This window comes from Panicum hallii, unplaced genomic scaffold (assembly GCF_002211085.1).
Source record: "Panicum hallii strain FIL2 unplaced genomic scaffold, PHallii_v3.1 scaffold_177, whole genome shotgun sequence".
Taxonomy (NCBI): Eukaryota; Viridiplantae; Streptophyta; class Magnoliopsida; order Poales; family Poaceae; genus Panicum; species Panicum hallii.
Window position 1 is genome coordinate 1 of NW_020356311.1, and position 65,674 is coordinate 65,674.

A 65,674-nucleotide genomic window follows, 5' to 3' on the forward strand; every position below is an offset into this window, starting at 1 on the left:
TTATAAGCTGGAGTAGAAACGAGAGCACGGCCCCACACGTCTCCCGCCATGGAAAAAAAACTCCGAACCCTAGCTTTGTATGCCCCGCTTGGTTGGACCATTGTCACAACAGAATTGAGAATTTGTGGCCCCAATAACTCTGAAAATGGTCTTGGAGGTGACATAGCAGTGACAGGTGACAGCATTTGCTGATACCTTTGATATACCTCTAAAGCCGCTCAACGATCTAGGAGTTCAGCCATGCTTTTTTGTTGCTGGAAATCCTGATAACTAACTGAGTGATCTTTGGAAATTTCGGAGTTCTGCAGTATCTGGTGGTGTAGTTGTGCCAACCAAATTGTTACACATAGAGGTTTTCCCTTGTCTTTTTCCTAGAGTCGCTGAAGTTACCAATGAAACACATTATTTTGCTGCCACGTCTTGAAATAGTTTGATCATGATAAGGGAATGTAATTTGCCCTAATTTCATTGGCAATACGTTCTCATCAAGACGAATACTCGTGGCAAGAGCTTATCTAGCAATCTGTCTCTGCCTCCCTCTCAAAAGGGCCCTCGGACACTGTAAGTGAGAGATTGTTTGTACTGTGTTCAGGATTTAATGTTTTGACTTGCAAAGCACAAAAAGCAAAATCAAAAGAGATAGGGAGCTTTAGTTTTCAATGCTGACCTGAATGTTCTGGACAAGAATTGATGGAATTGTGTTGTACAAAGATCTGTGTCTATAAACCAGTAGTAATCGGAAACTACAGATAGCAAATGCAGACGCGGAAAAGTAGGAATGTCAAATGCGGATGCTAAATGCTCATCTGCAGGCAGTGCAGTTTAGGTCGTGAGTATGGCTGGGACTGCCAACCCCAAGTTGGGTATGAATCTGTTGCGTATATGCTGGATGGATGTCTAGCTAGCCTTACTGATGTGAACTCCAAAGTAGACCCTTCTTGTCCCATATATTTGTTGGACAAGAGAACTCCATCTTGTTTGGAGACAGACTGACAGTAGATCCGTCGTTTTCATCCATTAATACTATATATATCTGGAGTATTTGTGTTGCTAACAGATTAATATTCTGGATGATATATTCTGGAACATTTGTATTGCTGATTTTTCAAACTGAAATTGTGATAAAATTCTATATATATGCTGGAGCTGGATTAATTGGACTGCATGGGTAGTGGACAATGTATCATCCAGAGCAGCACCTTCCAATTTCAAAGGAGATGATGGGGACATTTCTATCCAGGTTCTATGTACAGATAGATCGATCGCAGACGACTGGCATTTTTTTCAGCAGGTGCAGGTGAGGCAGCCACCAAGCTTTGACGCAGGCAACACACATAGGTCAGGTCAGGTAGGGTTGATGAATTAACTTTGCTGCAAAAATGGATCACACATAGCCAGAATTGAAGAAAATTAAGGTAAAGAAAAGGAAAGAAACAAACTCATGAGGACGTATGATGAGCAATAGTAGTAGCAGGCAACAACTAACATTTACACTGCTAAAAGGTAGTACAGATCATGCATGCGGTAGAGATAGATGTCGCTCTCTTAAGAATGAATTTTGGAAATAGAAACAAGAGTGAGTCAAAAGAGGAATTAATTAATTGTGTACAAGATACCGAAAAGATAAAGTGGCATGAGATTATTAATTTACATGCATCGTCGTGCAACCAGAGTTTAGTTAAGGTGTCCCGTGTGCCATAAGTAGTGCTAGTACATAGGAGACACGCTGCTAGTCACTGTACATTTATATATATATGATTAATTGGCGATCTACTGGCTAGCTAGTGACATCTTTCAAGTACGTACTGCTTCAATATATTGTTGTCTGGTCATGCGTATATCTATCCACAATAATTGACATGAAATTTTTGTTTGAATCAAAGCTAGGTAGCAAAATTACCACTGAAACAAAAATAGTCTTTTTTTAACGAACCAGGCAGGAGATGCCTGCCGATTATATTAGAAAGAAGATGGAAGCTCAGATTGAACCTAACCACCCAAGCTAGATAGAAAGCTAGAAAGAAGAATGTGATATATTGTGCGGACTGGAAAAGGCACTCAACTTTTCTGAAACCACCTACCGTCCATCTGCTGATATGATCGAGATGAGCTAAACTTTCTGGTCAGCATGCATCCTTCAATCAGTTATTCCCCCGCGCGACCCGAATTATATTTCTTCATTCCCCGGCCTCTCTTCTAGTCAGTCGTTTGTTACCAGCTGATCGATGGAGACAGAGATATACAAAGCTGCCTACTACAGACAAAAATATTAGTTACCACTGGTCATGACCAATAATATTATTCATCTATATCTATATATAAGAAGCCAAAGACTTAGGGCAACTGCTGATTATAGTCCACACAGTACTATTTTTTTCTATAAGGTTGTCAGTTAGTAGGATGGATTAATTGTAGTCACCTTTTCCCAACCTCTTTTCTTGATGGGCTAGCTAGCTAGATAGCTTCTTTTTCAGAAACCCATATATATAAAAGATATGGATCACTTGTCATATATGTATCTGCTAGTTACATAAGTCATCAGATAGATCGATAGATAGAATGATCCATGACCTCCTCACGCACTTCTACTTTCTCTTCTCTGATTAGCTTCTTCTGAGAGTTAGTTAGATCCATCGGCGTGACGAACGCTATGATGCAATATAATATATAGCAACAAGCTAAGATATCTGCAGTCAGCTCAGCTCATGGAGGGAAGTACCAAAGAATTATTGGAGTACTCCAGCTCTACTACGGATCATCAGCTGCAGTCGTCGTCTGCCGAGGCGGAGGATGCTGCTGCTGCCGCCGCCGATGTGCCTCACGACGGGAGCTCCAGCAATAATAGCAGCACGGTGGAGCTGGATGAAGCCGGTGGCGGCGGGGACAGCAGCAGGAAGACCGCCGCCTCCCCGTCGTCGGTGCGCCCCTACGTCCGCTCAAAGAACCCTCGCCTCCGCTGGACGCCGGAGCTGCACCACTGCTTCCTCCGCGCCGTCGACAGGCTCGGCGGCCAAGATCGTAAGCGATCACCTCCGATCCAAATTATTATCTAGCTACCTAGGTTCATGGCCAGTCCTTTAGTAATCATATCTTTATGATCTTAATAATTCACATCTGTTTCATGCATGCTTGTGTATGATCTGGTCGTAGGTGCAACTCCCAAGCTCGTTCTTCAACTGATGAACGTTAAAGGCCTCAGCATAGGCCATGTCAAGAGCCACCTCCAAGTAATCTAGCAGCTTCACCCTTCTCTTCTTTATTATTGTTATGTACTCCAATAATAGATAGACTTGATTGATTTGCACCTAATTTTACTACTTCTAATTTCGATCATATCCCTAGCTTCCATGGTTATGAGAGATCGATCTTAATTTCACCATCTGGGTTTTTGGTGGTTTTCAGATGTATAGGAGCAAGAAGATTGACGACTCGGGACAGGGTAATAAGACTAATTCATGCATGGATAAACATCTCGGTTTTTTTTTTATTTCACTCTGTTAATACTTACTAATAATATATGTATATACTGCTGACCTGGTAGATTTTTACTACTCGTTTGCAGTGATAGGTGGTTATTCATGGAGAGATGATCATCATCCGTTGCAACAAGAGGGGGGGCAAGTGTACAACCTCGGCCATCTTTCCGGCTTGCATCACGGCCAGACTACTGGTGCTGCTAGTACGACTACCCTATTGTCAGCAAGGTAGTTGGATGGATCCTTGGCTGCTCATGGAACGTATAGGAGTACGCTTGCAAACAAAATCCATTAAATTCCTATGCCTTTTTGTTAGCTCGCACATGATCGAGTTGGTTCAATTCAATCCAGACCTTAGCTTGTTCTGACTAATTAATAATCTCATTATTGAGTTGTAACGATGAACTAGGTTTGGTGCATGGCCCCATCATCAACCATACTGGCTTCATGGTCACCATGTTCTTGGATCCAAACCCTACTACTCATCAGCAGCTGAAGCCGACCCACCATTCCTTAGAGCACGAGCTCACTATGTTACTGGAGCTTCGATTCTTCAAGGGTGTTCAACATATCAAAATGATCGATCCATGAACAATCAAATACGACTGTCGCGCGATGAGGATAAAAACCACCATGATCCTCTTGACCTCGAACTCACATTGGACATTGGGCCACGGCAGGATAATAATAAGAGAATAAAGAGATCAGGTTCTAGCTGGGGCAGAGAAGATGGTGAGAAGAATGCCAGGGATCAACAAGTGGAGAGTGCTACTGATACTGGGCTCTCTCTTTCTTTCTTCTCATCTCATCCTCCTGCGAGGACCAGTAGTGGCAGCATTGTCCTAGGTGCCAGTATGGATAAAGAAAAAGCTCATCCAACAAGGACAAGTACTCTTGATCTCACCATATGATCAAGTGCGGTGTGGTGATATCTTGTGGTACTTGTCCATGTATGCATATAAATACATATCTCAGAGCTATCAATTATTTATACATATATTGATCTTTTGAGTTTACCTGTGTTTGTAAGTGGGTACGTCTGAATTTACATGTGTAGTAGTTTTCTTTAAAAAAATGAAAATAATATTATTTTATAAAACATTATGAAAATAGGTGAGGAAATTAGAAAAAATATAGCTCTGAGTAGTATATCGGCCAACCAACAACTGACTAGAGAGATATAAGCAAAGGGAAAGCCAAGATGCAGTTATCGGCTATGAAATAACTGATACACGCCTTGCCAAGTTTCCAGGTAGGCCATCGGGTGCAGGTAGCATTTATCAAATAAATAGATTTGCAATTTCCCAAATTGGCACTCAATTTTTTCAATTAAATTTATATCATTTAGAAAAAACTAGAACCAAATGCTCCATTTTACTAAGTTTTTGATTTTTTGTTGTTTCTTATAGGCTTTCAAATCTAGTATTTTTGTTGTTCATGAACTTAAAATATTCTATCCCTAAGTATATGGACCCTAGAATTACGGGTTTTCCTTACAAAAAAATAAAGGAACAGAAACACAAAAAAAATCGTGTAATCCTAGCATATCCCATGAAAATGTAGGTCGGAAGAAAAATCCATGAGAAAGATGTAACTAGAAAAGAATTGAAAATTGTAAAAGAATATAAATTTTTCTTGAAGGAAGCTGTATGTTTGCCTTGTTTAACCAATTGAGCAAGAGATTATTACTTTAAAAGAGTAGAAAAAGAGCTCTGGGACACCACACCATAACAACGGAGAGAGATTTGTTTGCAACACTGCTGGCTGGCTCAGTTCAGCTCATGATGGAGCACCAAGTAAAGCAGTAATAATATGATGTAACTTGATCAACATTATTTATGTAATAAAATAAAAAATAACGAAAGCGAGATCGAGGAAGGAGAAGAGACCCTCAAGTGTGGAGTTGGACTGCATCTGAGCTGCAGCGCCCTCCTATTTTAAAGTCATCACAATTCACAAGTCTTGTTGGACGACTGCAGGTGCAGGCAGGCGAGGAACAGATCCAACCAGTCCAGCAGAAACAAACAGCAACAGCTGATTGGGCACCCCGGGAACATGTGGACGGAGAACCCGCTGGTCCGGGACGCCGGCGCCGCCGTGCTCACCGGACTCGCCGCGGCTGTCGTGCTCCGCTTCTGGGAGGAGGTCGCCAGCCGCGCGCTGCTGGAGCAGGTCATGCTGCATGCCTTTCCTCTTCCTCCTCCTCGCACAACAACTACTAGACTTTTCATGTCGGAGATTGACTTGTGTTTGTCCCACGACCGAATCAGCTCTGTCCTCTGCAATTTGCTTTCCACTGCTTGTGCTAGCAACAGGTTCGAGTTGTGGACTTGTGGTTCCAATTCGTTTGAAGCTGCCCAGAGTGAACCCCGCACCCACACCACACAACCACCAAACTCTACTACTGCATCTTTACTAGTCTATGTTCTGAACCATGAAAACTCAAAAACTTATACGCAATTAATTACTGTGTTCTAAGCTTATCAAAAAAATTCAAAAAAGAAGATGAATTTATTGATTATTTTTTTGCCGTGCATTCTAGAAACTTTGCAGGAAACTGGTGCACATAACTGTTGGATTAGTGTATTTCCTCATGTGGCCTTTGTTCAGGTAATTCATCAGGTAGGCCGGCCTTTGTTGTTGGAGCCGTAGCCCCCATCTGCCTTTCTGAAAACAATTTCCTGCCCAATGCAGTTCAGATGATGTGTATGCCCAGTTTCTTGCTCCGCTTATTATCGTAATCAACATCATAAAGGTGACAGTGATTGGGGTTGGTGTGGTTAAAGATGAAGGCGTGGTTAACTCGATGACCAGGCATGGGGACTACAGGGAACTACTCAAGGGCCCCTTGTATTATGCCTGTGCTATAACTCTGACAACAATAGTGTTCTGGAGGACATCACCCATCTCAATCGCCGTGATCTGCAATTTGTGTGCGGGAGATGGTATTAGCTCTGCTTCTTCTTCTTGCTGCCATTAAAATTTGTTCCTGTTTGTGTAGTTAGTAACAGAAGAAGAGGTTGCTCGATCTGACTCTAGCAGAGTCCCCTCTTTGATTCTTGTGGCTTCCTTTGATCAGGTGTTGCTGACATAGCTGGGAGACGATTTGGGCAAGTGAAGCTCCCTCACAACCCTGAAAAATCGTATGCTGGCAGCATTGCGATGTTCATGGCTGGTTTCATCGCGTCAGTGCTGTAAGTAACAGGCTATATGACAATATCTACTACATTTTTAGTGAAACCTGAAATTAATGTGGTGTGATGTGCATACGGATCCAGGTACATGTGCTACTTCAACATTTTCGGGTTTGTTGAGAAGAGCTGGACTATGGTTGGTGCCTTTGGTGCCATATCCCTTGCTGCAGCAGTTGTGGAGTCGCTGCCGATCAGCACACGCCTTGACGACAACCTGACGGTTCCTCTGGCATCTGTGCTGGTCGGTGCCCTGGTTTGGTACTTCATTGGAGCCACAAACCTGTGCTGCATGAGCACTGATGACAGCAGCCTTTCAGCAATCGCTGAGATGGTGTTTGCAGGCAGCAGGAGCAGCAAGTAGCCGCAGCCCAGAAGCAGATCGAGTGCGTACAGCTGCACCTGCAGAGAGAGGAATGCTATGCTAATCCTGATATGTGTCGGTACCCTCGTCTTTTGTTAACCATGTTCTTAAAATCTATTATGTAACAAAGGAAACATAGGAAGGGGAATGAGTTCTAACTTGTTTGAAAGAAGATGAAAGCTCGATGGTAAGCTGCAGAGTCTGCAATGCGTTTGTGAAAAGGCAATGCTTCGTTAACAGCTCAACTAGACAGCAGAGAAAAAAAAAAGAGAAGAATACTATGGCCCATGCAGGTCTCGAACCTGCGACCTTCGCGTTATTAGCACGACGCTCTAACCAACTGAGCTAATAGGCCTGTTCAACTATCTTCAAAAATATTACTTTATTCTGCGGGGAACCAGACAACAAGACATGGACGGTTATATTGGGCCTGATCTGGGCTGTTGCAGTTTTCTCTGGTGATCTGGAGGATAATGGGCCAAGCCCACTTCAGCTCCCTCTTCAACCAGCTCCTCCTCATTCTTCTTCTCTCGTCGGACAAGAACGCAAGCCAAGTCCTACTCATAAAACCCTAGAGGAGGAGGCGCCGCCGCCGCAGCAGCAAAGGAGCCGACGCGTGATGCCGAAATCTAAGCGCAACCGCCCAGGTTGGCATCTCTCTTCCTCGATTCTTGGCCTCGTGTGCTGCTTCCATTGAAGTAGAGAGGGTATTCCCTAGTCTAGTTCACAATTCACATCCATCTCCAGCAATTGCTTGTTTGCCTCACCAATTCTTTCTTTTTTACCCATCCAATGAAAGTTTCTGTGAGAATATTTGCTATGACCTCTTGTTTTTCAAGAGCACAAGAAGTTGTTGTCAAATGTGCTAATTTCTATGCTGGGTGGACGCAGTGACCTTATCAAAGACCAAGAAGAAGCCAGGTTTAGAGCGCAAGGGCAAAGTAGTAGCCGAGATAAAAGATGCCGTCGACCAATACAGCAGCGCCTATGTTTTTACCTACGATAACATGAGGAATCAGAAGCTCAAGGATCTCAGGGAGCAGCTCAAATCATCTAGCAGGTACCCACCACCCGTCTCTTGCCGGATCTTTCTGTCCAAATGCTATATTGGACCCTGGACACCAACTAATTTTTCTTCTGGTTTGGATATCATCCATTTTACGGTTTTACATTTCCAAGCAGTATTCAATGTTGCACAGCTTATACATATCAACAAACTTTGTTATGCTACTACATAGTGCCCCTTGAAACCCTGAAACACATAGCTCCTGATACAAGGGTGCCGTGCTTGTTAAACCCTTTAAAACGCTAAGGTTTAGCTCGCACATGTTTTATAGCTGCCGCATTTTCTGTTCCAGGATTTTTCTTGCTGGAAAGAAGGTTATGCAGATAGCGTTGGGGCGGTCACCTGCTGATGAAGCTAAAACAGGCCTCCACAAACTTTCCAAGGTGCGCTTCTCTTTTTCAGAATTCAGTAGACACTGCTTTCATACCACTAATTATGATGTTTTGATCAATTTAACTTCGCTGTGTTTAGTTCCTTCAAGGTGACTCGGGTCTGTTCTTTACCAATCTTCCAAGGGATGAAGTTGAGAGGTACAATCCATATCTCATCACCATTGCCTACGTTTTTATAATACACATGTTGTGGCTTACATAAAGTTTGATTATGATCCTTATCATACTTGCAGGCTGTTTCGAGAATTTGAGGAGCATGATTTTGCAAGGACAGGAAGCACTGCCACAGAAACGGTATTCTAGTTTTTGCTTTTGATTTATCTTTAATTGCTTCAGACAGACTAGGAAGACAATGTTTAACCAGACATTCCCCGTGATGAACGATGGCGAGTCTGGGCACTTGGTGTTAATTTATTATTAACATACTAATAGTATCACTCACACCCGGAGTAACATTACTTTGATACTGAAATTTATTTGCAGTAGCTCCTTAGCCTGCCTCAGGTGTTATTCTTCGTGGTGTCAATATCTTTTTTTTTAGTTTCTTGTATAGTGTTTAACCAAATTTACAACATTGTTTAACAAAGTTTACAATGCCTCAGGTGGAGCTTAAGGAAGGCCCTCTGGAACAGTTTACACATGAAATGGAACCTTTTCTACGCAAGCAAGGACTGCCAGTTCGCTTGAACAGAGGTTTGTAGTCTCCCCTGCATTTACACATATACTTAAACGTGCGAAGCAAAATTATTAAAAGGTTCGCCATTGTTGGTGCAGGCGTTGTAGAGTTAGTTGCAGATCATGTAGTGTGCGAGGAAGGAAAACCCCTTTCACCAGAAGCAGCACAGACTCTGGTAAGAACAGCATATAACACACTATGCAGTCTTTCCTCCATAATCGATTTAAATATGAGGCTGATCGAACTAAGAGGACCATCTTTTAATTTCACTATAGTTACGCTTTGCACACATTTCTCAAAGTTAAATACCTTGGCTGGTGAGTGTCCATAAAAAACAGCGTTGGCACCTCAGTTCTTACTGAAATGCTCTTTGTTAGGGTGCTCCAGTAGTCCAGTACTATCTCAATTGTGACTGTGGAAGTGCATCTGTCCATTTTACTCTGAAACCAACATTTACCCCCCTTTTCTTTATGCTTGTCTCTCTGTTTGCACTGAGCCCCTTTTGTTTCCTCTCTCGCAGCGCTTGCTCGGGATCCAGATGGCAACATTCCGGCTATACCTTGTGTGCCGCTGGTCCTGTGATGACTTTGAAGTGTACAAAGAAGGCTTGGCGCACCTAGGAGCTAATGATGATTCCGCTTAAGATCCTTACGTTCCCCACTGTAAGGACGCACTTGCTGTCTTGTGTTGGGACAGTTTTTGGTATTGTGTGTGCGGCCTTCCCCGGAGTGTTGGAAATTTGAAATTCTGCTTGTGTGTTTCTTTCAGTCCCATCTACTGTAGTGTTGGAGGGTGTAAGCTGATTGGTATATCATATGAACAAGATGTGGAGCTGAGAGGTGGATCACTGACCATGCAGTTATTTTTGAGAGTCAACGAGTATTTCAATGTCTGAAGATCACCTTTGTTTGGTTCGGTTTGTGACTTGGGTTTTTGTCCAGTGCATGGCTTTGCGTGATTGCTTTAGTGAGGCGATCGATCACTAGTATAGTCGCCTCACAGAGATGCAGACAATCAAATTCTGTCGATCCGTGTTCCACAAGAAGCCAAAATGTAGGGCATCAAAGGTCTCCGTTATTCAAAAATAAAGAATACAAGCAGTAGCACTAGGTAGGGCGTAAAAGTTGTAAATAACATACATTGTTTGTCTGCCACGAGGCCATCAGGTATACAACCAAAATGTCTACAGATCGATATTTATCACACTATACAAAATGGTACCAGCTTCCATCAGAATCAACCTAATCATCCTCATCCTATCCGATTACAAGGTATAGCATTTCTCAAACTCTGGCTAGAGATTTCACTCGCCAAAATTTCCTGGCACCATAAAGAATATTAATTCCAAACTGTCATCATCTACAACTCCAAAAAGGTTCCACTTCTGCTTACACTGGAAAAATCCCAACCATCATCTATGCGCTCTGCAAAACCAATCTAGTAGCTTCCCATTGGTGGCATTCCAAATGCTGGCATCGGACCAGGACCCATTGCCGGCATACCCATTCCACCCATCGGAGGCATGCCCATTCCACCCATCGGAGGCGGACCACCCATGCCAGGCATCGGCGGAGCGGGTAAAGCAAGAGGAAGCAGCTGGGCATACATGTTCTGCACAATGGAATGTTGTCATGCCAACTGCCCCAGCTTGAATTATTGATTACACAAACAAAAGAGGTGAGCGACGTTTTACATTACCTGCTGAGCAACAAGATCTTTCTCCTCCTTCTCTTTGGCTCTTTCCTCATTTTGTGACTCAATTTTGTCCTTGACTAAATCATCAACCTTGCTGGTGTATTCACGAATGAACTGCATGCACAGCAGGGGGATGTTACTCACAGAAAACTGCACATAAATAAACATCACCAAGGATATGGGCAGAAATAAGGTACCTGCAGGAGATATGGGAAGGCAAAGTCCACCATGTTGTTCATCCATGCAAGCTCAAGGGCAACATCAGGCCGGATCAAGTCGTAACAAATGAAGAGGCAAGATGCAAAGCATTCTTTCTTTCCCTGCATTACATAATTGGATATGTTTGCTAATCAGAATGCAATGCCGAGCAGATAAAAGACTAGGATTTTTGCTGTAGGCCTATCATTAGATCCAGCAGTCAATAGAGCGCGTTTAAAAGCAAACCTGCTCGATGAAATAGACAAGCAAGTCCTCTGATAGTTCACGGTCACCAGACTGCGAGCATGTCTCCATGCAATCCTTATACATGTTGTCTTTCTTTGATAAAGCAATGGATTGCTTCCATCTGCCAGCCTTCTTGTAGATGTAGGCAGCAATCCTCCTCATCTCAAGCAATTCATGCTTCTCAAGCTGCTCATGAAATGAACTCAAAAGTTATTAAATTAAAAGCAAAAATAGGAAGGATTGCACACTTATCTGGTTCCTTTTTACCTTCTGAGCAAGACCTATCTGATCAAAGTTATCGTGCATGTCAACTGATTCCCGGAGTCTCTCGTAGTCTTCCTCTTCAACATAAAGCTCATTCAACGCTTCATTCACAGCAGAGACATTGTTGCTCTGAACTGCAACCATATAAGGCTTCACAAGATGCAGCTGACCAGCCTGTCCAAAGAACAATAAGACAGTTAGATTTTTTAGATGGAATTTGAAACAGAATTTCCATGTGCACAAAGCAAATTAATATTCATTCAGATGCCAACCTTGCGCATTATGTCTACAACTCTGGTATGATCCAAACGGAGCGCAAGCACATTTAGCATATCGTTGATGAGATCAGGGTGCTCTTGCAAATAGAAGTGAACTGCCTTGTAATATAGTTCAACGTTTGCAACTTTAACACAAACATCCTTGAACTGCATATGATCCCAGGCATCTGGAGAATGGTTCATGATAGTGGTGGCAGCATTGTCAAATTCATCGTACTGTATGTACAGGTAGGTAAGTTCTTTCCAGTGTTGCTGTTCATCGCAAGCCCGGATAAGCTTAGGAATATTAAGACGGGTGGAGAAAAGTTTGATGTGCTCCATAAGCTTCTCAGAACGGTATCTAGCATACAGAACTCCCAGTTCTGTGAAGATGCCCATGTGTGCACGTTCAAGACCAAGACCACTCTCCATGAGAGCAATAAGTTCATTGAAGCATCCTCTATTCTGGTAGTATTCACTCACTTCTTCTAAGTCATCAACCTAAAAAAAAGTATGTCAGAAAGGAATAGTTTATAGAATATTTGTAATATAACCTGTCATCGATAAGAAATAATATGAAGTACGTTCTCCTTACCTGGACAATAATATTTAGACCACATATCTGTGCAAGACGGAACTCCTCTGCATCAACACAAGCAAAGCAGACCTCCTTCCATGTTTTCGCGCTGTTAGCCTTACGAGCAGCATCCACAGCACCTTGGAACTGCTTCAGCTTAACCAGGGTAACAGCCAGCTTAGCCCAGTTTGAGATGAAGGCATAGATGATCTTTGCAGCTTCATATAGCTCTTCATCATACAAACGATCACCAACATTTTGGAGGTTGGCAACATTTGGCATAAGAATGAACTCTTCAATATCACTGAGTCTATCAATCTTAGCATATGCAAAGATGAGTTCTCCATCAACTTTGGGCTCCCTTGCCTTTTGTCTTACCATCAGAAGATACTTAACCAAATCATTGTACACATTGGCCTCCTCAGCAGCACGGATGACATCAAGGAAATGTGCCGCATCATCTGCGCGGATGAAGGACTCGATTGCTTCACTGACTAAACCTTCACGTAACTGGGCCTTGGCAACCTGGCTCCAAACAGCATCTTCTTCAACACGGAAAGCAAACTCCTCAGCTCTTTCTATGCTTCGGATGTTGTCCAAGAGAACATTGACAGCCTGCACATTTAAGTTGAACTTCTTGAATATAGCAAAAGCCTCTTCATACAATTGTGCTTCAACAGCAACTTCCCCAACAGCAGGCCCATCAAAGTTGTCAAGTCTGTTCACATAGTCCATGACTCTCGATGGGTCCGCCTTGATCGCAGTCAAGATGAGCAGGTTCTGCAGATTGAAATTTCCACTGAACGCAGAATTCTGAAGAACAATCTTTTCAAGAAGCTCAATCAATTCATGAGGGAGGTCAGCAGTCATGAAAGCCTTAACAGCAGCAGACACTTGCTCCGGGCTCTTGCTCTCAGGTAATGCGGTTGAAACCACTTGGTCAATGAGCTGCCTTCTATATTCATTCTCAGGCTGAAGAACTTTATCCCACAGATCACCATCCATTCTTTCAACCACATATCTGACATAAACGAACATGCAAAATCATCATACAATGGGTATAAAGGTTTCGAACAAACACAAGGTGTCACAACAAGAATAGTTACATACCTGGCTTGCAGCTTGAACAATGAGTTTTTGTTAGTGACGTTAATAAGTTCATCGTCACACTGCCCACGCCTGTAAGCAACAACAGCAAGTGTAGGATCCCGCTTTTCACAGTATTTACCCACAACGCGCGAGTCATAAAACGGGTTGGTAGTAAGGAAATGCTCAGGATTATTGTTGCTGTCAATGATTATTTTCCCAAGAGCATTGTGGACATGAACATCTTGGCTACCTTCGCTCACTAAGTGCTCCAAGAATTGAGTGAGCAAACGTAGGCGGTTCCTGGTTCACATATTATCCAGCAAATAAGAACAGTATAAAAGTGGGGTAAAGAGGGAGGGTGTGTATCATTTGAATATGCAGATGGAGGAATATGAGAAACTAACCTCTTCTCGCATTCATCAACCAGTGGCTCAACAGGAAGGAGGGAACGAACAGAGAGAATCAAACCCTTAATAAAATCTTCAGGGCACTCATCGTCGAGTAGTTGGCCCACTACCAAGGGAGCATTCCCAGGATTCACCTAAAAACCAGAGAAAAGAAATAGTCATTCTCATGTTCAACATATTGCGAGGAATGACACCCAAATAACACTTAGTTCAAAGAGGTGCGTACTTTCTGTACATAGCCTTCAATATACCGAAGCATGTTGTTCGTGTACAGATAGTGAGTGAGATCTGGCACAAAACCAAAGCGGTCACAAACATTAATCAGTGGGCGGGCATCAGGTAGTTTTGCTTCCATCAAGAAGTTCTTTGTCTTCTCAGCATCATAGAAGTTAGACTCTCTGGTTACACGTTCCACTTCTTTGATCTGTCCAGTCCTGGCAGCTGCTTCAATGTATTTGAAATGGATTTCTGGGTCCTCGCTGTTGCATGCAAAGATATCAGGCATGTCGCATTTTGAGAAATATGTTCAAATGTCAAACATCAGGATTCAGGAGTTACTACCTGGAGCTCAAATAGGATCCTAAGAAAAAGTAAAGGCCCTCGTAAGATTTGAATTGCTCAAATAGTTTTATGCAAGCATCAACTCCTAGCTGCTCGGAGTATTCTTTTGCAGCCTGCAAGTGTGCCAAAGGTTTCACAATAATTAGAATCATTAGGAAAAAGAGATGTCAGTAGGGCAAGGGGATAGGTCACAGGAAATTAAACAGGATTACCTGCACGACGATTTGAAGATTCCCCCTCAGATTGACCAGTAGAAGGTCCTTCATGCACTCCAAGGCCCACTCTCTTGACAGGGTGCCAAAGAACTCAACAAGTGCCTGTGCAAGAAAGTTGTTAGTGGACAAAACAATAAAAGAACATGTTCAAACATAACTGAACGCTACAAACCTGTGGCTCAATGGCATGGGTATTGACGATGACACGCTTGATATCAGGTAACTCTGAGTAATGCTGCATCACAAAAATATATGATTAGTTAAACAGAAGCGAAGAGAAGAAATCAGCTGCACCAATGCAGAATAACTGACCTGGAGAGCACGCAAGTACAAGCCCGCCTTTTCACACAGCTGAGCAATACGAGGGCGGTCGTAATGACTGAACATACCATTAGCAAGAATGGCATCAGCAACATTTGGGTATGTCACCAAGTTTATCTCCAAAACCTACAGTGCATTCAGACAGAAGCTGCTAAGTAACGAACAATGTCCACATCCAGGGGCAACCATTCATATCCGAAGGGGAAAAAACAACTGCTAACCTTGGTTTGAAGAAAAGCATGCTCTGGCAAGTTTGGTTTCAGAACATCCAACAAAAAAGCTGTTGCCTCCCGTATCATATTCCTCTGTGAACAGAAAGAGTTAGGCATGCAACCAAATTCCATAGTAAATACTAAAAAGGCCAAAAGGAACATTACTAGCCAACAAAACAGATAAATATGAATACAGTGGATACCTGAAGGAAAAGATCAGTAATAGTATTATAATCTACTGGACAACCACCTTCCATTTGTGACATCATGAGAGCAAAGTTCACAGCTCCCTGGTTAATAGAACACAGACCGTGAGACGAGGATTCATAAGGATAACGAAGCCCACAACCAAATATCAAATGTCTAATAAATGGTCAATTTTGTTTAAACAAATCAGTCACCTGTGGATCTGTACGCAAAATGGTCTGGAGAAGGAAGAGATAATCTGGAGTGTACCCAACCTGGAACCAAGTTGTAGGCCAACAACAAAATTCAAAGCTCAACTCAGGTATAGCAGGTAACTGAAAATAAGACTTCAATAAAACTAAAAAAACAAACCTGCTTTGAGTATATAAGAATCTTGTCAAACTCCCTCCTTTCAGCAAAAGCTGCAACAACTTTAGGGGTTGCCCTAGCCTTTATGTATATTTTTAGGGCAAGATCATTGTCCACAGTCTACATCAAAGAGTACAAGAAATAATTAGCAAACAATCCAGACACAAGACAGTGGGTGCAACTTGGTAAGGCATGGTAAAACCCATGCAATCAATAAAAACAGCACAACTCACGTCTTACCTTGACAAGATCTCCAAGTTCTTCACTGCACTCTAGCTTGTCTTCCGCCAACCAATTTTCCAGAAGGTTCTTTTTGTTCTGATTGACAACAAGTCGAGATAGCTCAAGAGACTCGAAGGCGTTGAGCTTCCCTCGAGTTAGCAATGTACCAAAGTACTGTAACAGTGGGGGTGTTTGCCCAGCTTGCACAGGAACACTCTGCAGAGCATGTCAACAACAATGCGGTTAAGCAAAGGAACCTCCGCGGTAAGCTGATTAATTGTACATGTGTAAATTAGTCCTGACAGAAGGAGAGCACATGAGATAAACTTAATTGTAGTACTTTTTGGTTTTATATTTCGTTTTATATCAAATAATACTTCAGACGATGAGCAACAACCACAGTTTCTCTTTCGCAGTACACAAGGCTCAACAAGTTTAACAGACAAAGCCCCACGATTTTATCAACTTTCTAGCGCAGTCCTCATGTTACTGACTACGCTCTAAGAGAGAAAATTCTACTACTAGCATATCATGCACGGTACCATCACATGTTGACAATGTACAAAGGTGGAACCAGAGAAAAAGAGGCACTAAACAATGATAGCTCTAGGGGCAAAAGAATTAGAAATTGACCTGAAACTTTGCAACAGTCTCAGGTGTTCTCAGGAGGCCTTGAGGAGATTCTGCAGCCAGCTCAGCTGCTTCCTTGTATTTCGTCTGTGCAAACAGTTCCTGGAATCTTTGCACAACCTGCAAATACAAATTCAGAGCATCAATAAAACTCATGCAATCTTTTGACACATCAAATGAAATGTGGAAATGTAAATTTAACTACAGAGTCTGTAACTTCAACAACCAGTATAGAGCAGCAATATTTGCATGACAGCAAGAATAATGGTTTTGCAAAACTCTGAAGTACAAGCAATTGACATTGATGTGGCAGGGCACCCTATCAAAACAAGCTGGGTGAAAAACAGCTGATGCATATTAGCCTACGGTAAAGAATGTGACATTTCTATGTATGAATTAACATGCAAATGAAAGGTGTAAGCATTTCGACAAAGATACCCCAAGTTAATAAACTAGGGTGAGATAGTTTGTGATCTAGGAAGTAACAGTAGTTTACAGGAGAAATAGATATCTACTCACTAGCCAGTATAAAACTTGTAGAAGTTATAAAAAAATGAGCACAGATAACAGCCAAGAAAGTACTGCTAGCATCCATATCAATCATAGAGGTGGTCGAGCTTACCAAGTTCTCTGCACCAGGAAGATTGGCTCTCTTGGCAAGATTCACAGCTAGCTCAAGGTTGTTTAACTGCATGCCAAAATTGTGTCAAGAGAATTCTATAACATATGCATCAGGAAAAGAAAACAAGTCCAGAAGTGTTGATGTACATACCTGACCACTGACAAAAGGCACAACGGTTGCATCATTAACTGTGGCATGTAAAACCTGCCCTCTTCTGTTGATGGCATAAAATCCACCAGTCGAGGAAGATTCTGCTGTCAAGAATATAGGGTCTGGACTAATTCTATTTCTGTAAACTGCTGCAGCAGTTTCCAAATCATATACAAACAAAAGGCCAAGCTTCGTAATTACATAGATAAGCCCATACTTTTGTGAAACCTGCAGCAAAAAAAATGGAATAAAAACATTTTAGATCCATCATGGGATGTTCTAAAAAGTGCACATTGTTACGGCATGATGCTCACCTGCATAGCTACAGGAAAATCATCCTGGAAATCTGGTGGGAAGAAGAGGTCGGCTTGTTTCTTAGAAAAGCCAGGTTTCCCTATAACCAAACAATCAATAAGAACAACAGTGATAAGGGCTCAAATGTCTTTCAAATGAAAAAATAAGCAATGCGAGAGCAAGAATTAGGCAACTCTAAAAGTGTTCACACTGCTAGATATTTTAATGTAGCACTAAACAGAATGAAAAAAAAATCAGTTTGAGAACTTTTCTTAAAATACAAACCTGGCTGGGCGCCCAATTCAATAACATGCAACTTTGAAGTGATTTGTCCAGCATTAGTTGTCTTCGAGGCGAAACAAATAAGGGTTGATGGGTTCTCATTACCAACAACCTAGAAAGGTTAGATAAAATAGAGGTTGGTAAATTACTAATACTAGAAATAAATAAAACAAGAATAGAAGACTATAGTCACCACAGGGTAACTGAAAGGTACCTTAAATGATGCAAAAGATGCTGCATGGGCTTCAAGTGCCTGGCTACGCTGCTGATCAACAGAAAAAAGTTGCATATTTCCCTTCACCAGCTGTGGCCTCTGATTGCATGAAAAGGAGGCGCGCCAATATAAGAAGCACAGAAAACAAAGTATTATGTAATTACTAATTACTATCTACAGAAGCTTCTCATAGTTCAAAAGGACTCAGTTTTACAGACATAATGTTTTGAATAATAAGAAGATTGGAACGAACGTTAGCAGGCAAGAGGGCAACAGTGATATTAGTTTGTTTAACCTCATTTGACACGTGAACTGTCTAATGATGTCACTAGCAACAAATTTCCGTAATAGCCTACCTCCGGGGCACCAGGTGCAATCCCAATAAGCACAAGCCACTTCTCAGCTGGGTCGCATCGGTAGTTGATGATCTGGTTGTTTGCCAGATTAGCTGTCCTATCAAACATCTTGGTGGGCTCAGAATCACCTTCAATTGACCAGTGATAAACTGATGTTTGTGTTACTAAACCCAACAACTTGGGAGTGATCCATTTCCAAAACACAACCTGCAGTTCAAAAGTAACGGTACATGACACATTACCTCAAGTGCATCTCATTGAACATCTAGGGGGGGGAAGATAGATGTAACATTATTAGAAAGGCTTCTGCACCTGCTCCGGCATCTGATGAGACTTTATCTTAGTCTTAGCCTCAATATTGAATATTTGAAGGTGATCCTGTGTTGTCCCAGGTATTTGGGCTGAAAAATTCAGTAAATATTTACTGTTATTACAAACTACAAAGTAATCAAACTAAACAGCCAGCAACTATAGCAACTGAAATACTAGATGTCTAAAATCCAAATTCATCGTGTTGGAACTAATAACAGAACCAACAGCACACTTCATTCAACAAAATATTTTTCAGATAATTTAAACAAGCAATACCAAGTAAGCCAGCAGACAAGTCATCGATCCAATGTGAGCCAGCAGACAAGTCATCGAAACCTCAAACAGACTTGAGTGTTAGAACCCTAATGCTTCTCCAACCTATTTCTACACTATGTTGAACTACAGGAAATTTGACGTCACAGTAATAATATTTATATGAATTGCTTATATGGCAGGCTAGAATTATAGCAGCCTAGCATAATGTTAACAGGGCCTTGTTCATTCTACATGACTTGTGCAAGATCAGGCTAAACAGCAAGGTAACGTTTTAGGTAGTTATTATGCAGATCACACTAGATTGCAAGATCCTAAGCGAGTCACAAATGCAGATTCAGATGCTGCGCTAAAAGGAACTAGGAAGTAGTAGAAGCTGAGATCGCTGCCCAATTCTTAGAGATCCCATGAGGCGACTATTCAACAAGGACTTGACTAGGATGATAAGATGAGATCCCGCGCGGTGGAGTGAAGCGAATGGGCAGATCTAAGAGAGCGGTAGGTAGAGGAAGGAGGTACCAACCTTTGAGCGCGAGGATTCTGGTGTTGGGGTTCATGAGCGCAGAGTCGGCGGTGATAGGCCGTCGGAGCGGCTGCATGGGCATGGCCATGTCGATGATGACGACGCTGTTCTGCGGCGAGGTCTCGCGGACGCAGATGTACTTCTCCGACTCCATGGTGACATGGGTGAAGGTGACGAACTGCGGGGCGATGCCCAGGCTGGTGAGCTGCGGGCAAGCACGAGGCCATTGTCAGTGGATCAGCGAAGGCAACGAAGCGGGGAGATCTGCGAGGGAGGGGGGGATGGGTTGTTACCGTGAGGGCCTCGCGCATGGCGATGGGGGCGTTGGCCGCCGCCATGGCGACGGGCGGCGGTGCCGAGATCTCTCTCTCTCTCTCTCTGGAGTCGGGAGCGGAGGCGGCGGCGACGGGTGGAGCCTCCACTCGGATCTGATCTGAGCTTCCCGAAGACGGGAAGACCGGAACCAGCGGGGCAGAGAAAAAGAGACCAACAACAGCAAGGGGAATTTAGCTTAGTGGCATCCTTCCCCCCCTCCCATGTGGTGGTGCTCGTCACTTTCGCTCATTACACCCTCACCTTTCCTCTATTTCCCTCCTCTCTTTGTATCAACCCACCCCTCCTTCCTTCACTACCAAGGCATTTCATCTTTTTTCCTTTAAGCTAAAAAGGTCTCAAAATATAATTCACTTGTATTTCCTTTCAATTTTACAATTATGTGGAACTCATGTTCATATATGGGCATGAGAGTTCAATAAAATACAACAAAAAGTTAGGATAAAGTCATCTTATTGTCTATACCACTGGTTGATAATATTCGCAATGATATAACATTTTGATTTTGACTTGGGATAGGGTGAAAGGGACGATGAAATATAAGGCATGACCTTTTAATCACAGTTTTAACCGGAACCATGCATTTAATCCATCAAATTTGTTTATGAGCTTCTCGTACAAGTAATCTATACTTGAGCTTTTGGTTCAATGTTAAATTTTGACAATCGCATGTCATTCTAGGCAAAGGTAAAACGTTGTAGGAACTTTATTTCTTTTACATCTAACCTAAAGGAGTTTGTCCAAACTAGATGGATAGAAGTGGTGAAATATGTCCGCAGGGATATATTGTGTGTTTACATACTACAATGTAAAAAGAGAAACACATAATGCTTATTTGTTCATTCTTTTCATCTTGGGTTGTTGGGTTCTTAGTCAATAGTATTTATCATTCTATTATATGATGCAACTATATGTTGACGCGTGCATTGGCAAAGGAAAAAACATGACATGAAAACCTAGATAGAGATTATGGTTATTAGTTTTTTTTCTAATCTTTTATAGTAATTAACTGTATAATCCATGTACTGTAGGGTTATGGATGAATAAATAATTATAATAACCTTCTTCGCTAATAGGAGTACGATATTCATTAATAGCCAAGACACAGTAGGTTATGTTATCATAATGCAATTCTTAGATAGCATGGATAAAATTAGGAGCAATGTTTGATAAGGATTATACAATAATTTGTTTTTTTCTTTCTAAAAACATGAGTCATCGCAATACCTATCTTACTTTTATTGAAAATTAAAAGGTACCCACGAGAAAGTTATAAAGAGTATATTGATAGTTTTTTTAATCTGTAGCATTATCAATAATTTATTATTGAGATAATTATCAATATTTTTACAGAAAAGAGATCTATGGTCCAAATCTATATAATTTACAGCGTTGTTTTCATTTGATGCAAAACATTAGTCTGTTGAGATGAGAATTATTTTAATGACATGTTGGATTCTGAACTGTTTTGTAACAACCGTTAGAAGTGTATTTGGAATACCTACCTTAAGTAGGGGGTATTTGGAAAACTACAACAAGAAAACATGGCCATAGTCTCAACTAACTGCTGAGGCCAGCTGGGCTACTGAAGAAACGGGCCTGATCTGGGCTGTAGCCCACGGATTAGTGTGTACAATCATGCACACGAGCTGCGTAGGGCCCAAGAACACATTGAGGCCTTTATGATTTTATTTAAAGTTGCGTTTGCGTAGCATCATCACAGCAGTTTTCTTTCAGAACGTAACAACTCTTTGGCAATGCAAAATCAATGAGATTTCTGTAGCATCCGTTGTTACAGGGACAACCAAGATGAAACTTCTAATCATAAATGTGCCTAAAACACACTCATGTATACTCCTCCTTCAGAAAAAAGTAAAAAAAGTCAACATTATTTTACATGATTCTCCTCCTGTATAGATGCTTCTCAAGCATTAGAAGCACTGCGTATATATATGCACCTTGTGTGTCATCCAACAGGAAACAGGCTACATGTGGCTAATTTCTGTCTGGAAACTAGTATATATATTCAGAAGGCAACTTCTACATGAGCGCTGCTGTTCGCTCAATTGGCTAACTCACAACTCATTTACACTTCAACCGAACCATCTTACATGCCATGCCATCAGTGATCAGCCCATCCATTTCCTTTTTGCTCTAACGTTTACTCAATCTACCCAAAAAGAAAGAAAAAAGAATGAATAATCATACATTTTTCCTATGCCATGGTAAAAACCACAAGCCTCTGCTAAGATTCTCATTGGGGAGGAGGCAGTGACTGCAAGGGAGGAGGCGCAAAATTAGAATGCCAAGATGATTTCGAAAGGATCCTCGTGTAAAGTATCTGGTTCCACACATCTGGCACGCCGGGAAGGCACCAATGGATGCAGTCTGCAAACTTCTCCGGGTCCGCCTTCTGCTTTGGCGTCAGCAGCTTACCTTGCCGGATGGAATACAGCGATGTGTGGGCGTCCTTCCGATAATCTGACATCCTCGTGATGTTGATCACTGTGACTGGAACCTTCTCCATGGAGCTAGCCACCTTTACTACCAGATCAAACATCCGCATGTCATGGTACAGGTCCAGGGGTTGGCTGTAGTTCTGATACGGAAGCGTCTCCTTTACGCATCTGATCCCCTCAGGGTTTCCCCAGTTCTTTGGGCTGTTTTCACAAAAAGGAAGCAAGTTTTAGCAAGACCAACGCATAAAGAAATGTCTGAAATATCATGACAATTCGCAACTAAAAAACAACAGAAATTTGAAGCTAGTTTTATGCTGACACCATCTAACCACAATTGCTTTTATTTTGTTCCTTTTCTATATTTTTTCCAACTGGTACAAGAGTACATCAGAATAAAATCAAACAACACTCCAAGAATTCAATATGATTCAGCGCCAAAGAATCCTATAGTCATACAAGGTGTAAAAACAAAGTCAAAGCGCATCATACAAGATGCAACAAATGGTGCCTGCTTTCTCTATTATGCTGTCCAGGACATGCCCATGTGGAAGCATGTGGTGTAAGAGTCCTATGAAACATTAGTATTGTAGACACCAACACTGACTTTTGCAATACTTGCTACAAGGCACTCAAGGCTCACATGATGCCTATATTTTACTCTGCTCCAGAGACGCTCACTATTATAACAATAAGTTAGTTTGAGTCTAACAATGCACAAGAGTTGAAACCTGATGATAGAGCCAGCCAATAAAATTTAACTGCAACCAGTAATAGAGCACTTATATGCTATTTAAATATGCCATTGATCCTTGATTAAGATAACAACTGATTAGCCTCATTGTAGCTGACACTCACATGGGAGATGCAAGTATGTAACGAACGTGAAGAGTAAAAGATTCTAAGAGAGGCTAAACATTCAGGCATTTCACTGTAGCAAATTATGGATTAATTAGGCTCATTAAATTTGTCTCGCGAATTAGCACCCATCTGTGCAAAAAGTTTTATAAACATATTTGATTTAATACTTCTAAATAGCAAGATTCTCGTTTGATGTGACGGGGCTAAACTTTAGCCCCTAGGAACCAAACAGGGCCATAATATTGCATTCATATTTAACTGGTGATGGCAGCATCGATGATAAGTCAAAGGCCACCTCTATTGACTTACTATTCTAACCACTATGTCTCAGCTTAGTGCGAGCATGATAGAGAATTGGGAGTCCCGTGAATAATATAATTTCATTCCCGCCAAATGTATTACTATATTTTATTTTTCTTTCAGCCCAACTAGGAGGCAACATTCAAGTAGATATTCTCATAGTAAAAGTAGAGCTCTGTAAGACTGTAATTATATCAAACTAAATTCAAATACTCCAAGGTCAGAAGTTCAACTGACAATGGTGTAATTGCCCAACTGTTTTACTAGGATAAGCATCCCCTTCTTTCTCAAGCGGAACAGCAACTTTAATAGTCATGGCATGGCATTACAAAATAACAAAAAAAAAGCCTTCATCGTGACTTCACAAACATTTTTTTCCCGGGGGGGGGGGTGTCCTTGGTAATCATCCATGTATCTATCTTTTTTAACCACTAAAACACGCCAGCATATCACCCCAAGTAGTCACAGTCTAAATCTCTATCAGGAAGCAGGACAAATAGAGAAGCCAATTCCGAAACAGTGGGGCTCCTTTTTTTTCTGTACAGAGGTTGTTTACATGTCAGATCCCAGTTTTCATGTTGCTTGTGATGCAAAAATGACACAGAAATATCAGCTAACCCACATCACACCACATGTGAAACAGTCCTCTTTTTGCTGTTGGACCAAATGGTGCCTTTTCCCTACCTAACTGTAAGCCAGACCCACATAGAAGTTTGTTGAGATCCTAACAGTCTCCCTGCCATCCCTACATACTAATTTTGGTGTACTTCAGTCTACACATACTTATGAACCTAAGATTCCATATATCATGTGAATCACACAACGCCTGAAATATAGTGAGACACATATTAACTTAGGATTCCATCAGTCTTTAATTTTGCAAACACTCAGTTGTCAAGATTATTGACATGTATATATCATGGATTCATGGTACCAAGTCTACAGTACCCTCCCTTTCTGATTGCGTGTACGATGAATCTGAGAGATATCTACTTGAGAGTAGTGAATGAAGTCTAGGAAACTGAAATAAATCCGGATTTTGACATCCACGCAAAAATGTGGACTATAAGACCAATAAGTTAGGCCATCATTTTCCTTAGTGGGTCATGGACTAACCAAACAGCTGAATTCCAAACATTGACCACAGAGTTTGGTAGAGTGGACAATGACATTGTGCCCTGCAGACTAGAAAAGAGGAACATTGCTTCTGTAGAAGGCAACTTGGGCTTAACAAACCACTTCAATCAAGCCTATGTATGGAGTCCAATTGGTCTGACAGCGGTCCAAAAAGCTCAAGGTTGCATTGCAAAACACTCATAAAGGAACTAATCAAAGTCCACAGCAAACCACCATTGTTTGTACCGTATAAGGAAAAAGAAAGGAAATATAAATGCAGCTTTTGTTCACCTGATGTGAAGAGGAGAAATTGTCATGAAGAAGACGGACGTGCGGGCAGGGTCAATGTTGTTATTTAACCATTCAGACCAAGTCTTGAACACTCGTCCATATGCCTCAATCCTGGGAACCTCGTCGTGCTGTGACCAATACCTTGAATTTGGTCTCCTGTAAAAATTCAACACCCTTAGAACACAATCACAATGCTTGATTGCAGATAGCTGCAGCGAAGCTATGCATCTCCAGTCCGGAATCAGATGGGAATTGATCCAGCAGAAAGGAGTGAATGATGGAGACTGACCTGACTTTCATGTCGGCGGTGTTCATCCACCAGATGTAGGTGTTGAAGATGAGGTAGTCGACGTCCTTCCAGTACTTGGCGTGTCCCTCGATCCGCTCGGGCCTGATGATCCGGTGCTCGATGCTGTGGAACTTGGGGTTGTCGGAGTTGGACTCGACGAGAAAGGGCGCCCAGTAGAACTCGAGGGTGGCGCGGTACTCCTTGGCGTGGAAGATGGTGAGGGAGCCCCGCTTGACGATCTTTTTCCTGCCCTTGGACAGAATGGGCTGCACCAGGCACACGAGCGACTCCCACTGGTTCCGATTGAGCGAGTCCCCCACGAACATGAGCCGCTTCCCGCGCATGGTCTCCATGAATCTCCGGGGGTCGAACCTGCTTTGATCCCCAAATTAGAGCTACTACTATTGGATTGGAGAGCAAAGATGCAATCTTTATCGCAATTAGTAGGCAAGAAAAACGCCAGATCTGGATCGGAGCAGAATGGAAATGAAGGGAAGAAAGTACGTTGGGAGGGAGCAATGGTTGGGCTGCCATTTCCAGTACTGCCATGTATCGTCCGGTCTGCCGTTGGCGAGGCAGGTGACCTGCTTGGTGAGGAAGGTGCACTCCTTCTCCCTGTAGGCCGGGAGCGAGACGTTGTCGAAGACCCAGCGGCCGTCGGAGAGGTCGCAGGTGGGCGGGGGGAGCACCAGCGGGGGCAGCCCCGAGACGTTGTACAAGTCGGCGTCGGGGTAGAGGTAGTCGTCGATGGAGAGCTCGGTGATGGTGCGGACGTCCTCGCCGTACATGAATAGGGCGAGTAGGAAGAAGGCGACGACGAGCGTGGTGACGGGGGAGCGGCGCGCCGCGGCGAGGAGGGAGCGCGCGGAGGAGGAGAGGAGGCCCAAAGGGCGGGGCTTGGGAGGCGGGGGATCGGAGGGGGAGGTGGTGGCGGTGGGAGGAGGTGGCTTGGCCATGGCGGCGATGGAGCTGGTGCTGGTGCTGGTGCTGCTGGGGAAGGACGGGGATGCCACGCCCACGCCCCCCAAGTCAAGGCCGCCGATCCCGCGGCTTCAGATTCATTTTTTGTATAGGAGTAGGCTTGCTTCTTCCCTTGCTTCTTCCATTGGGGCGGGCAGTTGGGCCGGCAAGCGCCAAGGAGAAGTGTCGGCGTCGGTCCGCCCGGCGTGTGGTGGGTGGGTAGAGGGTGGTGGTCTCTGTCTGGTGGCCATTCTCACTCGCAACTCACCGCACTGCCTGAAACTAACTAACGTTTCTTCCAGGTCAACGAACTTCAAAATCTACAGGAGTATCCAGTAACCCCTCAATCAGGAGGGAAAGAAAGCTAGTAGAGCAGAAGAGGAACAAAACACCATGTTAAATTTCATTGGTCTAGAGTTGTGATACAACTTTTGCTACCTTCCTTTCATTTTGGTGCATTTTATTCTAGGGCACTAGCTTGGAGGGGCACCTAGGCAAAAATGATAGCATTAGGGCAGCCTCTAATTTTGGATCAATAAATGATGACAGTTAAATTTCATGGAGACCCACCCGGGTGCCTTGCTTCTGGACCTCCCTGGTGGCAATTGGCACGAGTGGATTAAACAAGACTACTCCTAACAAGGAACCTTTTCTTTCTTTTTTTTTTGCACCAGCATGCATTTGGCTTGCTTCCACGCAAGGACACATGAACTTGTAGTTAGGATGGAGTTGATAGTTGGTCCAAGGATTTTGACCTATATCGTGTTTGCTTGCAGCAGCCGTAACCTTTTCAAATTCAAATCTCCATCAAGTTTTGGGACCAAGGTACTGTCACATCCGGGACTACGGGACTATATACATAACGTAGTTCAAACAGAATTAAGAGATAAGACGTCTTATCTCTTATTTATGTTGGTCTCTACTCATACGAGGGTAGGATTAGTCGGTACAGAAGTAAACTACTTAAGTTGTATTTGAGTATGATTCCTTGGCTAGTATTAGACCAGGATTCACGTAACCCTGCCCTCCTGGATATATAAGGGGGGCGGGGATCCCTTCAAAATAGAACATCAACACCCAAGGCAATACAAACCACCATACAGGAAGTAGGATATTACGCACCTCGTGGTCCGAACCTGTCTAAATCTTGTGTTCCTTGCACCTTCGAGTTCCTGATCTCGGCGTCTCCTCACCCAAACTAACCACCTTGGGTATACCCCTCGGTGGGCAGCCGGTAAAACACCGACAACTGGCGCGCCAGGTAGGGGAGCGCATCGAAGATCCACCGGCGAACTCGATGGCATCTTTCCAGTTCACCAGGTCAGTACCCTCTCAGGGCACGACGTTTGTATTTGGCTCGTGGGTCTGCGTCGCAGATGGCGCGGGCAGTTTCCGTCGATTCCTCGTCGATATGAAGCTGAAAACTCCCGCGGTGAGTTTTCATAGCGACCTCGACAAGTTCATCGATAATCTCGACGACTTGTCAATCCATGGATCCGCTACGAGGACCGAGGAGGAGTCTACTTTCGGCATGACTCCATCCAGCGTTGCAACAACCTTGCTTGGGTTGGACTCGTTCCAATCTGAGGTCTCGCGTAGCCGATCACGACTCGGTCTACGCAATTTGACCACTGATCTTCAGGATGCCAACATCTCCGAGTCCCTCTCCACATTGGAGACGGACTTGGACTCTTTACTCCAACTCGGAAAGCCCGAAGCCACCGCACGTCGGGGGCTGCGGGTTGTTTTGGTGCCAACAGTCTGATGATCACCTCCTCTCCAGAGGGGCGTTTCGTGCATTGGAAGGGCATGAAACTTTCTGATCTACTCGAGGCCGAAGAACGGCTTGTGGCACACCTTGAGCCCTTGCCTTTTCAGGAGGGCAGGCCATTAGCCACCGTGGCAGAGGAGTTGACCGAGTTAGTCGACGCGAGCTCTGATGAGCTCATCTCACGTCAGGTGCTGATGGCGGAAGAAGGCGAGGATGATGTCGACTTGCCCATCGTCGAATTTGATGCGGAAGAAGGGGGTAACCCGCGACAGGCCAATCATCGGCCTCCTCCAGAAGACTTGTGCCAGCGAATCAATGAAGGACGCGATGCACGGTCCGTAATCGATTCCAGGCGCAGAGAGCGCTAAGTAGCCGAGACAGAGGGTATTGACTGCAGCGACCGTTTTCCAGCTTTTTCCGCACGGTTTAGCAGTTACAAGTACCCTGAGCGCTTCAAGCCGATCGGCATCACCAAGTATGATGGAAAGCAAGCTCCTCAGCAATGGCTACGTTGCTACTCCACTGCCATTAAAGTCGCAGGGGGCTCCAACATCACCAAGTTTGTCTACTTCTCGATGTTGGAACCTGCGCTGCTCACGTGGTTGGAGAGCCTCAGTAACAACTCAATCGACTCTTGGGAGCGGCTCAAGAAGGTCTTCATCGACAACTTTCAGGGGGGCGATCACTTGCGCAGGTACTCGTCATGATCTTGCTCATTGTAAACAGGAACGTAACGAGCTCCTACGGTCCTATACACGCCATTTCTTCGCATCCGTGCTCCTATTGCGAATATCTCGGAGGAAGACATCATCGACTGCTTCTACAACGGCATCACTGACCCAGGCATTTATAGAGACTTTGGGCAGAACAGACTGAAAACTGTTGCAGGGCTTCATGATATGATGCACGACTGGTCCGAGCAGAAAAAAAAGATGCGGGAGCGGTTCCCGAGGCGCAATGATAGCAGCCTGAGGCGTCTAAATGACAACCGCAACGATAAGAGCCAGCGGGACTACTCGGGTCCATCCCAAAAGCGCAAGCCAGACGATCTCGTCACGGCTGTGGATCGTCCCTCGCGAGGCAAGAAGATAACAACGCAGGAAGAGTTCGAGAAGCTCCTGCCAAAGAAATGCCCATGGCATCCAAGTGCCAATCATGCGGCAATTGATTGCTACCACCTCCGGAGGACATTTAACAATTCCGGTAACGGCAAGAAGAATAAGCCAGTGGACAAAGAACCTGAAGACGACGACCAAGGGGACAAAACGCACAACGCGAAGTTCCAGGATGTCTCAAAGACCGTCAACATCATCTTCGGGGGAGATGGAGACTTCGGCTCCAGGCGGGACCAGAAACTGCTTCTCCGGGAGATCTTGTCCGTTGAGCCTACGGTACCACGACCACTCCGTTGGTCGGAGGTCCCCATCTTATTTTCACGCGACGACTAGTGGATAAGCTTCTCGGAGCCCGGTAAGTTCCCCCCGGTCCTGGATTTGGTGGTGGCAGAAGTCAGGCTCACCAAGATGCTCATCGACGGCGGGAGTGGTCTCAACCTCATCTTCGCCAGCACTTTGAGAAAGATGGGTCTGGACTTCACGGACATGCCGGTTCCGAGCAAGTCTCCTTTCTACGACTTTGTCCTAGGTAATGCGGCGCACCCACTTGGTACGGTAGTTCTTCCAGTCACCTTCGGCACGAGGGAGAACTACCGCACCGAGTTCATTAAATTCGATGTTGCTAACTTCGAATCTTCTTATCATGCCATACTGGGCCGACCGGCACTCGTCAAATTCATGGCAGTGCCGCATTATGTTTATCTGCTTCTCAAGATGCCAAGACAAAGTGGAGTACTCACTCTCCGAGGCAACTTGAAGAAGTCATATGATTGCAACCAGGAGGCGATTCAGTACGCTTCAATTACGCATGTGCCAGATGCTTCAGGGAAAGTACTCGCGGCCGCGTAGCAGCTCTCCCAAGACCGCCGTCATCGGCGCAGGCTTAGATGAGAAATAGGAACTCGCGCTCGTCAGTTTCCTTCGGGCCAACCGAGACATATTCGCGTGGAAACCAGCGGATACGCCAGGGGTGCCCAGGGAACTGATCGAGCATAATCTGAATGTACACCCACAAGCTGTGCCCAAAGCAACGCCTTCAAAGATTTGCTCGCGACAAGCGTGAGGCAATTAAATGGGAAGTAGCTAAACTCCTTGCGGCTGGCTTCATTAAAGAAGTAATCTATCCAGAGTGGGTAGCTAATCCCGTCCTTATAAGGAAAAAGAATAATGAATGGAGAATATGCGTTGATTACACCGATCTTAACAAGCATTGCCCAAAGGATCACTTCGGGCTTCCGCGCATTGATCAAGTCGTCGACTCGACAGCGGATTGTGTACTCCTCTGCTTCCTTGATTGCTATTCAGGATATCACCAGATTGCGCAAGGAGGAATATCAAATTAAAACCGCGTTCATCACCCCGTTCGGGACATACGCTTACAAAACTATATCTTTCGGGTTGAAAAACGTAGGAGCAACTTATCAGCGCGTGATTCAAATGTGCTTTGCTGATCAGCTGCATCGGAACATTGAAACTTACGTGGATGACATGGTCATCAAGACCAGAAATCCCGACGACTTGATTGCAAACTTGGAAGAGACGTTCAGCAGCCTACGTAGGTTTCGGTGGAAGCTAAACCCAACTAAATGCGTTTTCGGAGTACCATCAGGGAAATTGCTCGGGTTCATCGTCTGCAACCAGGGAATTGAAGCCAATCCTATGAAGATTACGGCCATCTCTGATATGGGGGCTCCGGCCACAATCTAAGATGTGTAGAAACTAATAGGATGTATAGCAGCCCTGAACAGGTTCATCTCCCGACTTTGGGAGAGAGGACTACCCTTCTTCAAGCTACTGAAATGCCAAGATAAGTTCCAGTGGACGGAGAAGGCCGAGCGGGCCCTGCAAGATCTGAAACATCACCTTCAGTCTCCCCCGGTCCTCACAGCACCACTGCCAGGAGAAGATCTACTACTCTACATTACGGCGACAACTCATGTTGTCAGCAGCGCCATTGTAGTCGAGCGCATTGAGGAGGGCCATACGTTTGGAGTGCAAAGGCTCGTGTACTTCGTCAGCGTGGTACTCTCCGAATCCAAGGTACGATACCCGATAGTTCAGAAACTCTTATATGCAATTCTGATTACATCGAGAAAGTTGCGCCATTACTTCGACGAGTACAAGATCACTATGATTACGGATTTTCCATTGGCGGATATTCTCTATAATCAAGATGCCACGGGGTGTATATCAAAGTGGGCAGTGGAACTGGGGACTTTGTCAATCGACTTCAAGCCACGCACTGCAATCAAGTCTCAAGCTCTAGTCGATTTTATGGCTGAGTGGAGAGAGAATCAAAATCCAACTCGAGTCCACAAGCTAGAGCACTGGACCATGTACTTCGATGGGTCTCTTAAGCTCAACGGCGGCGGCGCTGGAGTCCTGTCTATTTCTCCACGGGGCGAACAGCTGAAATATGTCCTCCAGATCCTTTGGGAGGTATCCAATAACGAAGCCGAGTATGAGGTCTTGCTTCACGGGCTACGTTTGGCGATATCACTAGGCATCAAGCGACTACTTGTATATGGCGATTCACTTCTTGTCGTTCAGCAAGTCAACAAAGAGTGGGACTGCAACAAGGAGATGATGGACGCTTATGTACAAGAAGTGCGCAAGCTGGAAAATAAATTTTCCGGCCTAGAGGTTCATCATGTGTAACGGGAGCATAATGTTGGCGCAGATATACTATCCAAGCTAGGATCCACCCGCGCACAGGTTCCTGCAGGAGTTTTCGTCCAGGAGCTGAAACAGCCATCCATCCAGTCCTCACCTCAGGTAACCACTGATGCTGGCCCTCAACAGCATGATCGGGAGGTTATGATGCTTGGAGAGGACTGGAGAGAGACTTATATCGACTTCATCCGGGATCAAAAACTAACAGCGGGGGTGGACGCAAGAAGCGCAGAGGCAGGTCGTGTCATGCGCAGAAGTAAGGGTTTCGTCCTAGTCGACAGTAAGCTCTACCGGCGTGGTGCACGATCAGGGGTGCTCATGAAGTGCGTCACAAGAGAAAACGGCTATGACATACTACGGGAGACACATTAGGGCGTTTGCGGCAACCACGCAGCTTCAAGAACGTTGGTGGGGAAAGCATACAGAGCTGGTTTCTGGTGGCCCACCGCAGTGTCCGATGCTGAGGACCTCGTACGGAGATGCCAAAACTGCCAATTCTTTGGTAAGCAATCTCACATCCCAGCTCACAGTCTCATCACCATACCGCCATCCTGGCCGTTTGCTTGCTGGAGCCTTGATATCATTGGGCCCTTCACAACGGTGCCAGGCGGTTTCACCCATGTATTGGTGGCTATCGACAAGTTTACCAAGTGGATCGAGTACAAACCGATAGCCAAGCTCACACCAGATCGAGTTGTTGATTTCATCTCCGATATCTTGCATCGCTTCAGCTTCCTGAACACCATCATCACAGACCTAGGATAAAATTTCATGGCCAACCAGTTCTGGGAGTTCTGTGAAAATGCGAGCATCGAGGTCAAATATGTCTCTGTTGCACACCCAAGGGCCAATGGTCAAGTCGAGAGGGCGAACGGCATGATAATCGAGGGCCTCAAGAAAAGACTCTATGATGAAAACAGCAAGAAAGGAGAAAAGTGGATACACGAGTTGCCACATGTCGTCTGGGGGCTTAGGACTCAACCGTCCAAAGCCACAGGACAAACACCATTTTTCCTTGTCCTCGGCTCTAAAGCTATCTTACCTGCCGACATCATGTGGAAATCCCAAGGGTTGAAATGTACAACGAAGGCGAGGCGGACGAAGCAAGGCATTTAGAGCTTGATTCTGTCGAAGAGGCTCGCTGCACCGCTCTTGTTCAGTCAGCATGATACCTGCAGGGGATCCGGCAATATCACGATCGCAACATGAGGGAACGGTCATTCAGTATAGGCGATTTGGTCATACGCCGCATCCAAGATGAGTCCGGCTTACACAAGCTCAACTAGAGGTGGGAAGGACCGTTCGTCGTCAAGCAGGTTACAAGACCGGAGTCATATCGACTACAATACCCCGAGGGCCAAGACGTCCCAAATTCATGAAACGTTCAGAACCTGCGCAAGTTCTATCCATGAGAAGACGTGCGGGGATAGCTGTTCCCCGGGCGCCTAGGTGGTCCTTTTCTTCCGAATCAATTTGGAGGCTACGAGTCACAAAATTCGGAATATAAATTTTTTCTGCTAACATACGGAGGCTGTAGCCACGTTCATGTTTTATATGAATCGACTTCTCGCCATGAGTTTTGACGGAGGCTACGGCCACATTCATATTTTATATGAATCGACCTCTTGCCATGACCTTTGATGGTCGTTTACGATGACGATCGTGTTTTTTCCAACAAGTTAGATTCGTCCGATCGGTTTATATCTAACTTGTTGGACGGGCCTACATGAGGAGCTATTTCGACTACACCCAGAGTCATTGCATTCAGGGTAGTTTCAACTTCTTGCCATAAGCACGGCAGTCACGCGACGATGCTCGCGTTCTTTCCTAACTGGTTAGACCTGCTCGATCGGGTTATATCCAACTTGTTGGATGGGTTCCTACTTGGAGCTACTTCGACTACTTCCAGGGTCGCTGCACCCGGGATAGTATCTACTATCTAGCCTTTAAACTTGGGTGACAATTCAGGAGTCATAAGGCACATACAAGTGGAGACATCAAAGATAAATATATACAAAGAGAAGAGTACTTGTTTTTACGATATCTCAATCCTGTAGTACACTTTTTACTATCTTCTCTGCTACAGGTTGGGCTTCTTGGAGGTACTCGTTGAATTGCTCTTCAGAGCACTCTGCAGCCACACCCTACGAGAACGCCTCTAGTCGAGCCTCTGGCCAAAAGGATTTGACAAAGTTAAGAGCATGGCTAACACACGCGATGGGGGCTTCAGTGAGGAAGCTGAGGACCTTCTGCGGCGCTCCGAGAAGTCGCTCCAGCAAGGGCCGCTCGTCTGCTTCGCTGCCTTCTTGTGGGTCCACCATGTCCACAAGCTTCTGGACGGCCCCTTGAGGTCCTCCAGCTCCTTCTATCACTGCTCCTTCTGTTCACCCAGCGTCTTGATCTGCTGAAGGCAGTCGGCGAACTGTTGTTCAGTATCGGCGATCACCTTCTGCAGCCTCTCGACGTCATCTATACGGTGATACAGTATATTCTTCACATCAGTAAGCAGCTCTTCTTTATATGTTAAGATTTTTCTAAGCTCTGCAGTGAAGATATTTTTAGAATTTAAGATAAATTGTTAAGTGAAAGTACTCGAGGGAAGAAAGGGCTTGCCTTGGTGTGGCTTCTTCTGTTCTTTGAGTTGTTCCTGGAGCTCAGAGTTGGCCTTCTCAAGATTGCGGAGGTCGTTCTGGAGGAGCCATGTTTCTCGCGTCCGCTCCAGCTTCAGATTGTCGAGCTCTCGTTGGAGATATATATCCTTCATCAATTCCTCTGATATGCGTTTATCCTTTGCGTTGAGTTCCTGGAGGCCACTCACGACTGCTTTCAGCTTTTCGGACTTTCGCTATGAGAGTTTGGCCACATCCTGCATAAGGGGAAGGATTAAGACAAGCAACTCGACAAAGTATAACGACAGAGGAGTAATCATGCCTTACCACGGTATATTGGTACATCTCTTTGGAGATCTTCTGGAAGTATCGCATGTTGCTGACGGTCAGGAGTGGATCATCTACTAGATCTGTGGTAATGATGTTCTGTTATCCACACCTGGGCACCAGTACAGGGTTCCTTGAGGTACCCGTCGCCTCGTCAGTTGGTGGTTGCGGGGTACCTGCAACTGCAAGTCAAGACACATTCAGTACGTGATGTTTGTGGTCTAAACAGTTAGCTAGGAGAGGTCAGACATTTACTTGTGCCATCTACAGGAGCGGCATTAGTGGCCTCGACTTGTTCTTCACCACTGGCATTGGTTTCGGGTTGCTGGGGCTCAGGTGGTGACACGTCGGGCAGTGTTGTGTCCTCCTCGGGGGCTGGCTCCTCGGGTGCGGGCTCCTCTGGGGCTGGTGGCTCGGGGGCTGGAGTAGCTGCGGCAGGCTTTGGCTTGTACCTCATGTCGGTTACAGACCTAATGAAGTAGAATCAGTTATATTATTACACAAGTAAAAAAGAACAGGATGTTCATTATGCAAAAAGGATCTGCACTGACAGCGATGATTTCTTCATCACAGCTTTCTTTATTCTTAAGGCCCATGGTATTTCAACCATAGTGCTCGTTGCCAGCGGCGGGCTCACACCAGCTGATTGCACGGTGCCCGCCACGACGATGGTAACCATCCCTGCTGAAGTAGTCGATGGGTCCATTCCCACCTCTTGGCGCTTGGGGTCAGGAGAAGAAGCAGACAGACTGCAAAAAAGACAGTGTTAGCATGCAACAATACCAATATTTGACAATTGAACAAGGCAGCAACTTCATACCTGGAGGATTCGACTACATGTGCTTTCCGTTTGTGCACTACCCAACGATCCCGCGGGACCAAAGGCAGAGTTTCGGTCAACTCCATGGATGGTCCGGGGAAGTTGTTCCTTCTCGCCTTCCCTTTAGTTTCCCTTTCCGCCAGGGGGCTCTTGCTTTTGGTTGTTTCGTCGCTTGGTTGAGCTTTGGATGCTTGAGCCTTTTTTGCTTCTGCCGCGGCACTGGGAAGAAGGTGGTCTGGTCGGGGGATATGGGGTTATAGTGGATAACTCCGATACAACTCTGTGTGTCCCTGCAGAAGATTTTTAGTTAGCAGTGGCAGAATGTAACACCCCGAAGAGTCACAAAAAATAAATCACGCGCTAGAGTGTTTCGTTTAAAAACTGTTTGTCGTCAAAGCCCGTTCAAACCCTAGCACTAACCCTCTCCGTTTTTCCCCGCCATCCTGACGACCGACACCGAACTTGACCGCCGTCCCATCCTCTTTTCCTCACACCAAGTGCGTCGCCTGCCCGTTGCCCTCGCGTGGCCGACCGGCCGTAGTGACCGCCGCGAATAGCGCCGGCATGAGTCCTCTCTCTGTTTTTTTCCCCTCGCCTTCTCTTTTTCTCTCTCTATTTCTTTTTCTCTATTTTCCCTCCCCTCTCTTTCCTTCTCCTCCTCTTTTCTATTTTCCTCCTATTTTCATTTTCCTCTTCTTTTTCTTTTCCCTCCCTTTTCTTTTCTCCCCTTTTTCCTTTTTCCTTTTCCTTTCTTTTCTTTCTTCTCCCCCCTCCTCCCTTCTCTCTCTCCTTCCTTTCCCCCTTGCCGCGCGCCCGAGCGCCGCTCGGCCGCGCGCTGGTCCTGCCCACGCCGTGCACGAGCCCTGCCCCGGCCTCCCTCTGTGACGCGCACGCGCAACGCGTGGCCGTGCGCCCCGCTGTGCCGCCCGCCGCTCGCACCCCCGCCCCTGGCCCGCGCCGTGCGCGCACGCGCACGCCCTCCCCTGCGCGTGTCCGCGCCGCCCGTCGCCTGCCGCGCCACCCGCCGCGCGCTGCTGCTGCCGTGCTCCGCACTGTGCCTCGCACTGCACCCACGTGCACCCTTCCCCCACGGCCTCCACCGCCACCGCCCGCCGCCTTCCTAGCCCCCAACGCCGCCACGCCGAGCCGCCTAGCGCTGCCGCCTCCTGCTCCCGTGGGCACGCCCCCTCGCTAAATCTCGGTCCAAGGTGAGGCCGGGGATGGAATCCCCTTGCCCCCTCCCTCTTTTGCCCCTAACCCCGGCTGCCGCCACGCCCTGGGCCGCCGGAATCGGCCAGGCGCCGGACCTTCCCTCCCCTCCTCTGTTCTCTGCTGATGGGAGGAAGAAGAAAGGGGAAACTTGCCCCTAGGCCCTCCCCTTTCCCCTATTCCTTCAAGAGCCCTTCCACCCTTTACATTCTTTTGCAAAAGAAACCCTGTCCTTTCTGATAATCCAAAATACACCCTTCATCATACAAATCTAATATCAAATAAACCCTTGCACCTTTCTGTTATGCCCCAAATGTTTCTAAAATTTATAACCAAGTCCCTTTCCGTTTCATAACCATTTACAAATGAGCCCCTGGGCCCTTGTTTAGACCCTAACACCCCGTTAACTTATCATTTTATGTACCAAACGATCTCCGATCAACCCGAAACTTTACCATGCCCTTTCTACTATGGTTTCGACCATGCCATCAGGAAACCACCCAAAAATATCGTCCCTATCCCCATAACTAATCTGTTTCCGACTCGAACTCAACGATAAAAGCTTTTAGTTCGTTCGATTGATTGGGTGCCTGTTTGTTGCATCGTAGGACACGGAGTGAACGAGGAAGGTCCCGACTGTGATCAAGCGAACGAGGACCAGTTCTGGGACCCCGAACCTGAGGGACAGTGCTTCGATCAGGACCTCCCGCAAGGATTTGATGATGGCAAGTTCAATCCCGCCCTTTGATGCATGTTTCTATCCTAGTTTTTATGAACGCAGTCCGTTGGCCTGTTTTATAAAAATGCATGGTTTTGCTTGAGAAAACATGGTAGGATAGCCACCCTTGTTTTGTGATAACCACCCCTTGTTTTGTGATGACTATTCCTTGACCACCTGTTTTATAAATAAAAACGTGTGTGTGTGGGAAGAGGTAAAATGTGGTTTTGAAAAGTGAGTTAGACGGGATGGATGGCATTTCTGAGTGAATTGCCGTTGGTGTGCTCGTACCTGTGTGGTTGAGCAAGGACGGGAAATATCCATCTTGTCACCCCTAAGGACCGAATTGATGTGTCATCTCACCTAGCTTCCTGTCGTGCAAACCACTTGACCGTTGTATGGGCAACAGCTTAGCATAAATCCCACTAGTTAGTCTGATAGCCATCAGGAGAGCTGAGAGCAACGGGTGATCAAGGAGAAGGGATAAGCTCTGTGTGACTTATGCCCCGGTTAAACCTCGGAGATAGGTCGAATGGCCCCTTGATGGATCCCGTGGTGGCTAGTCAGGTCTAGCTAAGGTGGGTAATGGCTTTGTTGGGATCTGCAACGACACCAAGGTGATCGTGCTGTGGTACCCCACCTGTGGGTAAAGTTGCACACCTCTGCAGAGTTAAAATCTATTCGAATAGCCGTGCCCACGGTATTGGGCAAGTTATGGTGTGGTCACATAACTAGTGTTTCACTCTGGGAATGGTTGGACTGGTGTGGGTTGTTTGGAAAGTGTCCGGCAGTTGTGCCGTGTGCTACGGCGGATGGGGAGTCCGGTAGCAGCTTAAAACTTGGATCCTTTGTGGATCAACATCATGTGCTCCTTGGTACTTAAAAACTTGTTTTGAAACATGTTTTTAAACGAACCTTTGCATATAACCGAGTTTTCCGCAAATGAACTCTAACCCTATCCTTGGACTGTCCTGTGCATTGATTTCTGTTATAACCCCCCCTCCCCGTGGGTGTGATTGGACTTGCTGAGTACGTTTGTACTCACCCCACTCTTGCTTTTTACAGCAGAAGATCCAGACTACCTCCCCGAAGACGTCGAGTAGGGTTTCGTCCTGCACCCGGTCTTGCCTGTGGTTAAGGCCACCGCTGGAGTTCCGCATGGCGCAAGACTCTGATGACCCTCTTTTCGTAGCTAGTGTAGTAGTGTGGGTTCTAGTTGTAATCCTCGCAATAGTGGCGCTTCACTACCCATTACCACGTAGAGTTGTACGGTGATGTACCATCTGATGTAATAAAAGTGTTATTAGCCTCCTGGGACTGATAAAGCATCACTTTTAAGTCTTCCCTGATGGGGGATGCTTCAGGTGGTATCAGAGCCGTAGGCTGGCCGTAGGACGTGACCCTAGAAACGAGACCCTTTTTCAGGCCCCAGGACTTGTTTTGACTTAGCTCTTTTCCTGCGCAAACACTCACCACTGGTTCTTGCCCTGTTCCAGATGGCTGACAATGGATGGGTTGACGGAATCTGCCACGCAGAGCCCGGCCTTCCTAAGCTATTAATACTCAGCCTGGAATGCATCGGAGTTATGGAACCACCAGAGTATGCCTACCGAGAATACACCTCCAAGGGCACCCTTCGGTGCGACATGATGGTCTTTGTGGGAAGAAGCACCCGTTAGCCTGATGTGGACCCCTGGTTCATCTCCGCCTCTGGCTTTCGCTTCCCTGACACCTACCGAAAGGCCGCCCATAAAGCCCTGCGACGACTGCGTGTGATCTACAAGCACCACCTTCAGCGGACTCGTATGGGATTTTCCCACCTACTGAAGGAAGAGGACGCACTTGGATTGCCCGGATGAGAGGACTCGGAAGAGAAGAAGAAGACCTAGAAGATACGGTCTCCCACCTTTCCATCTACCTTACCGGCTTGGATGAACTCTACCGCGAACAGGCGGCACAGCTGAAGCAGCTAATCCATAGGGCAGAAAAGGCAACCCAGGAACTGGAAGAACAACAGATAAGAGCCACACACGCCGAGTATTCCTTAGCCGCCCTCCAAGCCCAGATACAGGAATACGAAAACCGCAGAGGAATAAGTGGATGGATAGAGGAAGAAGAGGAACCCGAGGAAACCCATTGGGATAAAGGTACTCAGACCGAAGATGAGGTGATGGATCGGTGCCTCCCAATAAAGAAGCGCCCTATCAGAATCGGGGAAGAATCCCCATGATAGGAGTAGCACTCCAAGCTAGAACCCTACCCTAATAATCACGTACCTATGGGAACTGTACCCCCTCCATGTTGCAATAATAAATGTTACCTACTCCCTTTTGTACCTGTGCAAGATTGTTTACCCTGTCCTTGTTTCAGATGGCTGAGGAAGGATGGACCCAGGGCAATTGCCAAGCTGCATCTGGCTTTCCCAGCCTTTTGATCAACGCCCTGGAAAGCCTTGGCGTTACGGAACGCCCAAGGTACTACAGCAGAGAGTACGAACACCATGGTACCCTCCGCTGCAGGGTGATCCTAGTCATCGCCAGGAGCAACCGCTACCCCGACATCCAGCCATGGCGAGTGACTGCCACAGGGTTTAGGCACCAGGACACCTACCCCTTGACCGTCAGAAAAGCACTCCGTTATTTATGCCGGATTTTTGAAAGACACCTCGCCCCCACACCAATGAGGTTCTTCCCGCCGGCCATCAGAAACCCAGTTTGGGAAGCACGCATGAGAAGTCTGGAACGACGTCGCCATGAAAAAGGCCCTCTGTACCAAGTGGCTATTTATCTAGCCGCCTTGGACCAACTCTTTGATGAGCAAGCCAACCTTCTGAGAGAGTAGACCCATCGAGCCGAGCAAGCAAAGCTCGCAGTAAGACTGCAGCAGATCCGAGCAGCCCAAGCCGAGGCAAGAGCCGCAGCCGCGGTCAGCAGCGAAGCAGTCGCCCAAGAGAGCCTCAGGCAGGCCCGAGACTGGCGTATGCAAGAATGGACCCGAAATGGAACACCAGTCCCGGCAATTGGAGAAGACCATGTTTTACTCGGGACACCCGTCATAGGATGGGGACCACTCCTTGGAAATTCGCAAGCCCCATCCGAGAACCCTGAAAGTTCTACTACCGCCTTTGAAAGAGATGGTGCTGCACAACCCTTGGCAAATGGAGATCCAGAGAATGGCGAGCAAGGATTACTCACACTCCCCGCCCCGGGAGAAGGCACGCCCCGCGAGTAAAATAACCGACGCCGCCCTAGTGATGTACCCCCCCAGCCTCTTTTGCTTAAAGTCGTGCCCTTAGGCATGACCCCGGACGAGTAGTACGAGACCTGGTTTTACCCCCAAGCTGTACCCCCCTTGCAGTAATGAAGTTGTTTGTGCTTGTTGTGATGTTGTGTACTGGTTTGTTGTGTGTTGTTTGTTTGTGTGACTACCGGCAGGATGTAGATTCTGCCTTATATACGAATTAAATAACTTAAACATCACATAATCGTAACCCCAATCTACCCAATCAACAGGTGACTCCCCGGAACGTCACGAGGTCCTCCCGTAGCCGGAACCCCGTAGCCGCTGGTGCTGGAGCACAACCTGTTGGACAAGATCTTCCTCAGGAAGAACAGGAAGTAAGCCAGAACCGAGGAGAAAATCAAGGAGGAGAGCAACTACCACCAACCCCACCCCTCGGAGACCTGGCGCAGATAATCCACAACCAGACCCTTATACTGGAAACACTGGCCAATGCCCTTGTTAACCGGCAACCACGAGAGCAGAACATGAATGACAAGCTGACAGCTTTTCTAAGGACCAAGCCACCCACCTTTGCCGGATCCTGCAACCCTTTGGATGCAGATGACTGGTTACGAGTAATTCAGAGGAAACTCGAACCGTTTGAATGCCAGGACCGAGACAAAGTCCTTCTGGTAGCCCACCAACTCACCGGAACCGCATTAGCCTGGTGGGAGAATTATTGTGCCGCAGCCGAGGATGCCTCTACCATCACTTGGGAGGAATTCGTGAGGGAGTTCCGCCGTTATCACATCCCTTCGGCCACCATGAAGCGCAAGGCGGATGAGTTCCGCGCACTGCAGCAAGGAAGCATGACGGTGGAAGAGTACACCCACCGGTTCATGGAGTTGGCCCGATATGCACCGGAGGAAGTGAACGACGATGACAAGAAACAAGACATGTTCAAGAAGGGACTAAACCCAGAACTTCGGACCTTACTTACCCCTCAGATCTATTCTGACTTCAATACCCTGATGAACAAGGCTATCCTTACGGAAAGGGCCAAAACCGAAGAGAGGAAGGATAACAAACGCAAATTCCTGAAAAGTAAGGCCCGCCAACGGACCGATTCCAACAGCCGAGGAACTTTAGCTACACTACACCAAGATCTCAGGCCCTAATGCAGTATAGGACTCAGTCTCAAGTGACAGGACCACGGGCCCCTGACACACAGCCTAGGAGCCAGAGTACCATGAGGGCCCCGCAGAACAATACAAGCCTGGTCGCCTCCGACAACAACAATGTTAAAGCCTGTTTTAACTGCCGTGAGACAGGGCATTTCATCGGCAATTGCCCTTATGCCAAGAATAAGCCGGCTACATCAGCCTTCTCCAACACGGTGAATGGACCCAGACCAGCCCTGACCGGTGCCAACCGAGTGCACATCCGCAACAACGACAACAGTCAACAGATGAAGCAGCCCCAGCAATCATTTGGACGAGCCCGCGTCAATCACATCGACGAGCAGGAGGCTCAAGAAGATCAGGGCGTAGTGCTCGGTGAGTACCTAGTCAACTCAGCTCTGGCAACAGTACTATTTGATTCTGGAGCATCGCACTCGTTCATATCCTCAAGTTTTGTGGAAAAACACAAAATAACTACAGTACTACTAAAAACACCCCTATTAACATGGACGCGTGGAGGCGACATCAAATGTCAATTAGGTTATCCACGGGTAAGGATCAATTTAAGTGGGGTAGAATTTCTAGCAGATTTGGTAGTACTTAAGTCTAGGGGAATAGACGTGATCCTTGAAATGGACTGGTTAAGCCGACACAATGGTCTCATAGGCTGTACTGACAAAGTGGTACGCCTAACAAACCCCGAAGGAGTACAAGTAATCTGCCATACCTGGGAAAGCAAGTTTGACCCAATGGTGTTTAGCATGGAAGCCATTGAAAGGATCGATGGACAAAGAGGGGGGGGGGTGAATTGGGCCTTTTTCAATTTCTAAAACAAGGTAAAGCAATCTTAACCTATGCAAAGCTAGAAAGGCACCAATTCACCAACCGGGTAACTAAACTACCTACGCAAGCTAGGAAAGATAAAAGAAGGTAAAGCCTAGCAAGGTAGAGCAAAGTAATGATCCCTAAGTCAAGCACATGAATAAATTGCATGAAAGATAATGCTTGAATAAATAAAGTGGACAAGAGACAACCGGATTTTTTTCCGTGGTATCGATGTGTTGTCACACACCCCTAATCCACGTTGTGACACTCACAAAGAGTTTTGTCACCTCCCAAGTCACCAAGATGAGGGCGCTCACTAAGAGTCTCCGTTCACCATCCCGGTGTGGTGGAGATCAAGCCACGTACAATCTTCTTCTCCGGGCTCTCACAATCCTTGGCAAGCTCCGCGAGAATCACCTCGATCACCAAGATCGCCTAGGTGATTCCAATCACCAAGAGTAATAAGCTAAGGCCTTCACTTCAGCAAGAACCGATCACCAAGAACGGATGCACACAAGCTTCTCTCTACTCAAGTCCTTAATCTTGCTTCTTGAATGATTGAATGAACAAGTATGTGAAATGTTGAAGCTCAAGGTGGCACTTGACTATAGTATGAGTGTTTGGATGTTGCCTGGTGTCAAGAGTAGTAAAATGACCCATTGGAGGGGTATATATAAGCAGCTCACACGAATAGAGCCGTTGGAGAAAAAGCTGCCAGAAAAACTGCGTACCGCCGGTTAATCCGACGTACCTCCAATAGTCATCGTCGGTTTAACCGGTGAACGTAAGCTGCCTCTTTTGAAAACTAGCCGTTACAACTTGGGCAGATTAACCGACGTATCATCGGTTTAACCGGTGAGTGTAGTTGTCCACTGATCAACAGAAAAACCAAGTCTCAGCTGACTCCGTTTAACCGACGTATAGAAAAGTGAGAGCGTCGGTTAAACCGGTGTTAAGGACTTTTCCTGATTTTGCATTTTCTGATTGAGTCTTGAATGAAATCCAAATATTTTTGAGATATGAGTTGAGAACCACTTATTTGAACTTCTAGAAACCTGAGTGACCATTGTGTGCATCCATTTTCAAATGACCATGTCCATGCTCAAGTTACTTAGCCTAAACCCCTCTTAATAGTGCGATCACTACAAAACTATAAAACCTATACTAACCTAAGTGTCCTTCTCAACCTTATGACACTTAGGACTAGAAAGATCCTTAGTCTTGACATATTATTGAGTTGAAGGGGCCTCTTTTGACATATGACCAAATGAGCGATAATGATCTATAAAGCTGCACAAACTCATTAGTCACAATAATGGTTATCATTAATCACTGAAACATACCTTGAGGGCCTAGATGCTTACAATCTCCCCCCTTTTTGGTGATTGATGACAACATAAACATAAATGACGAGAGAGCGAGAATAGATAATGGCAAGAATAAACACAAGCAAACTCGGAAAGATATAACCAAAGAATGCAACGGCTCAAATGAAATCCATAGATATGTCTCAAAACACAGCATACTCAAAACGACAAATGTACATATCCATGAACTAACACCAAATGTGAGACAATATAAAACATCAAAGTTCTGATCACGAGCTCTCTCTAACTCTACCCTCCCCCTGACTCACTCCCTCTCCCCCTTTGGAATCAAAGCACAAAAAGGAGCGAGCTACTGATCCGGCTGACGTGGTACGGCAAGAAAACGGTCCGGGTCATCGTCATCGTCGGACGGTGGATCCTCAGTGACGGACGGGAGCTGCTGGTCAGAACTGCCTGCTGGAGCTGAGCTGACTGGAGGAGTGGCTGTCGTGGAGGCTCTCGTGCTGGCACTGCCTGGAAGAGGGTCCGTAGAAGTAGTAATCGGCTCAGTAGAAGATGTGTCAACATCTGAAGTGGTAAGTGCTGAAGCTGCCGGCTGTGTCGACTGCTGAAGCAAGGAACCCTCTCCACCTCCCCCTGAATGTAAAGGCTGTGGTACTACTGGGAGGGCGACTGTCTGTACTGCTGAAGGAGACTCCTGGAAGAGTGAAGTCGCTGGCAGTGGAGAGAAGAAAGGACGACCCGCAGATCCAAGTAGTGCTGACATCGAGAACATGGTCTCCGGGGTCGCTGAAGTAGCTGGAGCAGTAGAGGCTGGAGCTGGTGTAACTGCAAGTGGAGGTGCTCCAACGCCCTGAAGGCCTGGCTGACCTGGCTGCTGCGGGGCGAGTCCGGTGTGAGAGTAAAGCTGTGAGATCATCCCGAACATCGCCATCATGCCCTGCTGCATCTGCTGGAACTGAGCGTCTGTCCTCTGAAATACTCTATCAATAAGTCCGACAAAGCGCTCCTCGGTCGCAGCTCGCTCTCGGGCGGCCTCCCTCTGTATAGCTGCAAGCTGGGCCTCATGGGCTCTCCTGGCCTTCTCCTGAGCAAGACGGTCCTCTCTCTGCTGTGTCACCAGCTGCTGTAGAAGTGCGGTGAGCTCAGACGGCTGAGACACCTGTGACTCTGAAACTGTAGCGGCAGCAGCTGACACTGGAGCTGGCTCTCCGGACCACCTGCCTCGTGGTCGTGACTAGCTGGAGCAGGTGCAGGGAAGTACTCCTCGTCCTCGGAGGAGTCAGACTCAAGGTCGGACCAGTGTATCTCATCGTCTCCTCCAGGAAGCTGTGCCTTGGCGGCAAGCAGTGTCGCATCCTCCTGTGCCACACAAGCCTGTGCCTCGGGTGACAGTCGTGCCATAGCAGCTCGATCGTCCTGTCTGCCTCTCCTCCGGTCCGAAGGTGCTGTAGGACGGTAGACTGTGAACCAAGGAACCTCGTCCTGACGGTATACTGCATTGACAGGTGACTCAGCTGGCACAATCATAGAGCAGATAAAACTGATCCAGTGAGCATATGGAAACTGACGTACAACACCCATCCCATCAGTGATAACATCCTCGATCTCAGCCAAGATAAAGTCAACTATGTCAAATGGCTCGTGAGTGAGGATGTGAAGAAGCAGTAGCTGCTGCAGACCTGTGAACCACTCTGGGTAGCCACTCCTTGAGAGCAAAGTCCTCCGGAGTGCCATGTGAACTGCGTATGCCTCTGGGGTCAGCAGGCTGGGAACTCTGGCGTAGGAGGCAGGGAACGGCTGGCGGAAGCACTAAGAGATCGCCTCGTGAGAAGGTGCAATCCCGCCAATCATGGCTCTGCGCGGTGGATCTGCATCCCCGTAAACCATCTCGTGCAAAGAGACATCGACCAAGTCTACTCCAAGAATCCCTGCCAAAGTAGCCCTGGACAGACCAAAAACCTGGCCTCCAAACATGAAGTGAACAGCTCTGTGCTCTGGGGCTATCCAAGCTGTGGCATAGAAAACTCTGACCCAATCCTCAATGTATCTGTTCCGCTCAATCGAAAGTAACCTGGGCAGGCCCCTGAAGTGAGCGAAGTGCTCTCTGACATCTGCTCCCCCTGCGGCTGTCCTCAGAGACACCCAGTCAAGAACTCTGTGCGGGAAGATCCTGTGGCCCCGCCTCTGGTAGGTCTCGTAGAAACTGGCCTGAAGAAGCGTCCAGAATCTACGGTCAACCCTGCTGTCACGTGTCACGGGAAACCACTCCTCCTTCTGAACACTCCACCTGAGCCTCTTGACCTTCGCCGCATTGGCCTTGGTCAAGTTCTGGAGTAGCATACCTGGCTCTAGACGCACAACAGTGTCCATGCGGAACACTGCACGCTCGGCCGCTAGGGCCTCGGCTCTACGAGCTGCTGCTGCTGCTGCTGCTGCGGACCTGCGAGGCTCCTGTGGCTGGTGACCTCCTCGCGTCCTCGGTCCGGTGCGACGCTCGGTCGCTCGCGAAGTGTCTCCTGCGGGGGACGTCTGCCGGGTGCGGCCAGAACGTCGTAGAGTCGGTGACTGTGTGCTCTGCCCCTGTGACTGCTCAGACTGCTCTGCCTCTGTATCTGAATCTGAATCTGCAGCTGAAAGTGACTGATCTGACTCTGCTGCTGCTGCCGCAGTCATGGCTCTGGTGGCCCTAGCACCTCTGACTCTGCCCATGCCTCGACCTCTGCCCCTGCCCCTGGCTGACGGATCCCTGATCGCGAACGGGCGAGCACGGCCTGATGCCTGCTCCTCGGCAGCCTTAGCCACCATCTCGGCCCTCTTGGCCTCTCTCGCTGCACGAGTCCGCTTGCGAGCGGGCTCCTCGACCACAATCTCCTTCCCCTTCCTCTTCTCACGGCCCATCTCGACAACAGGGGGTGACAAGAACGCGGCGCTGCGAGCTAGGGCGAGCGTGATGGTTCGGGCAAAACACCGAACACTTGGCGTGCGCGGCGTGAATGCGTGAGTGCGGTGCAAGGCGCGTGGGCGGCGGCACGGTGGAGGTGCAAGGCGTGTGGAGCAGAAGGCGCTGGCGCGGGCGCGGTGGCGCGCGGGCGGCGGACGGCGGCGGCGCGGTCGCAGTGCAGGCGGCGCGCGGGCGCGGCTGGGCGCGCAGAGCGACGCAAGGCGGCGGCGGCGCGGTTGCGGTGCAAACGGCGCGGGCGGCGGACGGTGGCGCGCACGGGCGGCACAATGTGGCGCGGTGGCGAAGGTGACGACGAAGGCGAGGAGACGGCAAACGGCGAAGACGAGCGGGTGAAAGCGAGCGGGCAAGAGAGTTATATGACAGGTGGACCCCGCAGATTTTCTTATCGCCGGTTGATCCGACGCTTAGGGTTCGAACGCCGGTTGATTGCGTCGGTGTAATTTACCCGAGATTTTACCAAATCTGTATCTGAACGCCGGTTGAACCGATGATCCCATAAATGCACTCGCCGGTTGAACGGCACAAACGACAGTTGATTTTCAGGTCAGATCTGTGATATGTTCACCGGTTGATCCGATGCTCCATAAATTGTATACACCGGTTGAACGCCTGGACTGACTGAGCTGAAGCAGAAATTTAGTAACGCCGGTTAAAACGATGGGTGAAGATCCTTTGAATGTCGGTTTAACCGGTGAAGCCAAAAACCCTCACTCAGCTCACTCTTCTATGCTAAGTCCAATAAACTTATAAAATTCGAATAAACTCAAGTTAATGGACTTGCATAGGCGACTTTACCCCTCAAAGCAAATAGGATAGCTCACTAGCTTAGATAATTTTTCTTTTCAAACACAAGGAAAAGCCGCAAGACAGACAAAACACCAAATAAAATGTATGAGCCATGTCATAGTAATATTGAAGAAAGAAAGCTTCAAACTCATCATGACATTGCTCACTAGGCAATAACGCACCTAACACTTTACTATTTTCACTTTTCATGAATTGAGATTTTGTATATGAAGCAAGTCTCATTTTCATCAAGTGATCTCGTTTGTGACTCTTACGCATGCAATGATAATGCAAGCTACATCCACATGCGAAAGTAAGGTAAACATGAAGTGCACATCTATATGACAAGAAATGCATAGCGAGAATTTAAATTCTACTTGTCAAGGTTTTAACCCACGGGAAGCTTCTTCATGATGAGCCTTTCTACAAGCCTAGAGGAAAACAAGTGGACCACCACCTCAAGCTAAACCCTTGCTCATTACTATCTTACCATGGTTAGACAAGTGTCCTATATGTATGCATTTTTCTATATGACATGGCAATTTACATGACGTTTGCCGCATCTAACACATTTAGCTCATTCCTTAGCCTAACAAAGGTACTCTCGTCTAAAGGTTTTGTGAAAATGTCCGCCAATTGCTCATCGGATCTCACACCTTGAAGGGAAATGTCCCCCTTGGCTTCGTGATCACGCAAGAAGTGATGGCGAATATCAATGTGTTTTGTGCGAGAGTGTTGAACCGGATTCTTGGTAATTTTTACGGCACTTTCATTGTCACAAAGGAGTGGTATTCTACCTAGTTTCACACCAAAGTCCAAAAGGGTTTGCTTCATATATAGAATTTGGGCACAACATGCACCGGCCGCAATGTATTCCGCTTCCGCGGTGGACAAAGCCACGGAATTTTGCTTCTTACTTGACCAAGAAACTAGAGAACGCCCAAGCAAGTGACAACCCCCGGAGGTACTCTTGCGATCCACACGGCTTCCGGCAAAATCCGAATCCGAGTATCCCAAGAGATCTAAGCTAGCGCCTTTGGGGTACCACAAGCCTATGCTAGGAGTGTGCTTGAGATACCGAAGGATCCTATTCACTGCCGAAAGATGTGATTCCGTTGGGTTAGCTTGAAAACGGGCACATAAGCACACACTAAACATTATATCGGGCCTAGATACGGTAAGGTAAAACAAAGACCCTATCATAGAACGATAGAGGGATTGATCAACTGGTTTACCGTCCACATCCAAGTCGAGATGCCCATTGGTTGCCATGGGTGTCTTGATTGGCTTGCACTCATCCATCTTGAACTTTTTCAAGATATCTTTAGTATACTTTTCTTGATAGATGAATGTCCCTTCCTTCATTTGTTTGACTTGAAAACGAAGGAAGAAGGTTAATTCGCCAATCATGGACATCTCGAATTCCCTAGACATCATGGTAGCAAACTCATGGCTTAGTAAATCATTAGTTGAGCCAAATATAATATCGTCAACATAAATTTGACAAATGAAAAGATCCCCGTTGACGTCTTTTGTGAACAAAGTGGTGTCCACCCTCCCGATCTTGAAGCCTTGCATAATTAGGAAGTCACGAAGCCTCTCATACCAAGCCCTTGGAGCTTGTTTGAGCCCATAGAGTGCCTTGTGCAACCTATAAACATGGTTAGGATTCCTCGGATCTTCAAACCCGGAAGGTTGCTCAACATAAACAAGTTCGTTAATAAAGCCATTTAAGAATGCACTTTTCACATCCATTTGATATAACTTAATGTTATGATGTGAAGAGTAAGCAAGAAGGATACGGATAGCTTCAAGTCTTGCGACCGGAGCAAAAGTTTCACCAAAATCCAACCCTTCGACTTGAGAAAACCCTTTTGCCACAAGTCTTGCTTTGTTGCGCACCACCACCCCATGTTCATCTTGCTTGTTTCGGAAGACCCACTTTGTGCCGATGATGTTCTTGTCTTTCGGAGGTGCTTCAAGGACCCAAACTTCATTGCGGGTGAAATTGTTCAATTCTTCTTGCATGGCCATCACCCAATCCGAGTTCTCAAGCGCTTCCTCTATGCTAGTGGGTTCAATGCAAGAAACAAACGAGTGATGTTCGCAAAATGAAGCATGCTTAGATCGAGTTCTTACTCCTTTGGAAGGACTACCAATGATTTGACCAATTGGATGATCCTTGGAGATGCGACCATGCTTCACTAGCGGTACTTGCGTGGATGCTTGTTGGGGTGGATCATGGGTGACTTGTGCTTGTGGTGGAACATTTTGCTCTTCTTGTTCTTGGACTTGGGGTGTTGGCGTTGACACATTTTCTTGAGGTTGTGGATCAACTTTTTCTTGATCTTCATCCACTTGGGGTGCCATGGAGGTGCTTCGTGTAGATGAGGAAGATCCTCCCCCTTGATCATTGCCTTCATGCACCTCTTCCGGCTTGATATCCCCAATGGACATATTCTTCAAAGCTTCATCAATCTCTTCATCACCTACATTTTCATAGCCAACAACCTCCTCTTGCGAGCCATTAGATTCATCAAACTCCACATCACATGTTTCTTCAACTAACCCGGAGGTTTGATTGAATACTCTATATGCTTTGGAGTTTGATGCATAGCCAAGAAAGAAACCTTCATCACATCTACTGTCAAACTTACCGAGCCTTTTCTTTTTATAGATGAAGCATTTGCAACCAAAGACTCGAAAGTAGGATATATTTGGTTTCCTCCCGATGATAAGCTCATATGGAGTTTTCTTGAGGAGTCGGTGAGGATACACTCGGTTGGATGCATGATACGCCGTGTTGATTGCTTCCGCCCAAAATTTCTCGGACGTGCCATAATCATCCAACATTGCTCTTGCTAGGGTGATGAGTGTCTTGTTCTTTCTTTCCACCACTCCATTTTGTTGAGGCGTGTAGGTGGCGGAAAACTCATGCTTGATTCCCTCTTCATCGCACCATTCTTCAATCTTCGCATTCTTGAACTCGGTGCCGTTATCACTCCGGATCTTCACAATTGGGGAGTTGTACTTCCTTTGAGCTTTTCTTGCAAATGTCTTGAAGATCTCCGGAGTTTCACCTTATCGCCTAGAAACATAACCCAAGTGTAGCGTGAAAAATCATCAACGATTACTAGGCAATAGAGGTTACCACCAATGCTCTTGTATGTAGTTGGACCAAAGAGATCCATGTGTAGTAGCTCGAGCGGCTTGGAGGTAGACAACATCGTCTTGATGGGATGATGTGTTGCAACTTGCTTCTCAGCTTGACATGCTTTGCATAACTTGTTCTTGTCAAAAGTGACGTCCTTCATGCCGGTGATCATCCCTTTCTAGTGGGCTTTCTTGAGGTTGCTCATGCCAATATGAGCAATTCTTCTATGCCAAAGCCACCCAAGAGACGACTTGGTGAAGAGGCATGTCATGTTGCTTGTTTGCTTTGAAGAGAAATCCACTAAATAGATGTTGCCATGCCTAAACCCCGTGAATACCAATGACTTGTCTTTTTCATGAGTTACTACAACACCTTTCTTGTCAAAGGCACACGTTAGTTCAAGATCACATAATTGAGCAATAGAGATAAGATTGAAACTAAGTGCTTCTACAAACAAGACATTTGAAATAGATAAATCTTTTGAAATTGCTATTCTACCCAAACCTAAGACTTTCCCCCTTGAGTTATCACCATAGGTGACATGTTCATGATCGCCGGGGTCTTCAAGAGAGGTGAACATGCTATCATTGCCGGTCATGGGTTGAGAGTAACCGCTATCAAGTACCCAATGTTTTCCACCGGCTTTGTAGTTCACCTACACACATGAGAATTCACTTTTGAGTTTTAGGAACCCAAACAAGCTTTGGGCCTTGCACATATGTGACAAGAGCTTTTGGGACCCAAAGTTGCTTGGGGAGCTTCTTCTTTGACTCCTTAGCCATTTTGCCAATGAACTTGGCCTTCACCTTGCCCTTCACTTTACTCAAGAGAAAATGGTTATTTTGAAACATTGATGAGTAATTCTTGGGTAAATTAGGAAGAGGACGTGATGGCAAAGTGCACTCCCTAGTGTGGTGCCCGGTGACTTGGCAATGTTGGCAATATGAACCAACTTCCTTGATGAAGCTAATCTTGATCTCCGGAGAAGGAGTAGTAGCTATGTTTGGCTCCGGAAATGAACCAAGACCCCTCTTGCCAAAGTCACGGGCATTATTGAAGAGAATCTCCTTGTGGATGTATTCTCCTCTTGAGAGTTTCTCCACACTACTCTTGAGTCTTGCCACTTGATCCATCAATTCCTTTTCCCTAGAAGGAGCAAGCTCGGGCACAATATTAGGGGCATTAGCATTAATGAGTAGGTCATCACATGAAGTAGAAGCATTGACCTTTTCAAAAGTTTCGTGAGAGAATTTCTCAAGACTTGGGTCAATTGCTTCATAGGCAAATTCAAGTTCTTGATACTTGTGAGCCAACTCCCTATGCTCTTATTTGAGCTTTTTGTGGCTCTCTTCAACTTGCTTAGCAAGTACAAGTGACTCATTGTTCTTTTTGAGCAAGTCATTGTATTCACCAAGCAAGTCGGAGTGGGCAAGCTCTAACTTGGCATGAGTACTCTCAAGAATTTTGACTTTGCCCTTTTCCCTCTTGATGACGGATGTATACTCATTAATGAGGTTACTGAATTCCATTAGGATCAAACTCTTCATCACTATCATTTTCACTATCTACCTCACATACCTTGGTGTTACCTTTTGCCATGAGGCACATAGGAGGCGGAGGTAGTGGTGGTTCTTCATTGGTGAGGGCGATGGTGACGATGTCTTCTTCATCACTTGAATCTTTGCTTGATGAGATATCGGTCACCCATTCTTGTTTTTCCACCAAGAAGCTTTTCTTGGTGTGCCCTTTCTTCTTTGGGAAGAGCTTGGTCTTCTTGTCATGGGTCTTCTTCTTCCTAAATCTCTTGTTTTTGTTCTTCCTTTCTTCTTCTTCATCATCGCTTGAATCATGGCGATGCTTGCTCTTGTTATCCTTGTTTCTTTTGTCCGGCTTGGGGCAATTTGGATGGATGTGACCTTTTTCTCCACAATTGTACCAAATTTTGTTCTTGACATCCATTGGCCGGAACATTCCCTTTTTAGAGTCAAAGTTGAAACCCTTCTTATTGATCTTGTCATTCAAGCGTGTGAACTTTCTTATCATGAGAGCAAGTTCTTCATCTTCTTCAACATCGGATGAGCTTTCATGATGATCATCTCCTTCATTGCTTGAGCTTGAATCTTGCTTGATCATCTTGAGCTTGCGGGATTTGTTTGCCTTGGTCTTTAGAGAAATTGATTTGCTTGAAGTTGGCTCTTCGGACATACCAAGAATACTCATTTCATGAGCGCGAATTTCCCCCACAAGCTCTCCTACTTCCATTGTGTCAAGATTCTCCTTTTGAAGCATAGCATTGATGATGTTATACTTGGGCTTCGGGAGGAGCATGAGAATCTTGCGATTAATGGAGACACTGTCAATTTTGGATATTTCAAGTGCATTAATGTCCTTGACAATGACATTCAAGCGAGAATACATATCATTGCAATTTTCATGAGCTAGCATTTTAAAGGAATCATACTGAGCTCTAAACAAGTGATATTTTTGCTCACGAACTTTAGTGGAACCTTCATGAATTTCAATGAGCTCCCTCCAAATATCACTTGCTAAGTCCATGCCATTAACTCTAGCAAAGACTTCCTCACTAATGGCTTCGAAAATTGCATTTCTAGCCTTGGCATTCCATTTTAATTGCTCGGTGGTGGGAGGTTCGGTGAACCCGGTCTTAGTCACCAACCGCACTTCGGGGGCAATCGCATCAAGATATGCGGCCATGCGAACTTTCCAATAAACAAAGTTCTTGCCCTCGAAGTGAGGCGGCGAAACACCCATCTTGGCCATAGCTCTAGGCGGTGAAGTCTAATGATCCAAATGAGCAACGAGGCTCTGATACCAATTGAAAGGATCGATGGACCAAGAGGGGGGGTGAATTGAAAGGCTGTGATACCCAGTTGGCCATTTCTAGCCTTTTTCAATTTCTAAAACAAGGTAAAGCAACCTTAACCTATGCAAAGCTAGAAAGGCACCAATTCACCAACCGGGTAACTAAACTACCTACACAAGCTAGGAAAGATAAAAGGAGGTAAAGCCTAGCAAGGTAGAGCAAAGTAATGATCCCTAAGACAAGCACATGAATAAATTGCATGAAAGATAATGCTTGAATAAATAAAGTGGACAAGAGACAACCGGATTTTTTTCCGTGGTATCGATGTGTTGGCACACACCCCTAATCCATGTTGTGACACTCACAAAGAGTTTTGTCACCTCCCAAGTCACCAAGACGAGGGCGCTCACTAAGAGTCTCCGTTCACCATCCCGGTGTGGTGGAGATCAAGCCACGTACAATCTTCTTCTCCGGGCTGCCACAATCCTTGGCAAGCTCCGCGAGAATCACCTCGATCACCAAGATCGCCTAGGTGATGCCAATCACCAAGAGTAACAAGCTAAGGCCTTCACTTGAGCAAGAGCCGATCACCAAGAACGGATGCACACAAGCTTCTCTCTGCTCAAATCCTTAATCTTGCTTCTTGAATGATTGAATGAACAAGCTGTAAGCATCTAGGCCCTCAAGGTATGTTTCGGTGATTAATGACAACCATTATTGTGACTAATGAGTTTGTGCAGCTTTATAGATCATTATCGCTCATTTGGTTATATGTCAAAAGAGGCCCCTAACTTTCATTATTCAAAAAGGCGATCTCGGTATTCAACTAAATAATATGTCAAGACTAAGGATCTTTCTAGTCCTAAGTGTCATAAGGTTGAGAAGGACACTTAGGTTAGTATAGGTTTTATAGTTTTGTAGTGATCGCACTATTAAGAGGGGTTTAGGCTTAGTAACTTGAGCATGGACATGGTCTTTTGAAAATGAATGCACACAATGGTCACTCAGGTTTCTAGAAGCTCAAATAAGTGGTTCTCAACTTATATCTCAAGAAATACTTGGATTTCATTCAAGACTCAAGTCAGAAAAGGCAAAATCAGAAAAATCCTATACACCGGTTTAACCGACGCCTCAAGTTCTCTATACGTCGGTTAAACGAGGTCAGCAGAGTCTGGACAAGTCTATACACCGGTTCAACCGACGATATTTGAATTTAACGTCGGTGCAGTTGTCCAGAGACTTGGTTTTCAGTTGATCAGTGGACAACTACACTCACCGGTTAAACCGACGCTATTTGAAATTGGACGTCGGTGCAGTTGTCCAGTGACTTGGTTTTTCAGTTGATCAATGGATAACTACACTCACCGGTTAAACCGATGCAACGACGGTTAATCTGCCCAAGCTGTAACGGCTAGTTTTCAGAAGGGGTAGTTTACATTCACCGGTTAAACCGACGATGACTATTGGAGGGACGTCGGATTAACCGGCGCTACGCAGTTTTCTGGCAGCTTTTTCTCCAACGGCTCTATTTGTGTGAGCTGCCTATATATACCCCTCCAATGGGTCATTCTACCACTCTTGACACCAGGCAACACCCAAACACTCATACTGTAGTCAAGAGCCACTTTGAGCTTCATCATTTCATACACTTGTTCATTCAATCATTCAAGAAGCAAGATTAAGGACTTGAGTAGAGAGAAGCTTGTGTGCATCCGTTCTTGGTGATCGGTTCTTGCTCAAGTGAAAGGCCTTAGCTTGTTACTCTTGGTGATTGGCATCACCTAGGCGATCTTGGTGATCGAGGTGATTCTCGCGGAGCTTGCCAAGGATTGTGGAAGCCCGGAGAAGAAGATTGTACGTGGCTTGATCTCCACCACACCGGGATGGTGAACGGAGACTCTTAGTGAGCGCCCTCGTCTTGGTGACTTGGGAGGTGACAATACTCTTTGTGAGTGTCACAACGTGGATTAGGGGTGTGTGCCAACACATCGATACCACGGGAAAAAATCCGGTTGTCCCTTGTCCATTTTACTTATTCAAGCATTATCTTTCTTGCAAATATTTTCATGTGCTTGATTTAGGGATCATTACTTTGCTCTACCTTGCTAGGCTTCATCTCGTTTTTATCCTTCCTAGCGTGCGTAGGTAGTTTAGTTACCCGGTTGGTGAATTGGTGCCTTTCTAGCTTTGCATAGGTTAAGGTTGCTTTACCTTGTTTTAGAAATTGAAAAAGGCCCAATTCACCCCCCCTCTTGGTCCATCGATCCTTTCAATTGGTATCAGAGCCTCGTTGCTCATTTGGATCATTAGGCTTCACCGCCTAGAGCTATGGCCAAGATGGGTGGTTCGCCGCCTCACTTTGAGGGCAAGAACTTTGCCTACTGGAAAGTTCGCATGGCCGCATACCTTGATGCGATTGCCCCCGAAGTGTGGTCGGCAACTAAAGTCGGGTTCACCGGAACTCCCACCCCCGAACAATTAAAATGGAATGCTAAAGCTAGAAATGCAATATTCGAAGCTATTAGTGAGGAGGTCTTTGCTAGAGTAAATGGCATGGACCTAGCAAGTGATATTTGGAAGGAACTCATTGAAATTCATGAAGGTTCCACCAAAGTTCGTGAGCAAAAATATCACTTGTTTAAAGCTAAGTATGATTCTTTTAAAATGCTAGCTCATGAAAATTGCAATGATATGTATTCTCGCTTGAATGTCATTGTCAAGGACATTAATGCACTTGAAATATCCAAAATTGATAGTGCATCCATCAATCGCAAGATCCTCATGCTCCTCCCGAAGCCCAAGTATAACATTATCAATGCTATGCTTCAAAAGGAGGATCTCGCCACAATGGAAGTAGGAGAACTTGTGGGCGAAATTCGCGCTCATGAAATGAGCATTCTTGGTATGTCCGAAGAGCCAACATCAAGCAAGTCAATTGCTCTAAAGACCAAGACAAACAAATCCTGCAAGCTCAAGATGGTCAAACAAGACTCAAGCTCAAGCAATGAAGAAGATGATCATCATGAGAGCTCATCCGATGTTGAAGATGATGGAGAACTTGCTCTCATGATGAGAAAGTTCACACGCTTGAATGAGAAGATCAATAAGAAGGGTTTCAACTTTGACTCCAAGAAGGGAATGTTCCGGCCAATGGATGTCAAGAACAAGATTTGCTACAATTGTGGTGAAAAAGGGCACATCCGTCCAAATTGCCCCAAGCCGGACAAAAGAAGCAAGGACAATAAGAGTAAGCATCGCCATGATTCAAGCGATGATGAAGAAGAGGAGAGGAAGAACAAAAACAAGAGATTTGGGAAGAAGAAGACCCATGACAAGAAGACCAAGCTCTTCCCAAAGAAGAAAGGGCACACCAAGAAAAGTTTCTTGGTGGAAAAACAAGAGTGGGTGACCGATGTCTCATCAAGCGAAGACTCAAGTGATGAAAAAGACATCGTCACCATCGCCCTCACAAATGAAGAACCATCTCTACCTCCGCCTCCTATGTGCCTCATGGCAAAAGGTAACACCAAGGTATGTGAGGTAGATAGTGAAGATGATAGTGATGAAGAGCTTGATCCTAATGAATTCAGTAACCTCATCAATGAGTATACATCCGTCATCAAGAGGGAAAAGGGCAAAGTCAAAATTCTTGAGAGCACTCATGCCAAGTTAGAGCTTGCCCACTCCGACTTACTTGGTTAGTATAATGACTTGCTCAAAAATCACAATGAGTCACTTGTACTTGCTAAGCAAGTTGAAGAGAGCCACAAAAAGCTCAAACAAGAGCATAGGGAGTTGGCTCACAAGTATCAAGAACTTGAATTTGCCTATGAAGTTATTGACCTAAGTCTTGAGAAAGTTGTTCATGAAAAGGTCAATGCTTCTACTTCATGTGATGACCTACTCATTGATGCATATGCCACTAATGTTGCGCCCAAGCTTGCCTCTTCTAGGGAAAAGGAATTGATGGATCAAGTGGCAAGCCTCAAGAGTAGTGTGGAGAAACTCTCAAGAGGAGAATACATCCACAAGGAGATTCTCTTCAACAATGCCCGTGACTATGGCAAGAGAGGTCTTGGTTCATTTCCGGAGCCAAACATGGCTACAACTCCTTCTCCGGAGATCAAGACAAGCTTCATCAAGGAAGTGGGCTCATATTGCCAACATTGCCAAGTCACCGGGCACCACACTAGGGAGTGCACCTTACCATCACGTCCTCTTCCTAAATTACCCAAAAATTACTCATCAATGTTTCAAAATAACCATTTTCTCTTGAGTAAAGTGAAGGGCAAGGTGAAGGCCAAGTTCATTGGCAAAATTGCTAAGGAGTCGAAGAAGAAGCTCCCCAAGCAACTTTGGGTCCCAAAAGCTCTTGTCACACATGTGCAAGGCCCAAAGCTTGTTTGGGTTCCTAAAACTCAAAAATGAATTCTCATGTGTGTAGGTGAACTACAAAGCCGGTGGAAAACATTGGGTACTTGATAGCGGTTGCTCTCAACACATGACCGGCAATGATAGCATGTTCACCTCTCTTGAAGACCCCGGCGATCATGAACATGTCACCTATGGTGATAACTCAAAGGGGAAAGTCTTAGGTTTGGGTAGAATTGCAATTTCAAAAGATTTATCCATCTCAAATGTTTTGTTTGTAGAAGCACTTAGTTTTAATCTTATCTCTATTGCACAATTATGTGATCTTGGACTAACGTGTGACTTTGACAAGAAAGGTGTTGTAGTGACTCATGAAAAAGACAAGTCATTGGTATTCACGGGGTTTAGGCATGGCAATATTATTTGGTGGATTTCTCTTCAAAGCAAACAAGCACCATGACTTGCCTCTTCACCAAGACGTCTCTTGTGTGGCTTTGGCATAGAAGAATTGCTCATATTGGCATGAGCAACCTCAAGAAAGCCCACAAGAGAGGGATGATCACCGGCATAAAGGACGTCACTTTTGACAAGAACAAGCTATGCAAAGCATGTCAAGCCGGGAAGCAAGTTGCAACTCATCATCCTATCAAGACGATGTTGTCTACCTCCAAGCCGCTCGAGCTACTACACATGGATCTCTTTGGTCCAACTTCATACAAGAGCATTGGTGGTAACCTCTATTGCCTAGTAATTGTTGATGATTTTTCACGTTACACTTGGGTCATGTTCCTAGGCGATAAGGGTGAAACTCCGGAAATCTTCAAGTCATTTGCAAGAAAAGCTCAAAGGGAATACAATTCCCCAATCGTGAAGATTCGGAGTGACAACGGCACCGAGTTCAAAAATATGAAGATTGAAGAATGGTGCGATGAAGAAGGAGTCAAACATGAGTTTTCCGCCACCTACACGCCTCAACAAAATGGAGTGGTGGAAAGAAAGAACAAGACACTCATCACCCTAGCAAGAGCAATGTTGGATGATTATGGCACGTCCGAGAAGTTTTGGCCGGAAGCAATCAACACGGCGTGTCATGCATCCAACCGAGTGTATCCTCATCGACTCCTCAAGAAAACTCCATATGAGCTCATCACCGGGAGGAAACCAAATATATCATACTTTCGAGTCTTTGGTTGCAAATGCTTCATCTATAAGAAGAAAAGGCTCGGTAAGTTTGAAAGTAGATGTGATGAAGGTTTCTTTCTTGGTTATGCATCAAACTCCAAAGCATATAGAGTATTCAATCAAACCTCTGGGTTAGTTGAAGAAACATGTGATGTGGAGTTTGATGAATCTAATGGCTCCCAAGAGGAGGTTGTTGGCTATGAAAATGTAGGGGATGAAGAGATTGAAGAAGCCTTAAAGAAGATGTCCATTGGGGATATCAAGCCGGAGGAGGTGCATGAAGACAATGATCCAGGGGGAGGAACTTCCTCATCTTTGCCAAACATCTACACGAAGCACCTCCACGGCACCCCAAGTGGATGAAGATCAAGAAAAAGTTGATCCACAACCTCAAGAAAATGTGTCAACGCCAACACCCCAAGTCCAAGAACAAGAAGAGCAAAATGTTCCACCACAAGCACAAGTCACTCATGACCCACCCCAACAAGCATCCACGCAAATACCGCTAGTGAAGCATGGTCGCATCTCCAAGGATCATCCAATCGGTCAAATCATTGGTAGTCCTTCTAAAGGAGTAAGAACTCGCTCTAAGTATGCTTCATTTTGCGAACATCACTCGTTTGTTTCTTGTATTGAACCCACTAGCATAGAGGAAGCAGTTGAGGATTCGGATTGGGTGACGGCCATGCAAGAAGAGTTGAACAATTTCACCCGCAATGAATTATGGGTCCTCAAAGCTCCTCCAAAAGACAAGAACATCATCGGCACAAAGTGGGTCTTTCGAAACAAGCAAGATGAACATGGGGTGGTGGTACGCAACAAAGCAAGACTTGTGGCAAAAGGGTTTTCTCAAGTCGAAGGTTTGGATTTTGGTGAAACTTTTGCTCCGGTTGCAAGACTTGAAGCTATCCGCATCCTTCTTGCTTACTCTTCACATCATAATATTAAGTTATATCAAATGGATGTGAAAAGTGCTTTCTTAAATGGCTTTATTAATGAACTTGTTTATGTTGAGCAACCTCCCGGGTTTGAGGATCCGAGGAATCCTAACCATGTTTATAGGTTGCACAAGGCACTCTATGGACTCAAACAAGCTCCAAGAGCTTGGTATGAGAGGCTTCGTGACTTCCTAATCATGCAAGGTTTCAAGATCGGGAGGGTGGACACCACTTTGTTCACAAAAGACGTCAACGGGGATCTTTTCATTTGTCAAATTTATGTTGACGATATTATCTTTGGCTCAACTAATGATTTACTAAGCCATGAGTTTGCTACCATGATGTCTAGGGAATTCGAGATGTCCATGATTGGTGAATTGACTTTCTTCCTTGGTTTTCAAGTCAAACAAATGAAAGAAGGAACATTCATCTATCAAGAAAAATATACTAAAGATATCTTGAAAAAGTTCAAGATGGATGAATGCAAGCCAATTAAGACTCCCATGGCTACAAATGGGCATCTCGACTTGGATGTGGACGGTAAACCAGTTGATCAATCCCTCTATCGTTCTATGATAGGATCCTTGCTTTACCTTACCGCATCTAGGCCCGATATAATGTTTAGTGTGTGCTTGTGTGCCCGTTTTCAAGCTAACCCTAAGGAATCACACCTTTCTGCTGTGAATAGGATCCTTCGGTATCTCAAGCACACTCCTAGCATAGGCTTGTGGTACCCCAAAGGCGCTAGCTTAGATCTCTTGGGATACTCGGATTCGGATTTTGCCGGAAGCCGTGTGGATCGCAAGAGTACCTCCGGGGGTTGCCACTTGCTTGGGCGTTCTCTAGTTTCTTGGTCGAGTAAGAAGCAAAATTCCGTGGCATTGTCCACCGCGGAAGCGGAATATATAGCAGCCGGTGCATGTTGTGCCCAAATTCTATATATGAAGCAAACCCTTTTGGACTTTGGTGTGAAGCTAGGAAGAATACCACTCCTTTGTGACAATGAAAGTGCCGTAAAAATTGCCAAGAATCCGGTTCAACACTCTCGCACAAAGCAGATTGATATTCGCCATCACTTCTTGCGTGATCACGAAGCCAAGGGGGACATTTCCCTTCAAGGTGTGAGATCCGAGGAGCAATTGGCGGACATTTTCACAAAACCTTTAGACGAGAGTACCTTTGTTAGGCTAAGAAATGAGCTTAATGTATTAGATGCGGCAAACGTCATGTAAGTTGCCATGTCATATAGAAAAATGCATATATATAGGACACTTGTCTAACCATGGTAAGATAGTGATGAGCAAGGGTTTAGCTAGAGGTGGTGGTCCACTTGTTTTCCTCTAGGCTTGTAGAAAGGCTCATCATGATGAAACTTTTCATGGGATCAAACTTGACAAGTAGAATTTAAATTCTCGCTATGCATTTCTTGTCATATAGTTGTGCACTTCATGTTTACCTCTCTTTCGCATGTGGTTGTAGTTTGCATTATCATTGCATGCGTAAGGGTCACAAAGGAGATCACTTGATGAAAATGAGACTTGTTTTACGTGCAAGATCTTAATTCATGAGAAGTGAAAAGAGTAAAGTGTTAGGTGCGTTATTGCCTAGTGAGCAATGTCATGGTGAGTTTGAAGCTTTCCTTCTTCAATATTCCTATGACATGGCTCATACATTTTAACTTGGCGCTTTGTCTCTCTTGCGACTTTTCCTTGATTTTGAAAATAAAAACTATTTAAGTTATTAAGCTATCCTATTTACTTTGAGGGGTAAAGTCGCCTATGCAAGTCCATTAACTTGAGTTTAGTTGAATCTTATAAGTTCATTGGACTTAGCATAGAAAAGTGAGCTGAGAGAGGGTTTTTGTGTTCACCGGTTAAACCGACGTTCAATGGATCAATGCCAATCGGTTTAACCGGCGTTACTAAGTGTCATCTTCAGCTCAGTCATTTCAGGCGTTCAACCGGTGTATACAAAGTTTGCAGCATCGGATCAACCGGTGAACAGATCACAAATTTGACCTGAAAATCAACTGTTATTTGCATCGTTCAACCGACGAGTTCATTTTTCCGAGCATCGGTTCAACCGGCGTACAGATACAAATTTGGCAGGGTTTCTGGTAAACTACACCGACGCAATCAACCGGTGTTCAAGACCTAAGCGTCGGATCAACCGGCGATAAGAAGAACTGTGGGGTCCACATGTCATATTTCTCTCTTGCCGGCTCACGACCCTTTGCTCACTCTTGTTTCTTAGCCGCCTGTTCGCCTTCGCTCTCACCGCCGTCGCCTCCGCCGCCGTTCGTGCACCGCCATCAACCGCCGTCCGCCGCCCGCACCGCCTGACCGCTCGTGCATAGTCGCGACGCCGCCGCCTTACACCGCGCCCAGCCGCGCCCGTGCGCTGCCAACACTGCAACTGCGCCGCCGCCGTCCGCCACCGCGCAGCCCTGCACCGTCACCGTGCCACCGCGCCGTCGCACCGCCGCCCGCGCGCACGCGCACCACCGCCCTCACACCTGCGCCCGAGCGCCGCCCACGCACTGTGCCACCACCACTGCCGCTCCACGCCGTTGCCTGCACATCCTACACCTCTACTGAGCCGCTGCCCACGCGCCATTGCACCGCATTCACGCCGCGCTCCCTTTCGCTAGCCCTAGTTTGCAGCGCCGCATTCTTCGTTCCTGTCGGTGATCGAAATGGGTCGCGACAAGAGGAAGAGAAAGGAGGTCGTGGTCGAGGAGCCCGCTCGCAAGTGGACTCGCGCAGCGAGAGAGGCCGAGAGGGCCGAGATGGTGGCTAAGGCCGCCGAGGAGCAGGCATCCGGCCGTGCTCGTCCGTTCGCGATCAGAGATTCGCCAGCCAGGGGCAGACGCAGAGGCAGAGGGATGGGCAGAGTCCGAGGTGCCAGGGCCACCAGAGCCGCAGCAGCAGCAGCAGAGTCAGAGCAGTCACTTTCAGCGGCAGAGTCCGATTCAGATTCAGATACAGTGCAGTCCGAGCAGTCTCAGGGGCAGGACACTCAGTCACCAGTTCTACGACGTTCTAGCCGCACCCAGCAGACGTCCCCCGCAGGTGACACTTCACCAGCGACCGAGCGTCGCACCGGTCCGAGGATGCGAGGAGGCCACCAGCCACAGGAGCCTCGCAGGTCTACCGCAGCAGCAGCAGCAGCTCGTCGAGCCGAGGCCCTAGCGGCCGAGCGCGCAGTGTTCCGCATGGACACTGTCGTACGTCTGGAGCCAGGTGTGCTGCTCCAGAACTTGACCAAGGCCAATGCGGCGAAGGTCAAGAGGCTCAGGTGGAGTGTACAGGAGGAGGAGTGGTTCCCGGTGACACGTGACAGTAGGGTCGATCGCAGATTCTGGACACTCCTTCAGGCCAGTTTCTACGAGACCTATCAGAGGCGGGGCCACAGGATCTTTCCTCACAGAGTTCTTGACTGGGTTTCTTTGAGGACAGCTGCAGGGGGAGCAGATGTCAGGGAGCACTTTGCTAACTTCAGGGGTCTGCCCATGCTGCTTTCTATTGAGCGGAACAATATATTGAGGACTGGGTCAGAGTCTTTTATGCCACAGCATGGATTGCCCCAGAGCGCAGAGCAGTACATTTCATGTTTGGTGGCCAGGTGTTTGGTTTGTCCAAAGCGACACTTGCAGGATCCTTGGAGTTGACCTAGTTGACGTCTCTCTGCACGAGATGGTCTACGGTGATGCAGATCCACCTCGCAGGGCCATGATTGGCGGGATTGCACCTTCTCACGAGGCGATCTCACAGTGCTTCTGCCAGCCCTTTCCAGCCTCCTACGCCAGAGTCCCCAGCCTGCTGACCCTAGAGGCTTACGCAGTTCACATGGCACTCCGGAGGACGTTGCTTCCGAGGAGTGGCTACCCAGAGGGCTTCACAGGTCTGCAGCAGCTACTGCTTCTTCACATTCTCACTCACGAGCCGTTCGATATTGTTGACTTTATTCTGGCTGAGATTGAGATGTCATCACTGACGGGATGGGCGTTGTACGACAGTTTCCTTATGCTCACTGGATAGCTTCATCTGTTCTATGATTGTGCCAGCTGAGTCACCCGTCAGTGCAGTTTACAGGCAGGAGGAGGTCCCCTGGTTTCCAGTCTACCGTCCGACCGCACCCTCAGACAGGAGGAGAGGCCGACAGGCAGATCGAGCTGCCATGGCACGGCTGTCACCTGAGGTACAGGCCCGTGTTGCCCAGGAGGATGAGGCACTGCTAGCGCAGAGGCACAGCTTCCCGGAGGAGATGATGAGATACATTGGTCAGACCTAGAGTCAGACTCCTCCGAGGACGAGGAGTACTTCCCTGCACCTGCTCCAGCGAGTCACGATCACGAGGCAGGAGGTTCCGGAGAGCCAGCTCCAGTGTCAGCTGCTGCTGCTACCCACAGTTTCAGAGTTCAGGTGTCTCAGCCGTCTGAGCTCACCGCACTTCTGCAGCAGCTGGTTACACAGCAGAGGGAGGACCGCCGTGCTCAGGAGGAGGCCAGGAGAGCCCATGAGGCCCAGCTTGCAGAGATACAGAGAGAGGCCGCCCGAGAGCGAGCTGCTACAGAGGAGCGTTTTGTCGGCCTCATTGACAGAGTATCTTAGAGGACAGACGCTCAGTTTCAGCAGATGCAGCAGGGCATGATGGCGATGTTCGGGATGATTTCTCAGCTATATTCTCACACCGGACTCGCCCCACAGCAGCCAGGACCGTCAGGCCTTCAGGGCGCTGGAGCACCACCACTTGCAGTTACACCAGCTCCAGCCTCCACTGCTCCAGCTTCTTCCGCGACCCCGGAGATTATGTTCTCATTGTCAGCACTACTTGGGTCTGCGAGTCGTCCACTCTTCTCTCCACTGCCTGCGATCTCACTCTTCCAGGAGTCACCCTCAGCAGTGCAGTCTGCCGGCCTCCCAGTCGTTCCACAGACACTACCTTCAGGGGGTGGAGGAGAGGTCTCTTTGGTCAGCAGTCGTCACAGCCGGCAGCATCAGCACTCACTACTTCAGACGTTGACACATCTTCTTGCTGAGCCGGCTACTACTTCCACGGATCCTCTCCCGGTAGTGCTAGCACCAGAGCCTCGACGACAGCTACACCTCCGGTCAGCTCAGCCCCAGCAGGCACTTCAGATCAGCAGCTACCGTCAGTCTCTGAGGATCCACCGTCTGACGACGACGATGATGATGACCCGGATCGCTTCCTCGCCGTCCCTCGTCAGCCGGATCAGTAGCTCTCCTTTTTTGTGCTTTGATGCCAAAGGGGGAGAGGGAGTGAGAGTCAGGGGGAGGGTAGCATTAGAGAGAGCTCGTATCAGGACCTTGATGTTTCTTATTGTATTATATTTGGTGTTAGTTCATGGATATGTACATTTGTCATTTGAGCATGCTGAGCTTTTGAG

General features: G+C 46.4%; 6 protein-coding genes and 1 non-coding gene across 7 annotated transcripts; 3 read left to right on the forward strand and 4 right to left on the reverse strand.

Moving 5' to 3' along the window:
* The first annotated feature begins 2,505 nt into the window (after positions 1 to 2,505).
* LOC112878637 (putative Myb family transcription factor At1g14600) lies at positions 2,506 to 4,422 on the forward strand. The gene is made up of 5 exons (XM_025942877.1): positions 2,506 to 3,018; positions 3,151 to 3,227; positions 3,403 to 3,439; positions 3,563 to 3,704; positions 3,886 to 4,422. Exons 1-5 carry the CDS (start codon positions 2,706 to 2,708, stop codon positions 4,385 to 4,387), a joined length of 1,071 nt encoding a protein of 356 aa, XP_025798662.1. The 5' UTR covers positions 2,506 to 2,705; the 3' UTR covers positions 4,388 to 4,422.
* Positions 4,423 to 5,292: 870 nt separating this feature from the next.
* Positions 5,293 to 7,203, forward strand: LOC112878635 (probable phytol kinase 2, chloroplastic). Its single transcript, XM_025942874.1, has 5 exons — positions 5,293 to 5,648; positions 6,019 to 6,086; positions 6,171 to 6,421; positions 6,556 to 6,670; positions 6,755 to 7,203. Exons 1-5 carry the CDS (start codon positions 5,532 to 5,534, stop codon positions 7,029 to 7,031), a joined length of 828 nt encoding a protein of 275 aa, XP_025798659.1. The 5' UTR covers positions 5,293 to 5,531; the 3' UTR covers positions 7,032 to 7,203.
* A 109-nt stretch (positions 7,204 to 7,312) lies between these two features.
* Positions 7,313 to 7,386, reverse strand: TRNAI-AAU. Its single transcript has one exon. It is a non-coding gene; the product is annotated as a tRNA-Ile (tRNA).
* Positions 7,387 to 7,519: 133 nt separating this feature from the next.
* On the forward strand, positions 7,520 to 10,066 carry LOC112878636 (mRNA turnover protein 4 homolog). Its single transcript, XM_025942876.1, has 8 exons — positions 7,520 to 7,678; positions 7,923 to 8,091; positions 8,390 to 8,480; positions 8,569 to 8,627; positions 8,723 to 8,783; positions 9,092 to 9,182; positions 9,264 to 9,340; positions 9,686 to 10,066. Exons 1-8 carry the CDS (start codon positions 7,651 to 7,653, stop codon positions 9,806 to 9,808), a joined length of 699 nt encoding a protein of 232 aa, XP_025798661.1. The 5' UTR covers positions 7,520 to 7,650; the 3' UTR covers positions 9,809 to 10,066.
* A 536-nt stretch (positions 10,067 to 10,602) lies between these two features.
* On the reverse strand, positions 10,603 to 20,118 carry LOC112878634 (clathrin heavy chain 1-like). Its single transcript, XM_025942873.1, has 29 exons — positions 19,934 to 20,118; positions 19,641 to 19,845; positions 18,845 to 18,933; positions 18,533 to 18,739; positions 18,177 to 18,275; positions 17,966 to 18,074; positions 17,701 to 17,780; positions 17,387 to 17,614; positions 17,237 to 17,302; positions 16,618 to 16,734; positions 16,003 to 16,200; positions 15,766 to 15,882; positions 15,609 to 15,668; positions 15,411 to 15,497; positions 15,217 to 15,300; positions 14,987 to 15,121; positions 14,847 to 14,909; positions 14,672 to 14,776; positions 14,460 to 14,572; positions 14,125 to 14,377; positions 13,896 to 14,032; positions 13,513 to 13,791; positions 12,421 to 13,423; positions 11,841 to 12,326; positions 11,572 to 11,742; positions 11,305 to 11,490; positions 11,058 to 11,180; positions 10,864 to 10,974; positions 10,603 to 10,776 (listed from the first exon to the last, which is right to left on the reverse strand). The coding sequence occupies exons 1-29, from the start codon at positions 19,976 to 19,978 to the stop codon at positions 10,603 to 10,605; spliced, it is 5,130 nt and encodes a 1,709-aa protein (XP_025798658.1). The 5' UTR covers positions 19,979 to 20,118.
* Positions 20,119 to 21,885: 1,767 nt separating this feature from the next.
* On the reverse strand, positions 21,886 to 26,427 carry LOC112878638 (protein trichome birefringence-like 28). The gene is made up of 4 exons (XM_025942878.1): positions 25,791 to 26,427; positions 25,287 to 25,658; positions 24,998 to 25,153; positions 21,886 to 22,633 (listed from the first exon to the last, which is right to left on the reverse strand). Exons 1-4 carry the CDS (start codon positions 26,240 to 26,242, stop codon positions 22,228 to 22,230), a joined length of 1,386 nt encoding a protein of 461 aa, XP_025798663.1. The 5' UTR covers positions 26,243 to 26,427; the 3' UTR covers positions 21,886 to 22,227.
* An 8,416-nt stretch (positions 26,428 to 34,843) lies between these two features.
* LOC112878633 (predicted GPI-anchored protein 58) lies at positions 34,844 to 35,420 on the reverse strand. The gene is made up of 3 exons (XM_025942872.1): positions 35,293 to 35,420; positions 34,997 to 35,211; positions 34,844 to 34,917 (listed from the first exon to the last, which is right to left on the reverse strand). Exons 1-3 carry the CDS (start codon positions 35,418 to 35,420, stop codon positions 34,844 to 34,846), a joined length of 417 nt encoding a protein of 138 aa, XP_025798657.1.
* Between the last annotated feature and the right edge of the window lie 30,254 nt (positions 35,421 to 65,674).

What these genes read in the sequence shown, in the direction of transcription:
- LOC112878636 (XM_025942876.1), top strand. Translation starts at nt 7,651, where the DNA reads ATGCCGAAATCTAAGCGCAACCGCCCAG. An exon ending in GCCTCCACAAACTTTCCAAG is followed by an intron (nt 8,481 to 8,568) that starts GTGCGCTTCTCT and finishes CGCTGTGTTTAG; the next exon opens with TTCCTTCAAGGTGACTCGGG. An exon ending in GAAGCACTGCCACAGAAACG is followed by an intron (nt 8,784 to 9,091) that starts GTATTCTAGTTT and finishes ACAATGCCTCAG; the next exon opens with GTGGAGCTTAAGGAAGGCCC.
- LOC112878637 (XM_025942877.1), top strand. Translation starts at nt 2,706, where the DNA reads ATGGAGGGAAGTACCAAAGAATTATTGGAGTACTCCAGCTCTACTACG. An exon ending in ATGTCAAGAGCCACCTCCAA is followed by an intron (nt 3,228 to 3,402) that starts GTAATCTAGCAG and finishes GGTGGTTTTCAG; the next exon opens with ATGTATAGGAGCAAGAAGAT. An exon ending in GATTGACGACTCGGGACAGG is followed by an intron (nt 3,440 to 3,562) that starts GTAATAAGACTA and finishes ACTCGTTTGCAG; the next exon opens with TGATAGGTGGTTATTCATGG.
- LOC112878633 (XM_025942872.1), bottom strand. Translation starts at nt 35,420, where the DNA reads ATGGTTACCATCGTCGTGGCGGGCACCGTGCAATCAGCTGGTGTGAGC. An exon ending in GTGATGAAGAAATCATCGCT is followed by an intron (nt 35,212 to 35,292) that starts GTCAGTGCAGAT and finishes CTACTTCATTAG; the next exon opens with GTCTGTAACCGACATGAGGT. An exon ending in CGCTCCTGTAGATGGCACAA is followed by an intron (nt 34,918 to 34,996) that starts GTAAATGTCTGA and finishes TTGCAGTTGCAG; the next exon opens with GTACCCCGCAACCACCAACT.
- LOC112878638 (XM_025942878.1), bottom strand. Translation starts at nt 26,242, where the DNA reads ATGGCCAAGCCACCTCCTCCCACCGCCACCACCTCCCCCTCCGATCCC. An exon ending in AACCATTGCTCCCTCCCAAC is followed by an intron (nt 25,659 to 25,790) that starts GTACTTTCTTCC and finishes GGATCAAAGCAG; the next exon opens with GTTCGACCCCCGGAGATTCA. An exon ending in ATTTCTCCTCTTCACATCAG is followed by an intron (nt 22,634 to 24,997) that starts GTGAACAAAAGC and finishes TTGTGAAAACAG; the next exon opens with CCCAAAGAACTGGGGAAACC.
- LOC112878635 (XM_025942874.1), top strand. Translation starts at nt 5,532, where the DNA reads ATGTGGACGGAGAACCCGCTGGTCCGGGACGCCGGCGCCGCCGTGCTC. An exon ending in GCCGCGCGCTGCTGGAGCAG is followed by an intron (nt 5,649 to 6,018) that starts GTCATGCTGCAT and finishes CGTGCATTCTAG; the next exon opens with AAACTTTGCAGGAAACTGGT. An exon ending in CAATTTGTGTGCGGGAGATG is followed by an intron (nt 6,422 to 6,555) that starts GTATTAGCTCTG and finishes TCCTTTGATCAG; the next exon opens with GTGTTGCTGACATAGCTGGG.
- LOC112878634 (XM_025942873.1), bottom strand. Translation starts at nt 19,978, where the DNA reads ATGGCGGCGGCCAACGCCCCCATCGCCATGCGCGAGGCCCTCACG. An exon ending in TTCTTATATACTCAAAGCAG is followed by an intron (nt 15,669 to 15,765) that starts GTTTGTTTTTTT and finishes ACTTGGTTCCAG; the next exon opens with GTTGGGTACACTCCAGATTA. An exon ending in TTGTTCAAGCTGCAAGCCAG is followed by an intron (nt 13,424 to 13,512) that starts GTATGTAACTAT and finishes CGTTTATGTCAG; the next exon opens with ATATGTGGTTGAAAGAATGG.